This window comes from Eumetopias jubatus, unplaced genomic scaffold (genome assembly GCF_037043125.1).
Source record: "Eumetopias jubatus isolate StellerSeaLion01/CBP00866 unplaced genomic scaffold, mEumJub1_p1.0 scaffold_8, whole genome shotgun sequence".
In the NCBI taxonomy this organism is placed as follows: Eukaryota; Metazoa; Chordata; class Mammalia; order Carnivora; family Otariidae; genus Eumetopias; species Eumetopias jubatus.
In genome coordinates this window covers 77,075,505-77,142,370 of record NW_028274814.1, presented here as the reverse complement: position 1 = coordinate 77,142,370, position 66,866 = coordinate 77,075,505, and the positions used below count along the sequence as shown (strand labels likewise).

At 54.3% G+C, this 66,866-nt stretch overlaps 1 protein-coding gene across 2 annotated transcripts; it reads left to right on the top strand.

The window, feature by feature from the left end:
* Positions 1–36,134: 36,134 nt before the first annotated feature.
* COL2A1 (collagen type II alpha 1 chain) lies at positions 36,135–66,570 on the top strand. 2 transcript variants are annotated; one of them, XM_028123105.2, is made up of 54 exons: positions 36,135–36,219; positions 40,203–40,409; positions 41,825–41,841; positions 42,037–42,069; positions 42,189–42,221; positions 42,320–42,373; positions 42,540–42,641; positions 43,621–43,698; positions 44,326–44,370; positions 44,471–44,524; positions 44,940–44,993; positions 45,772–45,825; positions 46,235–46,288; positions 46,416–46,469; positions 46,781–46,825; positions 47,350–47,403; positions 50,480–50,524; positions 50,969–51,022; positions 52,382–52,480; positions 52,789–52,833; positions 52,926–53,024; positions 53,229–53,282; positions 53,651–53,758; positions 54,140–54,193; positions 54,275–54,373; positions 54,553–54,606; positions 55,031–55,129; positions 55,516–55,569; positions 55,954–56,007; positions 56,331–56,384; positions 56,645–56,698; positions 56,917–56,961; positions 57,119–57,217; positions 57,439–57,546; positions 57,838–57,891; positions 58,181–58,234; positions 58,585–58,638; positions 58,965–59,018; positions 59,307–59,414; positions 60,027–60,080; positions 60,507–60,560; positions 61,295–61,456; positions 61,660–61,767; positions 62,017–62,124; positions 62,430–62,483; positions 62,660–62,767; positions 62,976–63,029; positions 63,188–63,295; positions 63,550–63,603; positions 63,949–64,056; positions 64,416–64,704; positions 65,177–65,364; positions 65,569–65,811; positions 66,304–66,570. In XM_028123105.2, the coding sequence occupies exons 1-54, from the start codon at positions 36,135–36,137 to the stop codon at positions 66,448–66,450; spliced, it is 4,464 nt and encodes a 1,487-aa protein (XP_027978906.1). In that variant the 3' UTR covers positions 66,451–66,570. The 2 variants fall into 2 exon arrangements, with proteins under 2 accessions (XP_027978906.1, XP_087881708.1); XM_088025582.1 differs by having other exon boundaries at positions 40,203–40,412.
* The last annotated feature ends 296 nt before the right edge of the window (positions 66,571–66,866 follow it).

Sequence of the window (66,866 nt, the reverse complement as noted above, 5' to 3'; positions counted from 1 at the left end):
CATGAGGTCTGCAAAGGCTAACTCTCCCTCTTTTGTCTCATGAGCAGGATTGAGATCCTCGTCCCTTCACCTTAGGTTGGAGGGTCAAGGAGAATGGTGGGGTCCCTCTGCCTTGGGATTCATTTCCTCTTGGCTTCTTCAGAGAAGGGTACCAAGAAATTCCCTTCACCCCTCCCACAACAACCCTTTCTCCAACTGTCTTTTTGCCTCCCACTCTTGTCCCCCAACTCTGGGCTGCCCACATTAGCACAACTTCGTTTGAGGCCTCTGATGCTAACCTAGAAAGGGGGAGGACTAAGGATGGGTGGGTGGCCAGGAGGGAGATACTGATACCAAGCAGATAGAGCTCAGCCCCACAGGAGCTCAGGAATCAAGGGTGTGTGTGTAGCAACGTTTGGAGACATTTGTGGTGCTCCACAGTGTTCCATTTTTTTTCTTTTCACTTCTGTCTGTGTCCCCTGCTCTGTCCCCTCAGCATGGAGTTTCCTGTGCCCTTCCAACTGGTTTGAGAATCTCAGGAATGCATAGCCCTGTGCCCTCTTGCTCCCCCACCCCCAGCTCCGGACACAGAGCCCCTGTAGAGGTGGAACTTAGTTCAGGCTACAGGCCGAGGCCCAGGGGGGAGGGTCCTGCTCTTTTACTGGAAAAGAAAGACAACACACACTCTCCACCCTTCCTCCCACTCTCTCTCTCCGATTTCTTCCCCAAAATCAGTCTGCCACTCTCAGCTTCCTCTTAAAGAGACTGGCCTTTCCCACCCTCACCCCTCACTGGGGGCCTCTCTTGATGGTAATTACTCCTAATTGTTTTCTCTTGGCTCACGAGGCCTTTCCTTGCCTGCCCTGAGCCAACAGTTCTGTGTCTGCTCAGAAAATAGGCTCAACTCAGACTAGAGGCAAGCCTCTTTGGGTCTCAAAACCCAGGCTTTCTAGATCTAATTCAGAGGGCAGCTTTGACCATGGATATGCTGTAAAGAAAGGCTGCTGCTTGGCCTCTCTCAAGGCAAATTGTGGCAAGAAATAGTGATCAAACTTGAGGAGCATGTTCCAGCAGCAAGACCCCTGGAGAAGCTCTAAGCATTTCCTTCCATGAAGAGCTCAGCAGCAGAGATGATCTACTGGGGCCTGGCCTGGGGGACGGGACTCCTGAATGGGGTCTCTGAGCTCTGCAGCTGTGGCCTTGGTGGTGTGGCATTTCCCATCTTCTCATCCAAGCCCTTTCTCCACCAGAGGACCACCCCCCACCCCCAAGAGCCCCAGCCCCTTACACCATCCTATGGCACTGGGGTGAGGAGGCCTTTCGCCAGAGCTTGAGATGAGACCATCACAGTCACACACATATACACATGCACGCACTCACAGAAGCATGGAGGCTTTGTGTTGCTCCCTCCTCCGGTACCCCCAGCTTCTGGATCAACACCAAGGTAACTGGTGGTAGGAGGGAGGATGAGGGTGAGGGAGGGGGACTGTGGATGGTGGGGGCGGACACACACACACGGCCCCTTTTTCCCTCAGTAGAGCTGCTGACCTTGATTCATTCTACCTCCAGAGGAAGGTCCTTAGTGGTCCAGGGCTCTTGAGAATCCTATATGCCCCTTGGAAAAGGATTTTGGGGTGTTAGCCAGAGAGAACGGACGTAAAAATGTTTAATTAGTTAATTCAAAAATACTAAGTGGCTGCTATATGCCAGGTCCCTGTGTTAGGTGCTGGAAATGTCCTCAGTCTCCCAGTCCAAGCACATAACACTTTGCTCTAGTCCCAGCCTAAAACATTTTGTCCCCAGGCCCTGTTCCTGGCACCACAACCATCAGCCTGAGCCTCTTTTCTCCCCACCCTCCACTCCTCCCTGACTCATTGCTACTTTGCTCAGCTGCAGAGCACATTTTCTAGTGAGCACAGAAGCCTCTGCAAGAAGGGGCCTGAGGAAAAGACCACAGAGAAAAGGCCAGTTTCCCTCAACAGAAGACCTCCAGGGGAATCTCAAAGATGTGCTATAAAGGGTCTGAGCTCAGAGATTTCCTTTAGATTCCAGGGTAAGATGGCTGCACCTTCTAGACCTAGGTCTCTCCTTCCTTCCTTCCCACGACTGGATCAAGGAATCAAATTAGGTTTGTGGTTTTTTTTTTTTTTTTAATTTTTATTTTAAGTAGGCTTTATGCCCAATGTGGGGCTTGAACTCACAACCCCGAGTCACATGCTTTACCGACTGAGCCAGTCAGGCACCCCCCAAGTTAGGTTTCTATCAGAATATCTACTTGGGTCTAAGAGCCTTCATTTATTTACTTATCCACCCACTCATCTACCCATTTGCTTATCTATCCATCTATCCAATTATTCACTCATTTATTCTTTTAGGACCTACTCTGTGTCAGGCACTGGGAAGAGAGGGAAGAATATGGTATGGTTGTTGGTCTCTGTGGGCTGTGGGCCTATTCTTTGGTCCCCAGGGTATCTCTCTATGTCTCAGCTACTGCCTCAGAAGCCAGATCTCCCTTCTTCCCTCACATGGGGTGCCAGGCTCCAGCTGAGGAGGTCTCCCAATAGGTAACTAGGAGTCCTAAACCAGAGGCCACTGGTAATCAGGCGCAGTCAGGGGAATGGGGGCCAGGCTAGTGGTTGGAGGGGTGAGGAAGGCACCCGGCCAGGCCACTGAGCCCATCACCGTGGTTTGGCTCCTTTGGTGAAAAAATAGCCAGTTTGGACAAGTGTCTCCCTGTGTCCTGAGCTCTGGGTTGCTCCCAGACAGGAGTCGCTCCATTAAACAAACCACAGCCAAGGGCAACAGGGGCCCAGAGAGGACTAGAAGAGGGAGTGGGGGCATGGGGCTCAGGACAGGACTTAAGCCAAGCCCGTCCCTCTCAGGCATAATGGTGCAAGGGAGGCCCGCTTGGCTGGGTTGGAGGTATGAGCGTGCATCCCAGGGGCTGCAGGTGAGACTGGAAAGGGAAGCCACAACCAGACTCAAGACAAAGACAGATACACAGACTCTATCACTGAGATAGCCACAGAGGTAAATCGGGTCAGCAGTCCAGAATCTGTTTTAGGGCATTAGCTGAAGATTCACCCCAAAGTACCCAGATAGGTAACAGGAGGTTAGCAACAGGGTTGAAAATAGAAGGTCATGACAGCCCCAGAGACGGTGTGTGTGTGTGTGTGTGTGTGTGTGTGTGTGTGTGTACCCTATCCATATATGAGTTTGGGTCTTTATAATTTCTTTCTTCTATGTCTTCGACTTCATTCTAAAATCAGAAGGACTCGGAGTGGTTTGGGCTTCTCCAGCCCTCTCCTCCCCTTTCCACATGTGGCTGAGGGCGAGTTAATGGGACCTGTACACACAGAGGCTCACACAGCCTTGAAGACAGAGGCCCATTCATACCAGGACACTGCGGCACCTCTCTCCCAGGCTGGCCTGCGGTCCCGCTCCTGTGGCACCAACACGCACAAGCGAGAGACGTGCGCCTTTGCACATGCAACCTTGCTCTCGAGCACACACATACAAAGCCACACTCAAGCTCTGTTAACCCCTCACTACCATGTGCAGGGCCGCTGCGCTCTTGGTATGAGCTCTGGCCTGGCCTTGCTCTAGCCCTTTTACCCAGCTTAGGACCCACCTGAGTTAACCCTTGAACAACCTCCCCGGGACCCCAAGGAGCCCACCGTGGGCTTGCAAAGCCTCCCGGTGCCCAAGACGGGGAGTGAACCCAACCTCAATCAAAGAGCAAGATGGAGGCATTTCTTTCAAGAGCAAGGACAATTACAGTCTGGGTTCACAGCTATGCCACCTACAAGGTGTGGGTCCTCAGACAAATTATTTTTTTTCTTTAAATTTTTTATTGTTATGTTAGTCACCATACATTACATCATTAGTTTTTGATGTAGTGTTCCATGATTCATTGTTTGTGCATAACACCCAGTGCTCCACGCAGAACGTGCCCTCTTTAATACCCATCACCAGGCTAACCCATCCCCCCACCCCCCTCCTCTCTAGAACCCTCAGTTTGTTTTTCAGAGTCCATCGTCTCTCATGGTTCGTCTCCCCCTCCAATTTACTCCCCTTCATTCTTCCCCTCCTGCTCTCAGACATTATTTAACCCCTCTGAGCAGTGAGATGAATAGAGGTAAACTTGAGGTCCACAGATAAACCTACTAAAATTATATGCAAAACATGTAGGATTCTACATTTTGCTGGAAAGAGGTTTCAGAAGTTTAGCCATCTTATAGATCCATTGAACCCCCTCAAAACTTAAAAATCGGTGAACTTATTTATTTTATTATTTTTTATCATTTTATTATTTTTTTCATTATGATAAGTGTACTTTTTAATCTCCATGCCCTGTTTCACACATCCCCCCTCCCCCAGTAACCATCAGTTTGTTCTCTATAATTAAGAGTCTGTTTCTTGGTTTGTCTCTCTCTTTTTCCTTGTTTGTTTTGTTTCTTAAATTCCTCATATGAGTGAGATCATATGGTATTTTGTCTTTCTCTGACTTATTTCACTTAGCATAATACTCTCCAGCTCCATCCATGTTGTATATGTGCTGCCGAAGTGAGCACAAGCTCCATCCATGTTGTTGCAAATGACAAGATTTCATTCTTTTTTACAGTGGAATAATATTCCATTGTATATATACACCACCTCTTCCATCTATCAGTGGACACTTGGGCTACTTCCCTAGTTTGGCTATTGTAGATAATGCCGCTATAACCATACAGGTGCTTTGAATTAGTGTTTTTGTATTTGGGGGTAAATACCCAGTAGTGGGATTACTAGATCAGTTGCAGCGTAGCTCTATTTTTTAACTTTTTCAGGAACCTCCATACTGTTTTCCACAGTGGCTGCACCAGTTTGCATTCCCACCAACAGTGCAAGAGGAACCAGTGAACTTCTTGAACATTCCAGGACTCTATATGAATTGAGTGCTTGTAAGGGACACAAACGTGGCCATTGAAAGTCCACTCAATCATCTAAGGTCAGTGTCAACCTCATCCTGTAACTAGCGCCTGAAGTTTTCTCACATGACTCCCACTCCTGTCCCCCCGGCTTGGGGAACTGCACACCTTATCACACCCATGAAGAGCCCAGCTCAGGCTCAGCTGAGGCTTTCTCACCTGATGGACCCATTTGCTGGGATGGGGTCAGACTTGAGGGTCAAGCCCAGCAGGGGTCAAGAGGAAAGAGAGAATGGAGACAGATATTAGGAATAATAATCCTGATACTGATGTCTACTGAGTGCTTACCACGGGCTAGGCATTGTGTAACCAACTGATGAAGTGAATGATATCATTATTCCCATTTTACAGATGAGGAAATAAGTTCAATTGAAGTTGTCAATTGCTCAGGATCACTTGACCAGTAAGTGGTAGAAACTAACACTGAAAGCACGTCTGTTTGACTCCAAAGTCTTTTAAAAGAGAAGGAATAGGAGGGCATCGAGGGGATGGCCCCATCCCTGGAGACATTTCAGGTGAATTGAATACCTCACTGCAGCGTTTGGGGAACAGAGCTGCATCAGAAATCCCCTTTGGGTTCGAGAAGGGGCCAGGGCCAGCAGTCTGCCTGAGCCAGTCCTTGGGGGTATGAGGGCAGTGAGCAGGCTGGGCCCAAGGCGCTGGCTCTTGAGGGCTTTCGCCAGGGCTCAAAGGCCTCTTTGTTCACTGCTCCGACTTCTACAAAGAACTCTCCATCCCGGGGTCCTCAGGGACCTTGGCCTACTCCACCAGCCTCCGAGGGTCTCCAGCCCCTGCCACCCTCAGCCAGAGAAAAGCCAGCCCCCAGGATGCTGTGGGGTCTCCGAAAGGGTGGGTGGCTCAGGGACCAGGGCAGGACTGCTAAGGAGAGGGGGTGGGTGGGAGGGACTGGGTCAAGGAGAGTGAGAGTCGAGGGGCTGCTTGCCGGCTGCTCCCCGAACAAACACATTTTACTTCTTTTGAGGCAAAGAATCAAAGAGTTACTAGCTGTTCATTTTTACATTACTTAAAAGAGTTTTGTACGTTCTTACCAATTACTGTTAAAGAGCTCAGAATTCCCCCAACCTCTTCTTCCCACAATCCTTCCCATTGCCCCCTCAGCCCCGGCAGCATCACGGAGAGCAGGGAAAGGGGCCCCCGGGCTGGTTCAGTCATGGAGCATGCCACTCTTGATCTCGGGGTCACGAGTTCAAGCCCCACGTTGGGCATAGAACTTCCTGAAGAAAGAACAGGGAAAGTGGGAAAATACTCCAGTTGGATTCTTGATGGGTACCCTTGCACTTAATTCCAGCCCCCTTGTCCCCAGACTGGAGTCTAGAAGGAATCAGAGAACACCGAAGGAGCCCTGGTCCCAAGGAGCTCAGGAGGTTGGGGTTGAGCCCCTAGGGAAGGGGACTCAGGGGGAATCTCCAACGTCTTTCCTTGTTCCCCTGCTGGACATTCCTGACACTCCGCTCTGCCATTCTTCTCACCCTTTTTGCCTTGTGCCTTCTGGATTTGGACTCCGCCTCCTTCCTGAGGGTGAAGATGGCGGTCATTGCTGCGTTTCCGGAGCCCGGGAAGACTATGACTTACAGCTCTGCCAGAGCCTCCATTTCTGTGGCCCCGTTTCCTTGCCTCCCCTTGCAAGGGACAGCATGGGGCTGTTCCTCCCCACTCATGGAACTCCTCCTTCAGGCGCCCCAGTCTCTGCTTGCGGTCGCTTCCCGCTCCAGCACAGGCATCTTCCCAGCCTTACAGCTTGGCCCAATTTCACAGACAATTCCAGAGGTTTCCTCTCAGTGCAGAGCAGTGTGGCCTAGGGGCCCAGGGACCTGAGATGGGCCAAAGGCAGGCTAGAAACTTAGGACACCAGTAGGGTGGTGACACCAAATAAAAAAATCATTTAATTTCAAATTAATTTAATTAATTAAAATCAATTTAATTTCAATATTTGACTTCTTTTAAGACCTAGAAGTAACCCTCATAAAAAAAGTCAAAACTTTGTCGGACTTCTTTACATTTACTTTACCATTAGAATTGCTTCTATTTCAAACACCGATCTTTTCAAAGCTAGCACTTGTAATGGTTTTAATCCAGCTCCAAAGGGCTCTGCATTGTCCCTAAGCAAGAGAAAAGAGCATCCTAGAAAAGTCAGTCCTCAGGGGCCCCAAAAAGCGGGGTGGAGGGATGGCAGGGTGCCATAGGAAAAGGGCATGGGATTGGAGCCCAGAGCCTTAGGTTTAACCCCAGAGCCATCATTTGCTACCTGAGTGACCCTCGGCTTACCCTCTCTGAAGCTCCATTTTCTCCTCTCTAGATGGGCATAAAATTATCCCACTGTCTACCTCAGCGGATTGTAATGAAGGTCACATGGGATTGCGGATGACAAAGCACATTGAAAATAGTCACAACATCAACATTAATCATCATTAGAGCAAAGAGTGGAGGGAACATCCCAGAGAGACAACCCAAAGCTTTATGGTGGCATCTCGTACACCCCTGGGCCTCAAGGCCCACCCAAAGCTGTGCAGGGAAGGAGACCCCAGGCCTTCTCTCTCTAATTCTGGCCTCACAGCTTTGTGAGAGTGGTCTCTGTGTTGCCGAATAAGCACCTTTCGGTTACAGGAACAACAATGGTTTTGGTTTAACTAAGGCACATTTCCGAAAGGCCTCCCTTTGCTAATGGCAAACACAGCTCTCCCCGGTCTCTGGGGGAGGTGAACCCATGTGAGGGAGCCCTGACCAGATAGGGCTTCTTGGTCCCTGTGCTGTTGTTGGGGATGGTCACGTCCAGGCTCACTGTCTTCCTTCTGGCTGGGGCAGACTGTGGCCCGGTGTGCAGTTTCTAACCTGTGGGCTCACCGTGACAGCCCACCATTTGAAAATTGGCTCTCCTTGGATGGCCCTCAAGCCCTGCATTTTTTTCAGTTGCTCTCACCGGCCCCACAAATGAATTTATCTTCTCTGCTTGCGCCATTTGGCTGTTTCTGTTTCAGGGAACCGTGGGTTCAATAAGCTCCACTGTTCTACCCAGCTGGCCAAACAGCCTTGTCTCTGTTTTCCTGGCCAGACCCTGGGGCCTGGAGTCCTGCCTCCTGGAATTCCAGAATTCGACAACGTTAGAGCTGAAAGAGACCTCAGCCCTCACCCAGTCCTGCCCTAACTGCTGTACAGATGGGGAGACTGAGGCCCAGAGAGGGGAAGGCTTTAGAAGTACGGAACGTCAGCCTTTCCTTCCAGCCTCGCTCGTGCAGGCAACAGGCTTCTCCACCAGCCCTGGCCTGCTGGCCTGCCCGCCACAGAGAGCTCAGACTCTCCCAGGCAGCCCACCCCATGGCTGGAACAATAGGAACCTTTTTCCTAATACTGGGCTAAAATTGACCTCCTACCTCCCTTTAATGCTCACCTATCTGTGCAGTCGGCATGGAGATATGATCAACCTGGATAAAACAACTGGAAGTCAATTAACACTCAAAGGGAGTGGAATAGACTGTCCGGGACCATTGTCAGGCAGCCTCTGCCCACAGGACGGGAGAGGAGGCCCAGCACCCTGATGTCAGGGAACTGGATTCAGTTCTGCTCCATTGTTTCAGAGCTGTGTGATGAGGAGCATGTTGCTTAACCTGGTCAAGGCTCAGTTCCCTATGTGTAAAAGCAGGGATAAGGGAGGATGCCGTCTCTGCAGGCTGTTGTGAGGGTGCAGTGAGATGCCGTGGAAAGGGATTTGGCACGGAGCTGGTGTGTGGTCAGAGTGCGGCTGCTGTGGGGCTCCTGATGCTGTTGGAAGAGCACGGGCTCTAAATGCACATTGCTTTCATTTGAATCTCAGCTCCTCCACCTATCAGGCAGCTTACTCGACTTTGGACACGTTACTTCACCTCCCTGGGTGACATATTCTGCTTCAGGTTGGATCAGTTTGGATACTTCCAGTTGTAAGTTACAAAAAGAAGGAAAAGAAGGAAGGGAGGGAGGGAGGAAGGGAGGGAGGGAGGGAGGAGGGAGGGAGGGAGGAAGGAAGGAAGGAAGGAAGGAAGGAAGGAAGGAAGGAAGGAAGGAAGGAAGGAAGGAAGGAATCCAATTCAACTATCTTAAACAATGGACTTCATTAATTCACATGAAAATCCTAAAGTCATGAGGATTTCAGCAATAGTTTGATCAGGGCTTCTGCTTATTCTCTGTGGTTCTTTTGGCTTTGTCTTCCTGATATATTGGTTCATCCTCAGTATGGCTCACCCATGATCCTAAGATGGCTGCAGGCAGTTCCAGGCCTCACACCTGCACATACCACAGTCTAACAGAAAAGAACGAAGTCTTTTCTTCCCTCATTATTAAGTCAAGTTCTAGTGTACACTTTACTTGGATCAACCTGTTCCTCTGGCATGGGTTATGGGGTCGCCCCGATTGGCTCAGATCTACCAGGGCGCACCCATAGAACTAGGACTGGGGTCAACCCTGTCCAGCCTGCAAGTCTGCTACACAGTGGGGATGGGGTGTGCTGGATGCTGGAGGAGGACATTTATAAGGACTAAATGCAATAATGCATGCAAAGTACTTAGAGCGGGGCCTGGCACACAGTAAGTGCTAACCATTTGTATTAACTATTAATGTTATTAGTATTCTGAGCACATTCCATCAGTTACTTGTCAAATGCATTACTGAGGGCCAGTCTGGGGGACGGTTCCAGTTGTGTCACCAAGCCCACTCCTTTCTATTTCACAGCAGCCATGTTACTGCAACCCTACCCCCATTTCTTTCTCTCTTGGGCCCCCACTCAGCCTCAAGCCACTGGGGATGCTTTAGGCCCTGCAGTGCCCACAGCCTGCTTTTGATCATGGCTTCTATAGCCCCCTAGCCCTCTCCTAGCTTCAGTGGACAGCTGTTCTGCCCAGCTCTTTGTCCCCAGAAGTAGAGTTTCCTTTATAGTCTCCCCACATGTTAATTTGTACCTCCAAGAGTTGCTTTATTTTTTTTAAGATTTTATTTATTTATTTATTTATTTATTTATTTGAGAGAGAGAGAGAGAGCAAGAGCAAGCAGAGGGGGAGGGAGAGGCCCAAGCATGCTCTGCACTGAATGTGGAACCCAACACGGGGCTCAGTCTCATGACCCCAAGATCACGACCTCAGCTGAAATCAAGAGTTGGACACTCAACTGAAATCAAGAGTTGGACACTCAACTGACTGAGCCACCGAGGAGCCCCTCCAAGAGTTGCTTTAAAGCATCCCGGACCCCAGCTCTGTTCTTCCTTTTGATCTGTGTCACTCAAAATAAACAAACAACAACAACAACAAAACACCAGCTCCAAGCCCCAGGGGAAATAATACATTATCTTCTGCCGGCTCCATCAATTATCCCAGGAGAGATCAACTTTCCCTGCTGGACTAAAGTTTAAGAGTGTCTTCAGTGGTATGTGCTTTACCAACCTGATTCTATGTGAATCAATCCCAAGTCTTGGTGATGAAAAAATACAGGAGATTTCTTACAGGAAAAAAAAAGTTACTTTCGTGGTTAATATTGGAACCTACTCCTCCCCACATGGCTGATGCTATGAGCTTCTCTTTGACGTTCTTGCTACACCATGAGTGGTGCTGGGTACCAAGACTCTGGCAACTTCTAGGTCAACCCCAGCCCCTGGAGAAATGGGTTCGAATGGCTCATCCCTTCTCATATTACTGGTGCTATACAATTTAGAGAGTCCATTTGGATACCCTTTCATGGCTCTGCCCGATGGCTCTGCGAGGTGGTAGGGGGCTTATTATTTATAGTCTACCGGTAGGAGAGCCAGGCTGGAAGACTTGACATAGTTCCCTGGGCTAACAAGTGGGAGAGCCGGGACTTGAATGCCGGCCTCCCGAATGCAATGCCAGTATTCTTTCACTGCTGCAGAGTCCCTTCTTGCCTTTGGACCTAGCCCTTGGGAAGGCATACCTTGAGAGACCGGGTAGGCCTGTGTCTTCATGACCACCCCAGCCTGAGCCAGAGCAGGAGCCAGCCGGTGCACATGAGCAGGGAAGGGCCCTAGAGCCCGGCTCTGACCCTGCCTGGGCTCCTCCCCCAGCGGGGGACACAGTGGGGATCCGGGGAATTGGGCCAAATCCTCAGCTGCATCTGCAAACCTGACCGCAGCTTCGTTCTGATCCCTTGAGCTCCATCCACATCTTGCTGGGTGAACCTCTCTCTGTTTTCTTTCTCCTTTGGCTTCAGTCTCCTTCCCGTGTCTCTCCTGTCTTTTCGATTTGATTTTCCTCTCTCTCCTGGCCTGTTTGTCTCTCTCTCGATATCCAGTGCATCTTGGTTGGTTTGTATCTCTTGTCGATGTCTCCTTTCTTTCTCTCCCTCAGTTCCTCCTTCTGAACTTCCTGGGTCACGCAGGCAGGGGGGTGTGCTTCAGCAGTGCTGGGGGAGAGGGGCTGCTGAGCCGCCTCCCCCCGCCCCTCCCCCGCCCAGTGCCCTCCGCGGGCTGCCGCCCTGCACACCTCACTTGGGCCGAGGCTCCTCGTCACCTTAGCCAGTTCCTCCTTGATGTGTGGGGCACAGGGAGGCCCTCAGAGTCACTTCTCTGGATACAAAAGCCTCTTTCTCCCCCTTGGAGATGAGGTTTCCAGGCAGGTTATTTTTATAGCAGAGCTCAGGCAGGATCCTTCAGAGAAAATAAACAAAGTCACACACACCAGTCCTTCACACCCCTCGGCCCCTTCCCTGGAGAGGGGCCTGGCCTGGCTGTGCCGACACAGGGACGCCCACCGCCCCAGAGGGGCCACAGGGGCTGCTTCGGGGCTGGGAAGAGGCCGGGAGGTCCCATTGGGGGAGGGGCGCCTGGGAAGGAGAGAGACAAAGATCCTCTGCAGCTGGCCCCAAGGGGTCCGGGAGGAGAGGGCTGGACCCCGGGGGAGCGGGGGGGTGGCCCATCTCACAATCTGGGCCAGGGTCTCCCTTCCACATCTGCAGGGAAGAATCAAATTCAAATTCAGATTTAAGCCAGATTTTTCTAAATGCCCACCAGGCACCGTGCTTGGAGGCTTCAAGCACATTTCACTTATTCCTCCTGGTGGAATCCAGTAGAATTCCACTGGACAAATTGCCATTTTGTATCCACTGCCTGTGCCCCGCTTTAGGTGCTGGAGAGACAAGGGCCAATGAGATGCATAGGGGGCTGTCCTCAGAGAGCTTCCCAACTGGGGCGGGTCTCGATTCCTCAGTACAAGAACTTGAGGCAGGCAGTGTTATACTCATTTTGCAGATAAGAAAACTGAGGTTCAGTGAGGTGAATGACTCATCCAGGGGAAGCTTGGGCCTCAGAAGTCAAGGGCATCAGGGGTCAGGGATCAGAGATCTCTTGGGGCAGGTTTCAGCTAAGAGGCTGTAAAGGACAAGAAGCCTGAGCAGGGATAAGGGAACAAGGCACAGATCCACATCCGGTCTTCCTGGGGTCCCCGGCCCCCATCATTCCAGACCCAGGCTAGGGCACACCAGGTGCCTAATCCTTGAAGGCAGGCAGCCGGCGGTGAGGCCTCATCTAACAGAGCCCCAGAAAGGAAGGCCTTTCATAACTAGGTTCCCTGGAGTCCCCTCAAAGCTCCTTTATGAGGCAGCCTGAGGTTAAAAGACTTCATAAATCATGTGCATTCTCTGTTAGGTGTCAAAAATACCCACCCCTGCGCGTCCCTGCCCAGTGGGGGCAAACAGAACTCACTGAGGCAAAGCAGGCATCCACACAGGGGGCCACTGTCCTCACCTCCCCCAGCAGAGTCTGTCCCGGGACTCAGGGCAGCCTGTCTCCCTCTCTGGCCAGGGAATTCCAGGTACCAGCCATTCACACTAATTACCCTTCGGGAGGAGTGAGCTTCCCCGCCTTCCTCAGCCCCAGTGCTCCCTCAGCCTTTTTATGACTAATTGTGGGATGAAGGAAATGGGTCCCTGGTTCAGAAGTTCCAGGTGTCGGTAGGTAGAACTCTAGAGAGTTCCTGAAGGGCCAGAGGAGCCCCAGATAACACATTCTGGTATCTATACTTCTTTGTCTTTAAAATGGAGCTGATAATCCTTGCGTTGTTGCCCCGTGAAGAGCTGATACATAGGCAGTGTTGAGCACTGTGACTGACACGTAGTGAGCGCTCAAGAAGTCGGAGCTGTGGCTGGCCCTCCTCCCTGGGAAGAGGCGAATTATTCATTCATTAATCCATCCAATGTTTGTTGAGTGCCTGCATGTGCTGAGCATGCGTGGGGCACTGGGGGCTCAGAGTCTCCTGAGGCCCAGCCTCCCTCCTCTGGGGGTTCACACAGTGGAGGCTGGTCAGACCTCACCCGTGGGACTCCCAGGATCAGGCAGGGCCCTCCCTTCCCAGCCTGAGCACAGGGCATCCCCTCTTCAGTCCCCAGTGTACTTCCCAGCCCTCTCCCGGGGTTGCAGTTTGTTGTTTTCATTCTGTGAGGGGCTGACCTCAGCCTGGTTTAATGGCCTTTCCTCCTGCGGCCCCTCTCAACTGACACCTGGAATGCCACTCTGCGCCGCCCCGGCCTCGCTGTCTCTGCTAATGAGGTTTTCTGACAAAGCCGTGCCTCGCTGGAGTCTGCTCAGAGGGACTGCTGGACTGCAGCCTGGGGACCCGGGCTCTGTGGGAGGAAGGGGATGTGGCGAGGGGGGAGGGCCGAGGGAACACACATCTCTTTCAGAAAAGGCAGAGGACTGGATGGGGGAGGGAAGGCCCGCTGCTAGTCTAGGCCTCTGGCCATGGGCTGGTCATCAGAAAAGTGAGGCTTACCCCCAGGCTCTGGAGCCATTTCTGTAGTCAACCAGAGCAAGGGCTGAAGTCGCCAGGACCAGGGGCAGGGGCCTGGGTCTCGAAGGCCGCACCTTGCACAATGCCCAGCACCACGGGGCCCCGGGTCAGTGTGTGCTGGAGGCCTCTCTCTAGTCTAGAAGATGGCCTTGTGTGTGTCCAGCCCCTGGTCTCTCTGTCTCCTCCCATCTGCTCTGGGGAAGCTTCATGTGCCGCCTCTGCCGGCCTCGGAGGCTCCTGGGGAAGATTCTAGCTGTTAGGCCAAACTTGAAGGAAGAAGAGGCAGTTCCACAAAGAGCCCTCGAGACCAAAGAGGACTCACCCAGAGAAGAGAATGTGGCGAGATGGCCCCGGAATCAATGCTTTTCAAGGCCGCAAGGACCCTTAGACCCAGGAAAGGGAACGCGGGTCTCAGGCTTCCTGGAGCCTCTGATCAAGAGAAGAATGTAGAAAACACAGCACAGAACATCCACAATCAGTCGACAAGTATCTATCAAACACCGACTCCCTGGGAAACGAGTGCCAAAGGGCTGTACTTGGCCAGAACTCAACTCCAAGTTCAAGGAAGGTGCGGCCACGGCCCTGTGCTTGTTGCTACTCTGTATCTGGTGCTGTGCCAGGGGCAGCATCTCAGTCAGCTTTCCCAACAGCCCTGGGAGGAGGCAGATGTTGCTGTCAGTGCCCCTCATTACAGATGAGGGGCAATGGGGTACCAGAGAGGGCAAGTAACTGGCTCAAGGACACACAGCTGGTAAGCAATAGTGCCAGAATCACAACTCCAGCGCTGGCCTTGAGTGTCCTGCTAGACCATCTGTAGAAGGAGGAGATGCAGGGGCCTGGGAGGAGGTTGAGGAAGCACAGGTTGGAGGTGAGTGGACAACTCCCATCGGCAGAACAGCTGAAGCAGACGGGACATCAAAGGGAGAACACCAGATGTTCAGGCAGTGAGTACATGGGCCTGTGGCAGAAATGGAAAGATGGATGGAGAAGGGCTTTGAGTGCCAGGCTGAGGAGTCAGTCTCCGTCCTGTAGGAAATGGGGAGTTATGGAGGGCTCTTGAGCAGTTTGAAATATGAGAGTCGTGTTTGAGGACAGCAAGGCAGGCCAGATGTCCATGTAGGGGACAGACAGAAACTCAGATGAGGGAGCTGTGGCATGTCACTGGAGCTCTTTGGCCACAGAGCAGTCCCTCTCTCTGGCCAGCCCAGGGCAGGACCATCTGTTGCGATCAAAACCATGTCCATCAATTCAGATCAAAACCGCATTGAGATACCACCTTACACCAGTTAGAATGGCAAAAATGGACAGGGAAAGAAACAACAAATGTTGGAGAGGTTGTGGAGAAAGGGGACCCCCCCCCTTATACTGTTGGTGGGGATGCAAGTTGGTACAGCCACTTTGGAAAAGAGTGTGGAGGTGCCTCAAAAAATTAAAAATAGAGCTACCCAGCAATTGCACTCCTGGGTATTTACCCCAAAGACACAGATGTAGTGAAAAGAAGGGCCATATGCACCCCAATGTTCATAGCAGCAATGTCCGCAATAGCCAAACTGTGGAAAGAGCCGAGATGCCCTTCAACAGATGAATGGATAAAGAAGATGTGGTCCATATATACAATGGAATATTACTCAGCCATCAGAAAGGATGAATACCCAACTTTCACATCAGCATGGATGGGACTGGAGGAGATTAAGCTAAGTGAAATAAGCCAAGCAGAGAAAGTCAATCATCATATGGTTTCACTTATTTGTGGAACATAAGGAATGGCATGGAGGACGTCAGGGTGGGGGGAATTGGAGGGAGAGATGAACCATGAGAGACGATGGACTCTGAGAAACAAACTGAGGGTTCTAGAGGGGAGGGGGGTGGGGGATGGGTTAGCCCGGTGATGGGTATTAAGGAGGGCACGTACTGCATGGAGCACTGGGTGTTATACGAAAACAATGAATCGTGGATCACCACATCAAAAACTAATGATGTATTGTATGGTGACTAACATAACATAATAAAATAAAATTTTTAAAAAATGTTAAAAAAAAGCCAAACCATGTCTGTCAGACTGGCATGTCCAGGAAACTGTAGGTGAGAGCTGAGAGCAAGTGTGCAGTGTTCCCAGAACTATCTGTCAGGTCTGAGGACCCCCTAGGCTATTATTCATTTAATAGTTTCCTTAAATCAACTCTCTCATTCTCTTTTGATTTACTCAAGTTTACTTGAACTGAAAACTCTGTATCAGGGGATCCGTATTCTACCTTTTCGTCCAATCACATTAAAATAAATACATTTAACATTAAATATGTAGCTATTAAAATGAAAAACATTTATCCAGGTTCTGCCCAAAGTCACCCCAGGGACCTCTGAACTTTGGAAATATTGCCTTGGTGACCCCCCCCCCTTGCTCCCTCCCCAGTTAAAATGACCTCATTCAAATATTTCACATTTGGAAAAAGCAAGTCAGAAATCACGCAGAGCCAGGGGAGGGGAGGAGGCCAGGCACCAGGGGGGCCTCTGCACCCCGGGCCCAGTGGGCGTGCGACAGAGGGCCTGGGGCAGCGGGGGAGCTGCCTGGGGAAATGAATGAGGCCTTGTTGCGAGCCATGGCAGCTAGGCAGTGTGCAGAGACCAGGCTGCAAATGTAAAGTTTCCAATAACTGTTGTGGATGGTTTCTCAATAAACACGTGTGCCGCCTGTCTGGACTGGGAGATGTGCTATCCCAGGTGGCTGGAGACGGGGCTGGGGGAAGGCGGGTGGTGGTGGGGGGGGGGCTGCGGTCTACAGTGTCAGGCCTTGGCACCCCTCCCACTGTGTCCCCTCTCCCCAACCCCTACTTGTCCCCTCATTCTTTCTGTTTGCGTGATTGGAATAGCTTCCATTGGCTGAGAGCTGCCCGTGAGTTCTTTTCCACATTTTGTCTTATTTCATCCTCACCAACACTTTATAAGGCAGGTGCTAGTATTACGCCACTTTCATAGGTCAGGAAACATGTCAGCGCATCACGTTGCACAGCTGTTAGATGGCAGAGCCCCGGTAGCCCTTCGGACCCAGACCCGTGTGACCCCAGAGCCCACGCTCTGCGCCACCTGCACCCCGACAGCTTCTACTCCACCACACCTCCATGGCCTGGTCAGCACACCGCCTTCCCTTTCCTACTCTGCGTCTCTTCTCAGAGCCACTCTCAGCGGGGGCCTCTGCTCTTGGAAATATCGCGAGGGAATCCCCTCTCGGAACTGGCTCCACTCGGGCGTGCAGCGCGCTGGGCTGCAGCTCGGTTGGCCTTTCTGAGGTGGGATTGATTATTCTCACCTGAGAAATCTTTTTAGCCGTTGAAAGTTATTTAGCTTATTGGCTCTAGCTTCAGATGAACAGAATAAATAAACCTCAGCTGAAATGGAAATGGTTTCTGTGGTCTTTCTCTGAATTTGGTACATCAAGGCCAAGTTCTAACTCTGGTTGGAAGCGTGATCTCAGAAGCATCTTCCAGTGGTGTCCTTGCTTTGTTTAGTTGACTTATCACAGGGCTCTAGGAATTGATATTACATCTTTTTTTTTTTTTAATTGTAGATGTACAATGGGCTTGTTGGGTTTATCCAAAGAGAGAAAGTTAAAGGAGAGGAAAATATTTCACGAAGGAAGTTTCTCAGATGTCAAGAGACAGAAATGGCGGCCTTGAAGCATTCCACCTTTGGCCCTAACAAACACTCAAGCCACCGTAGCTTATAATGAATCAATCAGCATGTTGCATTAATTTCCATAGAACTGGCCAAACTGACTTCAGTCCTCTATTTTTTGTCTATTTTTTGCCCAGTTGATCTGGAAATACACAATTTTCACAGACTCCCAACACAGAAGCAGTCAGCTGGTATTTATAACCCATGAAAAAGAGTTACTCTGATCCTCTGTGCACAAAAAAAATCCATCAAGATTATTCAAACCCTGGGTCAGTCAATGCATACGTGTGTTGTTGGAAGTTCAGAAATAGCAGAAGTAAAACCAAGGAATCACCAAAGTAGTATTTAGTAAACATTTACTGTGCACGCGCCAAAAAGACAGCGAGCCAGAAATGATAGAACCAAACTGTGGAATGAGGCTCTGGGGTATATTATTATAAAGCAGCGTATAGAGTGAGAAAGCAGGGATTTATTCTTCACGGTGATTGGTTACAATATTAGAATTTTCTTTTCTTTTTTTTCTTACGATATTGGAGTTTTCTTAAGATAGGGAATTGGTCAGTGCTTACCTCCTATCAGCCTTGGGAAGAGTTCTTTGCCTAGGATTTCCAGAGGTTCCAGAGGCACAAGCAAGAAATTCAAGTCAAGTTGGGTTCTGCAAAATAAACTTTGCTTGTGCGATTAAACTGGTTCTGTCTGCTTAGGGAATGTTCAAGATTGGTCTCTACCATTTTATTTTAACAGTGTGCTCTCAAACACTGCCTTAGGGCCGCTCTTATTTTTGTTTGCGTGCAGATTAAGCTCCCTGAGGGCAGAGCCCACAGACCAGGGATGGGATGTCCTTCCTGCAAGATGGAGCCTAAGACTGGGAGGGCCGGCCGACTGGGGGGGCTCAGGCTCCCGGGAAAGCCGTGTCCACACCTCCCGCTCCGATTCAGCATCTGCCTCACAGCGCGGCCGGGCCCCTGGGCTTGGCGCACCACGTTTGTTCTACGTGAACACAAGCAAGACAGAAGACAGCGAGGCAGCGAAGGGTCCTCCCCGGCCGCCCGGCCCCGGCCCCCGCCACCCGTGGGCCCGACCGAGGACCGGCGGGGAGTCAGGCCTGAGAATTGGTCCCGTGGCCCCCTCGACTTCGGCCTGGAAGGCTGCTCGGAGGACAGGAGCGCGCCCGGGCTCTGGAGGGCGTCACCGAAGGACAGAGGGCGCCTGTCCCAGCAGGGCCTTCGCCCTCGGGGCTGGCATTCCACGTCGGGTCTCCGCGCCTACGGTCATTTTTCTTCCTTATTTATGTTTCCTGTGGAAAGTCTGAAGAAAAACCGTGGAGCATCTTTTGAGTTTGCATTTGGAAGGGAGAAAATATGCTCCTTCTCTGCTGGGCAAACATGGCAAACATTGGTGCTTTCACAACCCAAACCGAAGCCGGTTTTCAAAGCCTCCCGCTTGGCGGCCCCGCGGAGCTGTCGCTGTCAGAGGGAGGACGGGGCGCAGCCACCTGGGCCGGGGAGGTTTGCTTTGGGAGCGGAGCTTGGAATTTGTGAATTTTCTACTCCGAGCACATCCGAACGGGGCGGCCACAGCCCCCTTCTGCACCACCGCGCTCAGGCCCCCGGGGCTCCATCTACTTGGGCCCGGGTGGGGAGCCAAGGGCCTCGGATGACCAGCTCCCTGCCCCCGCGCAGCCTGCCGAGGGAGGGGGGGCGGAGCCAGGGGGTGCTGACGGACGGAGACGGCCTCAGGGACCCCGGGCCCGCTCCCTGGGCCATGCTGAGCAGACCGGCTGGAGGGAAGAGTGAAGGGCACACGCTTCTGCAACCACACATTTCCAGGCTCCCAAACAGTCATCAGGGCAGAAATGCTCCCTCTGGAATTGTGAGAGCGCAGCTGTACACTGTAGGCCGTCTGGTTCTTTCCATTAGTCTGTAACAGGGGTTTCCTTCCTTCCTTCCCTCCCTCCCTCCCTCCCTCTCTTCCTTCCTTCCTTCCTTCCTTCCTTCCTTCCTTCCTTCCTTCCTTCCTTCCTTCCTTCCTTCCTTCCTTCCTTCCTTCCCTCCTTCCCTCCTTCCCTCCTTCCTCCCTCTTTTATGAGACAATTATAAAATAAACTTCCAAGCACCCATCAATAGCTTTAACAATGATCAACTCACGGCCAATCTTGTTTCATCTGTAACTACACCTACCCCACCCACTCCCTGCACTCCGACTGGAATGTTTTGAAGCAAATTCCAGATATCATTTTATCCGTAGATAACTAGATATTTTTTTTAAGTATTGGTCTCTTAGGAACACCAAGGACCCTCCTCTCCCACTACATAGAAAAAGTGCCCCCCTCAGACTTACCTATAAATTTTGCAAATCACTGCAGGGGTTCAGGGAACCTCTGAGGCACATCTGAAGACCTTAAATTGAAAACCTCTGGTATATAGGATGATTCCTAACTCCAAAGGAGAACTTTTCCTTTTGATAGCTTGGAACTATTAGCTGTTCCTTCTAAGGAGATTTGTGCACTTAATGTTATTTGCAGGAGTTATTTACTGAGTGCATGGGGACCGTGCTGGGTTAGAAAAGGGGCCCAAGGCAGGGCGGCCGCTGGCGAGGGGTGTATGGTCTGGTCCGATGGGGGAGCACGATGGGGAGGAGCCGAGGGCTGAGGGAGTGGGAGCCCCAGGGGCTCGCCGAGGGAGGGAGAGAGGACGCTTCTGCATAATCTCTCCTGGGGATTTGTTTATTGGCCAGTATTAGTTTAGTCTTTTAGTGGCTGTTAATGTGTTTATCTCAGGGCTGTAGTCATGTCTCTAAGATAAAGACCAGCTCAATTTACACTCCACCGGTGAGTGCTGGGTTTGAGGCTCAAGGAGTCTGTGGGAGAAGCCACACGGTGGTCAAAGACCTGCTTCCAGGCCTCCCCAAGCTCCTAGACTTGGAATGGAAGCCCCCTCTCCCCTGAGAACAGCAGAGTGCCCAGAAAAAAAGGGGGTAACCTCCAGGCTGGACAAATAGTCAAATTTTTTAATGAGGAAAAGAACTTCTTTATTCTCTTTTTGTTTTTCTTTAGAGAGGGAGTGCGAGAGCAAAACCATCTTAGATGTGGGGAGGCTTTGGAGAAAGCCTAGAAGTTTTCTGATGTTATCGCACCCTTTTGCTGTTCTCCACCCCACCGCATCCCAGTCCAGTGTCTGCAAACCCATGGACCTGAAGTCAAGTCCAAGTGGCACCCAAAGGAAAAGAGTGGGCCCGGGGATGGCACATGGGTGTCTAGGCCGGTGAGGAACCAGAGGAGGAGCCCAGACAGGCACAAACTCGAACTTACGACCTATAGGGACGGCAGTTCAACCAATGAGGAAAGACAGGCTTCTCCATAAACATCCTGGGTAGACGCTTGGGGGAGAAAATAAAGTCAGATTCATCCTTCACACCTTAAAATGAAATGAATTGCGTGTGGATTAAAAGTTTAAATGTCAAAAACCAAAATCTAAAAGGCCTCTGGAAGGATTTTGAAATTTATGAGTGAAACCAGAAATCATAAAATCATGATAAGGTTGATGATAAAAACAAAAAGTTTGGCATGGCAAACAAACAAAATCACCCCAGGCAAAGTCAAAAGACAAAAAGGTACTTGCCACTCCTAACCCACACAAGGTCTGACGTTCTGAACAAAGAATGCACACAAATCAGATGCTATCCCAAACACAAATATACAATAGAAAACTGGGCTAAGCGTATGAACAAGGAAGTCCTAGAAAACAAAAGAAAACCGAGTCTTAATAAGAGAAATGCAAATCAAAACCACACAGACACCATTTTTCACCTTTCGGGTTGGCAAAGAAAGGTTAGTGACCTTTCTTTAGTGGCTATTGTGAGAGTTCTCCTTTATAAACCATGGCAGAAGCACCTGGGGAAGGTGTGGTCACACGGGCACCCACAAGCTGCTGGACAGAATGGCATGTGCTCTGTTGAAGGGAACTTAGCAATACCTGTCAAACTCTTCAATGCACATCAATTTTGACCCAGCAATTCTGCTTCTAGGAAATAATCCTACAGATAAATGTGTGCGTGTGCAAAATGACATATATACAAATATTACTGCAGCATTACTTCAGCAAAAGACTAGAAGGAGCCCAAATGTCCATCAAAAGGGAACTGGTTAAACAAATTGCGGTAAGCCATACAATGGAGTACTAAACCACCATCGAAACAGTGAGAATGCTTTCAATGGGTTGATAAGGAATCATCTCCAAGATACAAAAAATCAAGTCCCGTGTGAAGACCAGTGTATGGAGTATGTTTCCATTTGTGCTAAGAGAGGGGAGGGATGATTGTTACCATTTGTAACGGGAGTGGGAGATGTTGTAGGCAGTTGTTTGGGTTTGCTTGGAGTCTCTCTGGGTGGGACCTGAGAACCGGTGAAAGTTGGTTCCCTCTGCGAGGGGAAGTAAGTGGCTGCGAGGAGACTACTTTCTGTACCTTTGAAATTTTGAATCATGGGAATGAATTGCCTATTAGAAATGGTATTTAAATTGTGGGGGGTTTTTTGTTTTTTTTGTTTTTGTTTTGTTTTTGTTTTTGTTTTTGTTTTAAGAAGGAGAGTGGTGGAAATGACACAATAAAGGGAGAGGAGAAAGACCAAGTATACTTCCGTTTCTCTGTGGCCAAAGCAAAGCTGACCCAACTTGGTTCATGGTAAGACAGCTCTCCATTCTTTCTCCTTTATGGGCTCTTCCGGCAGCCATGCTCACGGAGACTTTAGGGAATGAGTTCTCTGTAAACGCTCCCCACCAAACCAGGATTTCCATACATTTGGGTTTATAGGCTTTCCCTTCGAGTGGGACACTGTTGACCCTCTAGATAGAGGACATGAACCACAACAGCCTTGATTCTGGGCAGGGAACATGTACTCTATCTGAGAAAACTATGAGTATTACATACCTCTGCAATGCAGAACCCTGGGGGGAGAAAGGGGCTTATCCCCAGCCACAACGTTAGGGGGAGAGAAAAAGAGAAATGGAGAGGGAAAGGGGACAGCAGGAGAGGGAAGGAGAGAACAAACAGAAGCAACTGAATGTCCATCAATGAGCGGCTGGTGCATCATGGCGCATCCATACAGAGGAGTGTGCCACGTCATACAGCCATTACGCAGAAAGAAGAGGTGATCCTCGGTGCTCAGCTGTTGACTCTTGTTCATTCTTCGTGTACCTAAGGCTCTGCTCTATGCTGGGAGCATGGGGTGATTAACAGAACTCTTGAAGAACGTCATCAGCCTGGGTTTGGAAAGAATGGAGGGGGCTTCCTCACTTGGAAAGTAGTATAGGCAAGAGAGGGGTGGGCTGGGGAGCTGGTCCACATCTTGGCATGTGTCCCTATGTCTCTTATTATCTCACTGCAATAACAATATTTTGACACTACCATCAATAACAATCCCGTATTTAGGGAATGATTTTTCAGTGTCTTAAATTTTCAAATATTACTTCCCTGGCTGGGCAGTAACCTTGCAAGTGTGTTATTATTCTACCAATTTAGCTCCCTGCCCACCGAAACTCTCCACTTATTTAGAGAGCTAGGACTTTGCTCTTGAAGCCAACAGAAAAGAAGGAAGTTCATGGATTTGGAAGAACCAAGGTCTCTTTTGGCCTCTGGTCAAAACTCAAGTTGCCTTGAGCAACTCTCCTCCCTTCCTGTCAGGGCCAGGCCTGGAGTGAGGCACTCACCTTGGTGTAAGCTTTAAGGGGCACCAAAAAGCTCAGCAATTAAGATAAAGACACTTTTAAGTCATCCATGATGAACAAAATATCAAACTTTTCAATAGATATGGAATGATTTCTCCTTTAGCCTTAGGCTCCAATATGGGCTCACAGCACTGCTCTCTAGGCCCTGTTTCCCCCATCTCTAAGTCAAGAGGATTGGACTATTTGGCCTCCAAGTAGCCCGCTGGGCCCTGATGCTTTAGGGCATGTTAATGAAGTGCCGGTGAAGAATTAGGGAACATTTAGCAAAGTGCTAATTGCACAGCCCAGACATTGCAGGTGGGTGACATGTCTTTGAGAGACAACAGGGTAGCAATAGAGCTGAGAATGCTGGAGGTGGTAACCTTAGGCCAGCTTTCTCTCTGCTAGGCATAATCTCACCTATGCAGCCATGAGGGGAGAAAATTCTCCCCTGCCTCCTTTCTGATCTTCCCCAGGAAATGGACTCATGTCCTGCCAGAGCACAGAGAGAGCCTCATTCAGATGTCGCTCGTGGTCTAGGGGCCTGCTTGGTAACGAAGCTTCCTAAGGATATCTGGATGTCTGCAAGATGTTTGCTAACCTGCAGGTAGACGTGGAGGTGGACGTGGACGTGGAGGGGTGAGCAAGAGGTACTTGCTCTGGCTGTCCTGGGACCCTCCCAGTGCTGGCCCTCGTTCCTCCTTTGCCCCAACATGGGCAAAACATCATGGCTGGCTCTCTCATGGCCTGCCTGAGGGCACCCTTGTATTGACTGAGTCTCCTAAGGTCAGCATGGAATGCATGAGAAGAGTTATGGATACAAAGCTTAGGACATGTCAAGACAAATGAGTTAACAGTCATATAGTTGAGGATCTCATTTCCTAAGTGAATCATTTGTGTCCCCATATCACCCAAGTCAAGGATGATATTCCTCAGTGAGACTCTGAAAATCAATGCCCCGCGCAGGGGTTGCTGCTCCATCCCTTGAGACAGCCTTAGTGGGACCCAATGTCCTTAGAGCCTGACTTCAGATGTGCTTTTCCAGAACCTTTGCCTGCTGGGAGATGAAGATTCATCTCTGCAAATGTCACTCATCACTAGAAAGTGGCTGGGGCCTTCAGATCCTGTTCAGATCAACAGGATGAGAGTCTGGCTCTTCAGGAAAACCCACCTTTTCTCTCTGGCCCCAGTGACCCTTGGGCACTTGCTGAGCTGCAGGAAGGGGCAGCTGAAGACAAGTTGCATTGGAAAAACCAGCCGCCTCCACCCTTGACGGGAAGAATAGCTCCCTTCATGGGGCTGCACTGGGATGCCAGGGTATCCAGGCCCCAGAGTGAGGAAGTGAATCAGCCCTTCCCAGTCTTCAGTCATCGGGCTGGCTCAGCACCCCTTGGTGCTGTGGCATTTGGACATGTTTTGTCAAAAACTAATGAACATCTCACTTAGGCGCTGGAAACAAACATAAGCCCCAGCCAGTTCTTACACTTGCTGGGAACGAATACCTCCCTTTGGCTTTCCAGCCGGCAGGGCCCAACAAGTGAATTGAGAGGCTAAGGCTGAGTCGCTGGCCCTCACAGGGATCCAGCCATCAGAATGTGGCCCTGACTGGCTGCATAGCCCCAGGGCAGCTGGTCTCACCATTAGGTGTCCACTGGAATCACCCAGGGGCTTAAAAAACACTGGTGCCTGGGTGTCATCCCCCAGAAACACTGGTTTAATCTGTCTGGGGTGCAGTCACAACATTGGGAGTTTTCAAACTTCCCAATATGCAAGTGATTCTAAGATGCAGTCAAGTTGGGAAGCACCGCCCTAAACTAGTTTGCTTCTCAAACTTAATGTGTAAACAGATGACCTCAGGATTTTATTAAAAGGAAGGTTCTAGGGAGCCTGGGTGGCTCAGTCGGTTGAGCATCCAACTCTTGGTTTTGGTTCGGGTCGTGATCTCAGGGTTGTGAGATTGAGCCCCGAGTTGGGCTCTGCGTTCAGCAGGAGTCTGCTTGAATATTCTCTCCCTCTGCCCCTCCCCCTGCTCTCTCTCAAATAAATAAATCTTAAAAAAAAAAAAAAAGGAAGGTTCTGATTCAGTAGGGGTACGGTCTGAAATACTGTATTTCTGACTTGGGATCATGTCAGAGCAGAACACACTCTGAGTAGCAAGGACATGATGCGTGGTCCAGTATGATAACTATGGCCATTTAATTAAAAATTTAAAAAATTAAAATTAAAAAAATTAAAATTAAAAAATTAAAATTAAATAAATTCAAAACTCCAGTTCCTCAATTGCATTAGCCACACTTCAAGTGATCAATCACCACATGTGGCTAGTGGCTACCATATTGAACAGCGCCGATATGGAATATTTCCATCATTGCAGAAATTTCAATCAGGTAGCTCTGTCTTAGAGCATCTCTTTGTCTCTGACACCCCATTCAAATGGCCACCTCTTGAAATGTTATTGAAGCTTTCTTGATGGAAGAGACTAGACCACATTTCTTTTGTTCTCCTCACAGAGTGCCCATGCACTGGACCTATAGTAAGTAGGTGCTCAGTTAATGCTTGCTCAGATTAGAGCACTCGTGCTTTTGTCGACAGATTACCTACCACTATATAAACATGGACTGATTAACTGATGCCTACTAGAGAGAGAGAGAGAGAGAGAGAGAAAGAGAGAGAGAGAGAGCAGGAGTGGGAAGGAGAGGGAGAAGCAGGCTCCCTGCTGAGCAGGAAGCCTGGCACAGGGCTGGATCCCAGGACCCTGGGATCATGACCTGAGCTGAAGGCAGACGCTTAACCAACTGAGCCACCCAGGCACCCCATCGGTTAACATTCTTGTAGAGTTGTATCCAGGACAGCTCAATGGGCATGGCAGAGGTTAATGACCAGGTTGCACTAGGAACCTTTCCCTTCCCCCTGCCTGGCCCATGAATCAGGCAAGAAAACGCAGGGCTCCAGGTGATCTCTGTCAGAGCATCTGTCATCATTAGTCATTACAACTCAGAAGATGGGTTGAGATACACAGGTGCAGTGAATGGGACTCTTCATCTTCTGAGCCCAATTCAGAGGAGACAAATCTGGACATGGCCTCTCTCTCAAGGCCTTTTTTCTTGGGCCTTGGGGAAATGAGAATGCCTCTAGGTAACCCCTCTGCCTCTCCTTGGGCAATGGACACAGACCCAGGAGACAAGTGGGGCTGGGAGAGGGATGCTGAGTCCCAGAGGCAGAGGAGCTTCCCTCTGATTAAGCCACACTGGGTGGGAAAACTTTCAGCCAGTTGATGTCCTATTTAGCTTCATGGCGGTTGATTTTCAGATTCAACTGATGGGTCAATGATAGTAAAACTAATTCTGCTAAGATTAGGGTAAAGGAGAGAGTCAAACAAACTGAAGCTTGTGCCTCTCATCACAAAACTGCACTCAGCCACCCCGTTTTCCAGATGAAACATCTGAGGCCCACAGAGTAAAGCAATTGGATCAAGATCACACAGCAAGTTGGATGCACAGATTAGTGTAAAATTTAGAATTCCTGACTCCAAAGCCAATATTCTTTTCACTGCTGCATGCCCAAGAGATTTACAAGAATGTATAAGCCATTCAAAAGAAGAAATAGAAGATTGCATAAATCTGTGTCTCTAGTACATCATATAGGTGTTCTTGAAATGTTTGCTGGAAAAAATGGTAGTGAAATTGCCTTTTTCCTGCCTTCTCACTCCCACTCACCGCATCCTACTGCTGGATTCACCTTGCACAGACTCCTTCTGGGATGACTAGCCCCCCTCCCCCACCTCACATATCTCAGTGTTAAAGCAACATCTTTAATGAATAACTCACCATGCATAAAGAGAGGAGACACAAAAAGCACCACAACCACAGGGAATGTTTCCAAGCTGGCGAAGTAGAGAAGAGTAGCGCCCTTTGTGAGCCTACGGATACACCACCACCCCCGCCCTGCTCCTTTGCAAGCCATGCAGCCCAAGGCACCAAAGTGGTAAAATGTCCGCTCTTAATAAACACATGAACTTATACCCACAAGCGTTTCTCAAAGTTTCCTTTCTTTATCCCTACCCTGGCCCGGATCATGTTACTTACCAGTTCTCAGGCTAGACAACTATCCCAGAGTTATCACCATTCAGTGTCATCTCTATTGAGAATTTGTGCTAGACAAAAGTAATCCCTGCCCTTTAGTTTAATGCCAAGAACAAACACACCAGACTGGACAGACACTCACGGGCATTAATATTAAGGGAATCTAACGTCTGCAAAGTGCTGTCATTTAAAAAACATTAGGTAGGTGCTCACCAAACGTCAAGACAGTAACTGAATTCACAAGGAGAATGCTGGGTATTTACAACCCTTACAGAAGAGTAGAGTGATGTGACATTTGCTCTTAGGTGCACCTGCCAAGCCGAGCTCTGGGTTCCTGGGCACTTTGCCTGCAATTGCAACCCTCTGCCACCAGGTGGACACTTGGTTTTATCTGTGGATAGTTTGAATAATCTGGCCCATGCAGGTTTTTTTTTTTTTTATTTAAGTCTATCTTCCCAGACAAAATAAAACCCTTTGTTAATGCAGTTAAGTATAAATGTCACAGAGAATCAGAATAAGTAATTTAGAAATAAAACTACACAATTCCAAGCAAGATTTGAAGACAGAAACACCTAGATATGATGAAACATCTTTTTCATTTATTTTGAATTGTTCTCCCAGTCTGGGAAATACCACATTGGTGCTATCCCGACCTGAGAAGAAGCAGCTTCTCCCTCTCATGTCTTTGAGTTAGATCCTCTCAAACTGCTCATCAAACCGGATCAAAAAGCCTTGCAGGTGGTTTCCCCCAAATCTTTATCTTTCCAAGTTCAAGTAAACGTGTGTTTTTGTTTAACCTGATAACAGTTGAGAAGGTCAGTTGCTATTTTCGTCTTCCCTGTCTTCAGGACAATGTGACCAGCTCATGTTCTCCTTCTTAGGGAAAAACTGTGCCCAAGGATCAGGTCCATGTATCCCCCGTGCCAAGGATGCTCTTCAGGTAGTATCGAAAGTTTGTGCACCCAGAGCTTGCGTTCCCGATTTTAAAATAATTAAAATGTCTTCGACTGAAAGCCTCAAATTCCAGGATATTCATCGATCAGCCAAATTCCATCAGTTGTCATCCAAAGTCGTGGAAACGTAACAGGAAAGACAAACATGTTAATGGGACTCAATGAAAAACAGAGAAGTGCGATTGTTTTTTTATGCTGTGGCAGGCAGATGGGACAAGGGTCAGTAACTAAGGTGGTGACCAAGAAAAGCAGTGCCGAGGATAAGAAAAACGACTCTGAGCCTCCTCTGTAATGTACCCTGCGGATGCTCCACATCCCTTACCTCATTTATCCTGACAATGAGCCCAGGAGCAAATTGCTGTTATCCTTGTTTTATAGAGGAGGTTCAGGGAAGCTGAGTAATTCGCCCAGGGGGAAAAGCTAGGAAGTGCACTTGCCATGTTGAACCTGAGCAAGTTGAAGGACAACCCTCGTTTCTTTTATGTTTCCCCAAGACAGCAGGAAGGATATGTGTGTTTCTAGGTACTTCAAGGAGGACGCTAGACTGGCATCTCGATGGGCAGGCACAGGTGACAGCACAGGTGGGTTTCCTTACTCTCATTTGCATGAGAAGGAAGTGCTTGTACCACCCGCCGAGGACTCCAGGGCTGGGCTCCCACGCGACAAGGGGCAAACACCATTGTGGGGGCCTCACCTGTCACAGAACTATACTGCTAGAGGAAGAAACTTACAATCGGGGGTGCAGGTGGGGGTGGAAGAAGGCAGATCTCTGGAGATCCTAACGAGATTCTTAACACCGTGGCACATATGTGGCCAAGCTGTCCTCCCTGTCCAAGGCTGTGTCAAGAAGCATTAAGGACCGCACGTGTTGTGATGAGCACTGGGTGTTTACGTAACTGATGAATCACTGAATACTACATCAAAAACGAATGATGTACTACTATACAGCAGCTAACTGAACGTAATAAAAAAAATGAAAAAATTAAAAAACTAGATGAAAAAAAAGAAGAAGAAGAGCTATTCTCAGTTAAAGGCCAGAACAGAGTACTTCCATACATGCTGCATCACACCTCATCACAACACATTAGAACTTATTTACTTCTTAGTTTGGCTTTTTACGTGAGCATCTCCTCCGAGGGGGGGTAATGTCCTTGAGGATCGGATCCATACTGGATAGATCTCTCTTTGTGTCCCCCACACCACTTAGCAGCGCCTAGTGCATTGTTGGTGCTTAACCCGGCAGAGCTGAAGGAATGCTGGCGAGACACGGGAGGGGGAGGGGACAGGAAGGAGGTGCCGTCCAGCAGGACTCCAGGGCTCTGAGCCCTGGCGTCTGCCAGGGAGGGGTGTGGACGGCCGTGGGTAGGTGTGAGCCAAGGAGCAGGCCTGCAGGCCAGAGTGGGGTGCGGGCGTGCAGAATAGAGTGGTGTTCTGGCTCCCCTGGACAGGTGCCTTGGGCAGGTCAGACAAGGTGCTCTCGTTGGGTTTGCAGGGTAGAGAAGGGCAGTACACACTGTCCCCCTCCCTGCAGAGGTTGTTATTGGCAGGGGAGCCCACGAGAAGCTTACCACACGTTCCCTTGAGCTTTTCAGGGACTTCCTGGAGGGCAGGCCCATCCCACCCACAGGGGGAGAATAAACTTGGTTTCCAGGCACCTGGCTTTCTCTGAAGGTGGATGTGCCCTGACAGGCCCAGAAGCATCCCCGTATGGCTCCTTGCTTCCCATGATACTTCCCACCCCAGAAAAGTTCATGGGTGAGCAGCCCCGGAGAGGCAGGGCCGAGGGGCTTTTGAGAAAGAGGTAGGACATCAGCCTCCACTCGGCTCCCCGCTCTGTCCTGACACTGTACGCATGGAGCCTAGTCTCTGCCTCGTCTCTGCCTCGAGCTGATCCCATTTCCTACCGGCGAAATGGAACATAGGGAAAGTGGCCTCCCACCTACTTCAGGAGATGTCCTTTGAGAGTTCACACGCTCACACCCCCAGCAGCAGGCTTTTCCAGGTCATGCCTCCTCTATAACCTTCTGTCCATCCCTTTCCCTCAACTCGTTTCTCCTTTCCACCACCCCTTAACTCAGCGTCCCCCCTGCACCCCCCACCACGCCTGCAGAGGCGGTCAACGTGTGATCCCAGCCCTCTGTAACTGCAGACCACACCACCTGTTAGCTAGGGCCACAATTAGCTAGTCAGCCACCAATGTCCAGCCAGCACTTCACCACCCTTATGGGCATGAGTGATCTGGAGATCTGGGTAAAATGCCAATTCTGATTTAGTAGATCCTGCTTTTCTAAAAAGTTCCCAGGGTAGGTGGGCCCTGCTTGTCCATGGACCACACTTCCAGCACCATGCTACAGAGACTCGAAATGTCTAAGTTATGGGCCCTGCTCTCAAGGAGGTCTGAGAAGAGATTCACATAGGATTTCTCTGCTAGTTTGAGGAACGGACGAATGAACGATGAACGAATGACTAAGGGCACAACTCCACGGTACTGGCTGTATATAAGCGCAGAGTTCAAGGGAGGGAGAGAGACGGGAGGCAGAAGGCAGCCACTGCCATGTGTCTGGCAGGGTTTTGGCCTCTCAAAGGGTGACCCTGGAGCCCCTGCGCTGGGCCATTGCTTGACGTGTGCCCAGAGCAAATGCTCTCTGGCTCTTGGAGACGGGCTGTGGCTGGACAACCTTCTGATGTGGAACGGACTGCTTCCCACACAGCCTCTCCTGGGAGTGCTTGGCCATCTCTGCATGGAGGCTTTTATGCTTTTCCCTTCACTCCAGCACTCAATGAAAATGCCAGCACCATCAAGAGCTGATGAGAGAGGGCGCCTGGGTGGCTCAGTCGTTAAGCGTCTGCCTTCGGCTCAGGTCATGATCCCAGGGTCCTGGGATTGAGCCCCACATCGGGCTCCCTGCTCCATGGGAAGCCTGCTTCTCCCTCTCCCCCTGCTTGTGTCCCCTCTCTCACTGTCTCTCTCTCTCTGTTGAAAAATAAATAAAATCTTAAAAAAAAAAGAGCTGATGAGAGAGACGCATGTTCCTTAAAGCCCAAATGCCATGCACTTTAAGAAAATGCAAGATTTTGTATGAAAGGCTTCTGTTAAAAAATAAAAAAGTGGAATGGGAAGATCATTTCTATGTTTTTTTAAAAAGTAAGTCTTTAAAAAACCCAGACATCTTTCTCTCTTCCTCCCAAAAGCCTATCTAGTAGGAGAGAAGCCAAAGAGGGAAAATGGAGATGTAAGAAAGGCAGGTCTGAGCCAGACTCAGTGACAACCAGTGGCATTCATGGCGGCCTCTGTGTTTGGCCTTGATCTCATCCGTGGGTCTACGTCTTATTCCCAGGAGCCCCCATGGCTGACTCCACACTGTTCTGGGCCCCTTGCCTGTCTTCTGGGTCATGGGCCTGTTGGCCATGTCATGGGAGCCATCCTGTGCTCTCGCCATCCCCATGCATTTCAAAACCCCACCCATCCCCGAGGCTCACTTCGCCCAGGAAGCCTTCCCCAGCTTGCTGTGGCCTCCAGAGAAAGCAAGAATGCTTTCTCTCTCTCTCTCTCTCTCTCTCTCTGTGGTTTCTTTTCTTTTCTTTTTTTTAGGAGGGTACCTTCCTTACAGCATTTTTCACAGTCTGTTTTTTTTTCTCCTTACAAACTCAAAGGCAGTCTCTTAATCCCCTCTGTCTCCCCATTTCATACGGCAGTTAGGTGTTCAGTGTGAGTGCTAAGCTGGATTTTCAGGGTGCTGAGACAGGGCCGAGGGGAGTGAATGGGATTCTTGATGCTGTTTGCGTTTGAGAATACATAGTGACACATTTATGTTCCTATGCGATGGAATGTACACCATAAATCTGGAAACCCTATCCTGGACAGTCCTGATTCTGTTACTCTGCCCCAAAAATGCCGAAGGAAAACATAGACACATCTTGAAAGGATGTCTGAACTGAGCCCAACCAACAGAAGCTGAATGCCACTGAGTGAGCCGGCCCGCTGTCCCTCCACCACGGCCGTCTGGGGGAAGTGTGGCTGGAGGCTGAGTGAAGTGTGTGCATTCACCACCTGCCATATTTGGGGTGGGTTTACCTCTCTGGAATGTGAATCCTTCCTCACTTTATCACTATTTTTAAATGGAATTTGTGCAGAGGGAGAGAAAGATCTTTTCTTTACAGTCTACCTACAAATATCTTGCCCAGTAAGTCTGTGTCTACAGAAGTCTAAATTTAATATCCCCCTAAAAAGGAAAACACAGTGGAACAGTTCTTTTCACAATACAAAATGACTGGTTGAATCCATCTGTCTCATGGAGTCGATCGGATCTGGGGTAGATGCACAGATTATGTCTGATTGCTCAATGTTCTCCCTACAGTGAGGCATGCACTATTCTCAAGGGTGTGAGTGGGTGATGAGGCCATGTGGGGGCTTCGTCCTCAGTCATCGATGCCCTTCTTCCACCGAGTCCAGTTCTGCATGTCTTGGTGCCTGCTCATCTATTTAACACTGCTGGGATAGAAGATTTTTAACGTGAAGTGAATAAACGCTTGTTTTCATTAAGTTGAATGGAGACCTTTCTAAAACGTAATGCACATTTCCCTGCTTCTTCAAAGAGACCATATTAAACTGCAGTGAACATTTTATTGGACATTTAAGTTTATCTTTACGAACCACAGGACTGCAGCAGATGCTATAAACCAGGATACTCCCTGGAACCACTGAGGACCACAGAGCATTTGACCCCAACCCTACTGGCCCTAGGCTACCATGTTTTTTATTCACTGTGTCAACTTCATATTGCCTTTCTGTCTCCTCTCTTCTTGTCCCTTCTTGCTGTTCTTACTGTGTTTTCATCCCACAACTGCTCTCCTATCTTACCTTTATGTTTCTGCATCTAGTTGGTGAGGTCAGATGACATTACCTGTTAATAGAATATCTAAACTATGAGTCAATAGACACCAAGCAAGAGGGACTCTAGGATGCATAAAATGCATATGCTTTAGTACATGACCTGAATCCTGGCTGCTCAGAATTCTGGGCGGTGCTTCTTCTCCTGCTCACTGGTGTATTTCCTCTTCTTTTCAGCTTCTTGGTTATGTTCTGGATAGTAAGATTGCTGGGTAAGTAATCTCCAAAAACGGGATTTTTTTTTTCTTTTTTTTGGCCACATACAGGTTTAATTCTAGTCTGAGTCACAAATTAGAGGTTTTTAAATGGTAGCTGTTTGGATTCACGAATGGGTAAAATACTAATATTGGTGTTTAGTTGACTTTAGAATTTAAATAATTCCCGTAATTTATTTTGGCTTTGTCGATTTAAATTTTAATTTTTATTTTGCTTTGGTCAATTCTCATCTCTGAGAAGGATGAGAATTTTGTTTTCCCCCACAGGGAGTGGAGAACAAAATTGTATTCACAGATGAACCATGATTACTGGAAAGAATCCAGAACTCTTATATGTAGAAAGAGTTTACTGGCAAAGAGAAGTCACGGAGTTAGGGGATGAAATCTAGAGCAGCTTAGCTCCGAAGGATGTAGCACTTAGCTGCCTACCAAACTAGATCACCTTGAAATAGGCTTTAATTTTTTTTTCATATTTTAGTGCTTTCACCAAAACTTTTTTTTTTGGTTGAGTTTTATGGCCACTTGTATTTGAGGCCAACCCGATGACTGCCTAGCTTTGTAGCTGCCTATGTACTGCTTGCATCATAAAAGAAATCATATTTTGCCTCGACATGCACTAGTCCACTGGGGTTTACCTAAGGCTTCCTGTGGGCTGACATGGTGCTAGGCACTGTTCTTGTCCTCAGTGGGGCTCCCGGGCTCATTGCTAAGATAAGACCAATGAATACAAAAGTAAAAAAAGAAAAAAAAGAAAAAGAAAAAGAAAACCACACACAAAAAGTAAGTAGCTTAGAATATTAAACTGGATACAGGCTACAAATGCCAGAGGGATTCAGAAAGGCAGGAAGACGCTGTGTTCTAGAGATAACAGAGAAGGCTTCTCAGGGGGGCTTGCACTGGGGAGTCTTGAGAAATGTGTGGGGTGGAAGACAGGACCCATGACCCCAAGGAGGGCCCGGGCCACCGCAGGCCTGAGCCTTGCTTTCTCCTGGCAGAGGCTGGGGCTGAGGAAAGGCTCAGAGCTTCATGCAGGGCTTTGAACAGGAGGTTGGGAAAAGAGTGAAGGCAGGCCCTCGGCCTGCAGAGCACTTGGAAGCAGTGGTTCCATCCTTCACCCACCTCCATCCAGGCTGCACAAAACATGGAGCCATCTCTTTAAACAATGAGACGTCCTTCTCTTTCTGGCCAGCACACGTGCACAGAAGTTCTGCACGCTTGGAATTCCAGGCTCTACTCTGAGAAGCTTCAAAGCACGAGGGATTGGAGAGAGGGAGGGGAAGCCCTGAACTCCCTGTGAGGCAGCCGCAAGCCTGGGGGGTAGAAGCAGCTTCTTCTCAGTGCCCTCAACTCCCGACAGGAAAGTGCAGCAGAAACCCCACTGACCAGAAGGGCAGATCTGGTCAAGTCAGACCCCAAAGTCCAAGTTTCATGGAAGTTTGTGCTTTTCCTAAAATTCTTTGAGGGGCCTGACAGTCCTCAGGGAGAGAAGACCATCACCTCAAGAGGAAGAGGTCTATTTGGGGTCCTTTCCTCTCTAGGATCAATGGAGACACCAGAAGCCTAGAGAAGAGCATGGCTGAGCCCGGGGAGAAGGCATGCCCCAGGGCACTCACCCGGGAAGGTGAGGTGAGGTGGGAAGCAGCAGAGGGCCAGGGGGCCAACTAGGAAATTCTGGCTTCTCCCCTGGCTCACAGAACTCCGTCCAGCTGGAGCAGCCTCCCAGCTCCCTGGACAGGGCTGCAGCAGTGACCAACCATCCCTGGCCAGAACTGCTCAATCCGGGGCGGCAGTGCCCACTCTCCCCGGGACTCCCGGACCCCGGCCAGGAAGAGCAGACACCACGTCTGAGCCTGGAACTAGACAGTCCCCCACCTGGGCAGCATGCACGGTTTAGTCTCGGCTCCCTCCGTCCTCTGTGGCTGCTTGAGCCCCCTTCCCGGGGCCTGCCCCCGCCCCCACACCTTCACACAGGTCTCCCTCTGTGCGGTAACACACCGGCCCCTTTCCTGGCGATTGGCTCCCGCCAATGTCTGCCAAGGCTCCAGAGGAGGCTCTTTCTTCTCAAAGCTGGATGGGGGATGGGTTGGGGGCTGTTGTTCTGAACCTTCAGGTGGGAGCCCGGGGCCAGGTACTCCGGGAAGTGGCCAGAAGATAGTTCGGGGCAACTCCCCAAACCTGGCCCTGCCTGACTGGCTCCAAGATTTAGGATTCCAGATACCATCGCGAGCTCCCCGTGTGCCCTCCTTCCTGCCCTTCGCCCAAGGTCCCAACGCGGAGCCCCCCTAACCCTCCCCCGCTGCTCCTTTCTACCACTTTGCCCGCTCCCTCCCAAGTCTTTTCCGTCCACGGTCTAGGGCTCGCGGCCTGCGCCTCTGCAAACACCCCCCGCCCCTCCGATCCGGGCAGAACTCCGAGGGGAGGGGCCGGAGGCCCCCCTTCCCGCCTGTGGTCGGAGGGGCAGCGCCGCAGCCCTGGGTTGGGGGGAGGACAGCAGCCGTCTCTGCGCCCCGCCCGATCAGGCCACTCAGCACACTAGGGGTGGGGGGGGCGGGAAGCAGGGCTAGCGGAGAGGGGGGTCCGGCCCAGGCAGGTGCGGGCTCTGGCTGGGCCCAGGCCGGCTCCGGGGGCGGGGTCTCAGGTTACAGCCCCGCGGGGGGCCGGGGGCGGCCCGCGGTTTGGGCAAGTTCGCCAGTCTCGAGGCCGGCCGGGCGCATATAACGGGCTCGGCGGACGGGAGAAGACGCAGAGCGCTGCTGGGCTGCCGGGTCTCCTGCCTCCTCCTCCTGCTCCAAAGGCCTCCTGCATGAGGGCGCGGTAGAGACCCGGACCCACGCCGTGCTCCTGCCGCCTCGCTGCGCTCCGCTCGGGCCGGCTCCGCCAGGCCCCGCGGTGAGCCATGATCCGCTTCGGGGCTCCCCAGACGCTGGTGCTGCTGACGCTGCTCGTCGCCGCTGTCCTTCGATGTCACGGCCAGGATGTCCGTAAGTCGCCCAACGCCCCTGCCTGCCACCCTTCTGTGCCGTCCCTCCGCACCCTCCCCCCGCGCCCTCTCCCGCTCTGAAGCCGGTGGGTCCGGGTTAGAGTGGCTCCCGGGGTCACGGCGCGCCGAGATTTGGGTGCAAGATGCGCAGGCTCTTGCTCACCTAGCGGAGTTCTGCAAGTTAGGGGCTCTGTCCGAGAATCTTCCGGTGCGGGTCGCAGTTGGAGACATTTGCAGGTCTCTACGTTGCGCAGGAATTTGAAACGTGCAAGTGTCGGGTCGAGATGTTTGAGCACAGATTTAAGCGCACTCTCTTCCGCCAGCTTTGATAATTAGGCAGGCGCACACGCACACAACTCACCTCCTCGAAGCACTCGGAGTTCAGCAAAAACAGGTCTTGGCTCATCGATCTTAGAAGTTGGAACGGGCACTAGCGAAGGAGTGAGGAAGGGCCAAAGGGCTGACCTCGCAGTCTTGTCCAGGGGTTGGTGGCTGGAGGGTTCAAAGGGGAGTTAGACAAAGGAGATGCTCTGAAACTGGTGGGCTGAAATCCGAGGCCACAAAGACGCTTCGGAGAGACGCTCTGAGACTTCAGCGCCTCTCGCAGTTTCCTCCCCCTCCCGGCTGGCGCAGGAGCAAGGTGCAGCCCTCTTTCTCATCTCGGCTTTCGCCCGGCCTCTAACGGGTGCAGAAACTTCCCGTCGGAGAGGCCATCTGAAAGGCGATAACATTCCAACCAGACTGTGCTTTTCAGACGCCCCAGAAAATAGCGCCCCCTCCCCGCGGTCTTCCCCTCCAAACCCCGGAGGTACTACAATGAGTTACTCTTCTAAGTTTCTGGAGCTCGCTGAGCCAGGCTGCAGGCTGTGGGTCTGTGTCTGTGTGGCAGGGGAGGGGGGCACAGTTGGTCGACTTCTGTAACAATTTCAACCGAATATAGTTAGAGATAGCAGTTTTACAGTCTAGTCCAAAGGCTGTTCGGATCGCACCTTTCCATCGCCTCCTTTGGTAAAGTCCCACTGTCTGGGATTATATTCAGAACAAACGAAGCCTGGAAAGTGTATTAGGTAGAGAGGACTTTTTTTTTTTTTCCCCACGTGTTTGGGCACGTTTCCGATGGCTGGGATTCCAGCCCTGTCTTTGTATGTTACAGACTGTAAATCAATCGCAGAGGAAACTTTTTTTGGGGGGCGGGGAATGGGGGGAAAATCACAATCCCTCTGCCGACCAGGCTCTATTTGGTCTCTCCTGCGAAGGCTCTGGGCCCAGGAAGACTTTCCGTTCATTAGAGCGGCTTTGAGGCGGGGGCAGGAGATTCTGGCCAGTCGTCCGGCGCTGCGCTGAACTGGCCGCGCGCTCCCGGGCACTTGTTGGAATACGGTGTGTCTATAAGTGATCCCGGCTCGGACTGACTATATTTTTGTCTTCATTTCGCACGGACGCCCACCTCTGGTTAGTGCACAGTGAAATTAGCTAAGTGACTTTAAAATAATTCCCAAATTCTCCACCTGGTATTAGAGGCACTCACTTCAGTGGCATAGCTCTCTCACCGCTGCAGCTTTCGGGGGAGTGAGTGAATTCCACAGTTTCTTGGGCCCAGATCTTCCTTCTCCCCGGGGGGCGGGGGGGTGCATCGGGGCGGTTGACTTTGCTCCCTGGCGCTTCCCAGCCCGGTCACCCCCTCCCCCGGGTCAGTGGACCCAGAGAAGTGACGTGGAGAAAGGCACGGTCTGCGTGGACGTCAGGGATGTCAGAACCCTAGAGCTCGGGCACGCCCCTCCTCCCATCTGTCCACGAGTTGGAGAAACTCATTGGAGGCGGCGTCTTTGACCCACATCTGCATTTCACAGCCCTCGCCTCCGAAAGTGCCCCTCGGCTGTGGGGAGAGACCTCAATCCTCCTTTGTGAGGCTTGTTTGCGTTGCGAGATTGGCAGCGATGGCTTCCAGATGGGGCTGAAATGCTGCCCGTATTTATTTAAACTGGTTCCTTGCGGAGACCTGTGAATCGGGCTCTGTGTGCGCTCGAGAAAAGCCCCATTCATGAGAGGCGAGGTCCGGTGGGTTCCCCCGGACTCCCCGACCCCCTCTCCACAATGCCCCCCTGTGCCCGCCCGCCGCCGCCTCCCGGGCTCCAGCCCTGCGCACAGCGGCGGCGGAGCAAAAACAGTTCCCCGAAAGAGGTAACTTTTTAATTGGCCTGCTACAAAGGAGCACTTTATACCGCGTGCGGTAACGAGGGCAACCGGATCAGGCGCGCCGGGATGCTATCTGCAGCCGTTTTGGAACAGCAATTATGGAGGTGCTGGGCTCCTCCGTCCACACCTAGGGGATCCGGTTACGGGGCTGGCTCCTTGCTGGGGCAGTCATTTAATCCTACTTTTCACCCTCCCAGGGTCTGTGGGCGAGCCGCGTCCAGAGCTGCAGCCGGGAGAGTCACCCAGCGGCTCCCACAGCCCGCGCCGCCTGGCCCCGCCCCCGCGCATCCCTGGGCCGCCCTTCCCAGGGAAATCGATCCGCATTCGGGTGCACCCCCTTCTCCCGGCATTTTCTTTTTTCCACCCTGAGCCCTCTTGGGTGAGAGTGGGCTTTTCCTTAGTCCGGACGGGACACCAGGAACCTCTCCTCCTTCCTCCTCCCCTGCCCCACCGCCCGCTTTCCGCAGTTCCAGCTATTTTAGCGGTGGGCGTGTCCCCTCGCTGGGACACGTGTACACTCTGGGATCCCCTTACCCTCGCCGGGATTATCTGGCCTAAAGGCTGAGCGGGTCCGGTGGCAAAGGGGGGGGGGGGGGAAGGTTTATCTTAGATTTTCAGAGCCTCCTTCAAGAGCCCCAGGCAGGCCCATTTCTTTCTCCGCCCACCTGGTTTGTGGCTCTTTCCTATTATTCATCCCCTGCAGCTGCCACTGCTTTGGGGATTTTGATGAGAAAAACAGCGCTGGGCGCTCCCTAGCACGTGGTGCGGGCTCTCCAGCCCTTGGCGCTCTCGGGAGCGCTCTTGTCAGCACAGGTTTCGTCTGCAGGGTGAATTCCAGACGGCAGGGCGCTAGTGGAGAGGGACTGGTCCATGCCGTTCTTGGTCTGCCTTCTTGGACGAGGACAGGCCTGGACTGGCTCATCTTAGCCCAGGCCAGGCGTTCAAAGCCCCCTGCGCCCTCCCCACCCCCCACATTGAGGTGTTGTCTTCGGGTGAAGTTAGGGTCTCTCCAGAGAGGGGAACGGCTGGAGGTCAGCACGGGGTGGGGGGGTGTCCCTTGGCCCTTCCTGCCTCCCAAGCATTCTGTTAGGCTGCTGGGGTCCCAAGTGTATTTATTGTCTGAGCCCGCCTATCCTCCCCGAACTGGTCCTGATTCTAATAGGATTTAAATAATGGGACATAATCCTGGTTCTAACAGCTCCTCCTTTCACCACCCCCACTCCATATATACACTTTTGGAGTCTGGCCGTTTACAGATTCTAAATTTTGTGGGTAGAATTTTCTACATGCCTTCTGCATTTTAGCTGTCAGTTGTATTTAGCAAATCCCATAATTCCTAAAGGAAGGCAGAAACAAGGCCTCTGTACCTGCGCTGGGGTGGGGGGGGGGTGTCTCTGTTTTCTCCTCTCCTCTGTCTTTGCGGTTCCTGAGTTCCCATTCAGGGTCTCACCCCCTGCTCCCACTCCAGCTTGCTCCTGCCCCTTCACCTCTGCCCCAGGCTAGATGCCAAAGAGAATATGCTACAGTAGCCCCACCCCTCCCCTTCACTGCTGGGTCTGGATTTTCAGTGGTGAATAGAGAGCATAATGCAAGGTGCTCAATAAAGGTAACTTGAAGAATGGCTTAGAAAAATAATTTTCAAGTCCTCTATGTTCGGGTCGCCGGAGCCCGCATTCTTCAGCATTTGAATGATGTCACGTTGACTGCAACCTCTCTCTTTTTCTCTTCTGGCTCCCCACCCCTCCCTCCCTTCGCTCCCCCTGCTTCCCTTGCTGGCCGTTGGTGCAGAGAAGGCCGGCAGCTGTGTGCAGGATGGGCAGAGGTATAATGATAAGGATGTGTGGAAGCCCGAGCCCTGCCGGATCTGTGTCTGTGACACTGGGACCGTGCTCTGTGACGACATAATCTGTGAAGACATGAAAGACTGCCTCAGCCCCGAGACCCCCTTCGGAGAGTGCTGCCCCATCTGCTCAACTGACCTCGCCACGGCCAGTGGTCGTAATTTATTTATTTCCTGTTCCACATAAATAAATTACTCGCAGGTGCAGCACATGCCCTCCCATGGATGCTGGTCCTCTCTGCGAAGCACAGGGACTGGTTATCCATGGGACCCCAGCAGCGGAGGCCAAAAGGAAAGGCCACTTCTTGCTTGCAGGTTGAACCTGAATGAGCCTGAGACACTTAGAGGGGTCCTTCCTCACCCCAAACCTCCCCCCAGATACACTTCCGACATCTGGAAGGACAGATGTGATTCCACAGAAATACCCTCTGTGGAATCATCTCTGCCAATCCCTGGGAGCCACGATGGAGAGCACAAGCTCCGTGGGCCCGACCCCAGATGAATTCCTCTATGACCCACAGCTCGTCTTCTCTGTAGAAGGCCGCTAAATATCTGGTCTTCAGTGGGGAGGAACCTCTGCCGGCTAGTGGGGAGGTGGAGGGCAGGCTCCCTCTTTGAAATATGGACCCTCCCTGGCAGTTTCCTTTTGTGTTTACCTCTTTTGGAGTTAACTGCCAGTTAAGACACGAGTTAATAAGAGAAGGAGGAGCTGGGTGCTGGGAGGTGGGGCTGGGCGAGGACCCCAAGGACCTACATTCTGGTGCAGTGTATTTACTCCCAGCCAGAACCAGTGCTGCTGGGTGGCGTGGCGTGTCCGTGACCGCTCCCCAGCACTTGGACACAGGCCCCATCTCCCTGTCGCGTGTGTGGGGGGGTGGCACAGGCCTAGGCCCCTTGGGTGGCCCTCACTGTCCCCCTTCTACTCCAATGGAGAAGAAAGTGGAAAGCGAAGCAAGGAGTTGCCTTTCCTTAACACTTCGCCAACACTGGTGACCTGCTTTTATGGTCCAGATTTCCGGGTCGTTTCTGAGGCCCGCGTGCAGGAAGTGTTGATTGCCTCCCTACTTCGCTGCTACAGAGGGGGGCGGGCTCACTGATTTGGGATGGCCCTGGCTGCAATGCCCTAACTCCCATGCCCTGCTGTGTTCATGTGCTTGCTTCGAGGACACCCAGCTTGAACGTAAGACTCCTCTGACCACCTAACTCCTCTTCCGGGAGGGCTCGGGCTGCGGGAAGGGCTTCCTACTCTGTGGAGAGAGAAGAGACTTGGACCTTCCGCCAGCTTCTGGTGCTTTCTATCTTGGAGCTAATTAGATTGCTTCGTAGGCCCTGCTCCATCCATTCTTTTGCATGCTGACTGCTTCTTCCGTAACAAAGTCTGGGTCAGCTCCCTTCCTCAAGGGACCTCAGCAACCCCAGGACCCCAGTGACCCTAACATCCCAGCAGAGGGGACAGGAAGCTGTCCCCTTCCGGGGTTGTGTCCTTGTTTGTTCTATTAAAGAGTGTTTGCATGACAAGAGCTTGTACTTCTCCATCTCAAAATTTTTCATTCTCTTTTTCCATTTGCAGGGCAACCAGGACCAAAGGTAAGGGCTTTTTCTTCTTCCTGTTTTGGGGCTTTCTTCAGAAGCAGTGTTATGTGCGCCCAGCCTGTGGTTGGTAGGCAGCAGCAGAGGGCTGTTTTAGGGGATACCTCAATGCTTGGGCTGGGGGGCAGGGTTTTTGTGCTCGGGGCTTGGTGGGCTTGTGTGGCTCCATCCTCAGATTGTGTCCTGTTTCAGGGACAGAAAGGAGAACCCGGAGACATCAAGGATGTAAGTACACATTATTCTCATACCAGTTGCCTCTCCTGCTCTAACTGGGTCAGCTCCTTGGACTCCCTCTAATACGCCATCCTGTGCATCTCTCTCTCTCTCTCTCTCTCTCTCCGCAGATTGTAGGACCTAAAGGACCTCCTGGGCCTCAGGTAAGAAAGGGAGAAATCCCTTCCTCCATCTCTTCCTCAAGTAACTGATCTGCAGGCCCCCAGCCTTGCCATCATCTCAATATTTTCTTCATCTTCAGGGACCAGCAGGTGAACAAGGACCCAGAGGTGATCGTGGTGACAAAGGTGAAAAAGTGAGTTGAGAAATGCTCCCCGACCCCCCGTGGGCCCCCCCCCGGTCCTCTGAGCATCTCCCCCCTCCCCCCATGTGCGTGACCACCCCCTCAGCGACAGCCCGTGGCTGGGTGGTTCTTGCATCAGCCCTGCTTCACTTGGGTGCCCCTTTCTCTTTCTGCCAAGGGTGCCCCTGGACCTCGTGGCAGAGATGGAGAGCCTGGGACCCCTGGCAATCCTGGCCCCCCTGGTCCGCCTGGCCCCCCTGGCCCCCCTGGCCTTGGTGGAGTAAGTATCCCTCTGTCCCTTCCCTTCAGGCTACCCTTCCAGAGCTGTGGCTTCTAAATTGCTACTCACACTTACCTGGCCGGCTCCCACAGCCTGTCCACGGGCTTCTCCCCGGGCCTGTAATTTAGTGGAGTCACGTATTAGGCCTGAGACCGTGGCGTTCAGGGATGGCTTTTTTCCCTCACCGGGTTTCTGCAAAGAAAGTCTTCAGTCACCTGGCTTCCAGGCGTCTGTCCTGTGCGGTTGGTTCCTGGGCGTGGGCGTGGGGCCGAGGGAGAGGATGCCTGGGCTCCTGTAGTTACCTGGAAGAAGAGTGACCACTGTCCTCGGAAGACATTTAATCCCGGTCCTTGCGAGGTCCATTCCAAGCAACTATTCATTCTCATGAAAGAGCCCCACTTAGTGAAGGTGTGTGGCGAAAGTCATTTTTGGAATTAAGCCAGTCAACGGATTGTATTATTGTCCAGTTTTTGCACGTTTGCCGTTTTGCTGCTTGCTAGGTTACAAGTTCTTAAACTTAAGTGGCTTGCAGATGCCTACGCCTTCCCTTGCTGAAATATTTTAAGGCTGTTGATTTTAGTCTTTTGCCGGGCATTAAATCCCTGGGAATTAAATTAAAAAAACAAACTTTAAAGTGATATTTTAGTTCTATTTCTCAATGTAGGTTGAACAATGTATTTACTATTTTAGAATTTAAAAAATAATTCTGTGCAATGAAATGCGGGTAACTGATATTCCTCCAAATAGCATTTTATCTTCCAGGGAAATGATTATGCCACTGGCATCTCGTAACACATTTCCAGAACGATTTTTCAGGAATCATTGGCAATTCTGTTCAATGCTAGGTTAGTCTCCAACAATTAGAGTTTATCTAAAATAGAGGGCTTTTTTCCCCCCTATCCCGATTTATAGCTTACCTAGTCGAGAAGGATCAACCTCGGGCCTCTCAAGCGCCTAACGTTGTTGGGTTTATTTGCAGAACTTTGCTGCCCAGATGGCTGGAGGATTTGACGAGAAGGCTGGTGGCGCCCAGATGGGAGTGATGCAAGGGCCGATGGTAAGGAAAGACACCAGTTTTTTTGCAGCCAAAATGGCAGGAGGTGGCCCTTAGCAGAGCCAGAGAATCTGACAACCTCACGTTACAGATAATTGCTTAGAGCAGCTCTTCTCCATCAGTTATGTAACCTCCCATGGGGTTAGCCCCAAGCATTTGGTTTTTAATGGTGATGGATGCCAGTTCTAATGACGCGCTGGAGTGACCAAGAAGAATGAGGATGGAGAGACACATCTAGGCTGAAGCTGGAAGGCCAGCCGCTATTGCTCTTGGAATGAGAACTGAAGAATGCAGATAGCAGCCACTGTCCTCCAGCACCCACAGGACTTCCAGCAGGAAATCTCAGGCCTGCAGCTCCGGCTTGGCACAAGCTAAATGAAACTCAGACTTTAGTAAACATGGCTGTGGTCCAGGAGAAAGCAAGGCCAGCCTCTCTATCCAAATGGTGCCTATAAATAAATAGATTGTTGCGTGGGGAGTGGGAAATGAGAAGGAGCAGCCACTGTAGGGCCCCTGCCCACAGAGTAACTGTCTGTCCTTTGTCTGGGCCCCTGGCTGGGAGGCGGGGGCGTGCTGGCGGCTACTGGTGAAGCGTTTCCAGTGAACCCCCTCCTCTTCTGTTTGCCGCAGGGCCCCATGGGACCTCGGGGACCTCCAGGCCCTGCTGGTGCTCCCGTAAGTACTGGGTCTTTCCTCTCTGTGGCAGTGGAGACGCGTTCAAGCGTTCACGTGTCAGTTTGTGGGCTTAACCTGGTGTCCTCATGTTACTTTTTAGGGACCTCAAGGATTTCAGGGCAACCCTGGTGAACCCGGGGAACCCGGTGTCTCCGTGAGTACCTGCATGGGCCCTGCCCTCCCCCTGGTGGGGAGGGTGTCTCCGCCAATGTACCACGCAGACCCCAAGGACTGCCCAGAGCTTTCCCAGTGGAGGGCCCTGAGACGCCACTTCTTAGCTCTGCCGGGATCTCTCCCAGAGAAGCCCAGGTGGCAAGGACCACCAGAGCTCTGTCACAACAGTCCCCTTTCTGGGTCACCCTTGGCCTGTGCTGCCTGCTGCCTTCCAGTATGATCAGCCCTGCACTCTTGCTTTCTCTCAGCACAAAGTGGGCTTCCCCACCCCCACCCCCATCTTTCTTCCTTGTGCAAGAACTTAGATTCCAAAGGCTACAATCCCGAAGTTTTGTCCGCTGATTAGGTACCGTCCCCCTCCAACCATCTCTTAAACTTTCTTACTTCGTTTGTAGGGTCCCATGGGTCCTCGTGGTCCTCCTGGACCCCCTGGAAAACCTGGTGATGATGTGAGTGTCCCTGAGTAGTCGAATGAGTTGCTGCGTCCTGTGAAAGGGTGTGGGGAGGTTGTGCGTACGGGGGCAGTGATGTGGAAGCGCCCTCAGCCTGACCCAGGCTGGATGTGTCCTTAGGGGCAGGGCTGGTCAATCAGAGCCACAGACTGTGTCTACCGTCTACATTCCCACTTGCAGCTCAGCTTACGAGAGCCTGGGAACTGCTTTGGACCCATTGGGAAGGGAAATGATTAAAACATCATTAGCTCCAGGAAGGGAAATTGAGAAACGGGAGAAAGAGAGGGAAAACACAGGGGAAAGATGTTGAGAAGGGAAAACAAAAGGAAGACAGCTCAACAGCCTAACATTATCTTAATTGTAAATGAGCTAGGAAAAGCGCAGCCTGAGTCAGGGTGTTGGCAAAGGATGCAAACGAAGTGAAGAGATAAGAGTTGGCTCTCGAGCTATTCTTATGAATCACATTAGACAGTGAAAGTCTCCCCTGGTAAGGTAGCCTAGCCCAGTCTGCAGAGCCTCGGAGGGGAGAGAGGAGAGCCCCCTGGGGAAGCTGCAGGCTGGTTGGGATGGAGGAGCTTGCCCATCCGATGTGCAGCTGTCCGAAAGAATACATCATGACCCAGGAAAGGCATTCAAAGATTCGGGAATCCCAAGGAGGTGGGGGAGATGAATAAGCAGGTGGGCTAAAGGCATAGGGGGAGAGACGCGATCTGGAGCGTGCCCACTCTGCTAACTTGTCTTCTGGGGAAGCTGAAACACATCTCTCTCCCTTCAGGGCGAAGCTGGAAAGCCTGGAAAGTCTGGTGAAAGAGGCCCCCCTGGCCCTCAGGTAAAGCACCCCCCCTTTCCCAGCCTCAAACCTTGTTCCGAGTCTCCCTCCTTTGCAGCTGAGGCAGTGACCTCACACCCAGCGCGTCTAGTTCAGCTCGCTCACTTCTAGAACGGAATTCCAACAGCCCCTACATACCTCCGCCCTCATGCTGATGTGTAGGATCCTCACCCAGGCCCATGGGGCGGGGGGATGCTGGGCAGCTGTTGTTTACACCCATTTTGCATAGGATGGGGCGAGGCGTAGTAAGGGGGGCTCTGGGATCTACTGCAAGAGCTGTCTAAGTGCTGGGCTCCTGACTGCCCTGCTGGCCTGAGGGAGCTGGCTCCGGAAGGTTCTCTAGCAGAGCAGGGCAGCCTTGACTCAGCCCTCTGCGCTGCGCCTTGAACATCTCCTCTCTGCACTGCAGGGTGCTCGAGGCTTCCCAGGAACCCCAGGCCTTCCTGGTGTCAAGGGTCACAGAGTAAGTATCATGGACGAGGGTGTTGGAAGGAAGTTATTGCCCAGGGGAGAGAAAAGCACTTGGGGGCATGGATCTTCTTAATAGGGTTTCCCAGAAATGTGATGGAACGTTTTCTCTTGTCCTCTAGGGCTACCCAGGTCTAGATGGTGCTAAGGGAGAAGCTGGTGCTCCAGGTGTGAAGGTAAGGACCGAGGAGCACATGGGAATGGGGGACAGAGGGAGATGATGAGGCTCCTTTCTTTCCAGTCAAGGAGATGCTATTGAACCAGTGAGTTAGCACGTCAGGTCAGCTTTGGTTGGGAACAACCAGTCCTACATCCTGCTGGAAGAACGGCAGGCTGGGAGAGCTCAGGGAGTTGTCCCTGGCAGAACTGAAGTTTGGGGGGTCTCGGTGCTAGCTGAGTTGACCAGAGCTTTTGGCTTCTTCCTTGGGAGTTTTCTGGGGGCTGCCAACGGGGACCTGCTCACTGACCCTGTGCATCTTTTTCCCAGGGAGAGAGTGGTTCACCGGGTGAGAATGGTTCTCCAGGCCCAATGGTGAGTATGAATATCACCCCCTGGGAGGGCCTCCAGACACTCTTCAGGCAGCTCCTAAAGCCTAGCAGATGGCTCTGCTATATAAACTGCTCCCTTCAGGCAAAGTAGTTATTCAGCTTTGCAGATCTGATCTGATTATGATTAGATCGAAAAGGTAAATTTATCGAATAGATGATTTGTTCAAGTTGCCCCAGCATTTCCTTGACATAGCCCTATGTTAAGATGTGTTTCAGTTTTAAGAAAATTCCGTTTCTTCTCAACATTTTGGGGGGTTCATCTGTGGCACAAAGTGGGACGTGCCGGCGACAAGGCTCCCAGGAGCAACAGGAGCATTGGTGGTTCTACCTGGGCAGAAACACCTTTGATGTGATGTGGGGAGACCTAGACGAGCTAGGAAGGCAGGCTCAGGGGCAGCCACACCTTTGCCTCCTGGGCATGCGCGTGCTCCCCGCTCTTGTGTCTGGGGAGGACTGGCAGAGTGTCACTGAGCCAGCTCATGCTTGTGTTGTTCTGGCGTGTTCCAGGGTCCCCGCGGCCTGCCTGGTGAGCGAGGACGAACTGGCCCTGCTGGTGCTGCAGTGAGTAACGACAAGGCCAAAGCCACCATTTGGCCCATACTTTGGAGTTTACAAGACACTTTCGTATAGGGCTATCCTTGACCTTCCAAACAACCCTGGGAGGGGTAGAGCGTATTGTCATCCTGCAGGGATGGATTCTGAGTGTGCCTGTCAGGAATTCCCAGGCCCGGTCTGCACAGTTGAAGGACTGGGGTGGACTGTGGAAGGGTTGGTTGGTGGGGGCGGGGCTGTCCCTTAGCAGCTGGGATTATTCAGGTCATCCCCTCACAGCCCCCACGCATTCCCAGTCAGTCCAGTTTGAAGTTATGGACAGACTTCAACTGGCTACGGTGCCGTGCTACTTTCTGGTTGTTGAGATGATGCTCTCGGAGAGTGTTAACGGTCTTGCGTCACCTCATGGGGCCTTTATACTTGACATTGCTGCTGTGACTGGCAGTACCACGTGACGTATGTGGCCTCCGTGGCTCAGGCACTTCCTAGGGTCAATACCTCATGTGCTTCATCTCATCTAATCTTCCCTCAAATCCTGTGCAGTAGATTCTACTATTCTCCCCATTTTATTTTTTTAAGGATTTTATTTATTTGAGAGAGCGAGCATGAGCAGGGGGAGGGGGAGGGGCAGAGAGAGAGGAAGGGACAGGCTTCCCGCTGAGCAGGGAGCCCAACCCCACCAGAGGCAGAACTCGATCCCAGGACCCTGAGATCATGACCTGAGCTGAAGGCGGATGCTTAACCGACTAAGCCACCCAGGCCGCCCCTATTCTCCCCATTTTAGAGAAGAAGAAACTGAGGCCCAGAAGGGTTAAATCGCTTAAGGCCATGCTCAGCAGCCTCAGAGTCTGGTGGCCTCTTGTTGATGGGGGCAGGGAAGGGCATGGGGATCTGCAGGGGATTTGCAGCCAGAGGAGCGTGCAGGTGTTTAGCTCTGACCCCTCAGCGGTACAGAGCCCTTGCAGGCGCTCAGTCAGGCGAGTGATGTGATGAAAGCTGTGTTTAAGAAAGGTTATGCTTTCTGTTGAGCTCATACCCCAGCCACCCAAGCGCCGAGGCCGCTCCTCACAGGCCCTTGTGAGGCTGGCCTAAAGAAATCAGCTTCACTCACTCTGCTGCTTTCCAGATAATGTATCTGTTTGGCAGAAATTTCCCTCAAAAGCAGATCAGTGACATAACAGGCAGCCTTGACCCCCATTTGTCAGCCAGGGGCTGCTGAAGGGCTTTGTCCTGGAGTCACTTTGTGTGAGGGGATTAGAGAGGGCTGGGGCTGCCAAGGAACACTGCTATTTCGGCGGATTATTTGGACCTGGCTTGTGGCTTTTTGGCCAGGCTTGAAGCCACAGTGGTTGCACCCTGTGAGGGGCAAAGATGAGCTGCATCCCTCTTCTTCCTCCTTCCTGGCCACAGCAGGCCCTGCTTCCTGCTCCTCCTTGCTGGTTCCTGTCCCCACAGTAGTCCGGCTGGCAGGCCTTGCGTAGGATTTGGCATAGAAAGTTGACAACGTCACATAGTTCCAAGAGCAGGCCTGCTGTCAAGGCTGAGCCCGGGACTGGGCTGGGTTGGCCTCTGCCCACTGTGGTCACGTGCCCCCTTGGGCCAGACGGTGCCCTCTCCCAGCTGTGCTGCAGGCAGAGCCTCGGATGCCAGCCCAGCGCAGGCCTCCTGGAGCAATGCTCAGCTCCCCTTTGCTCATGCTGGGCCCCACGCCTCTCCTCTGGCCAACCTCTGGAGGGAGGGTGCTCCAGAGTTTCCCGAAGCAGCCAGCCTGGCCCAGAAGGGACTCTGGCCAATGCTGAGGCTTTATGTGCCCTCTCACGTTTTTTTCTGTCCAGTCTCCCTCTTGTTTTCCTGTTTAATGCCCATCTGGAGAGTCTCCGTCAGGAGAAATGGACCATATAGCCAGGAGGAAGATTTGAGTCTTTTTAAAAACCTGAGCTCCTCCAAAAGCATCCTTCTTCTTCAGCACCCCAGAAAAGGTAGAGGCAGGAAGGCGGGGCTCACCTTGGGAAAGGTCGCTTTCTGGCCGGCTCTGGTCCCCTGCCAAGGACCAGGGTCCAGGCCTAGCTCCGCGCGGCCTAATGGTTCCTGGAGTTTGGGTAAAATTTCCCTAGGTCCTGAAGGGCTTTGAGAGAGAAACTGGGGAATGCTCACCACAAACCTGGGGGGAAAACCCTCAAAACTAGTCCTAGGGGCTCCTGGGTGGCTTAGTTGGCTAAGCGTCTGACTCTTGGTTTTGGCTCCGGCCATGATCTTATGGGTCATGAGATCGAGCCTTATGTCAGGCTCCTCGCTGAGCAAGGAGTCTGCTTGAAGATTCTCTCCCTCTGACCCTCCCCCCACTCGCATGTGGTCTCTCTCTCTCAAATAAATAAATAAATCTTTACCAAAAAGACACACAAAAAATTAGTCCTAGAGAGAAAGAACTAGCAGCCTTGTCTTACAGTGTAAAGGACTCTCAGGGGCATGAGCTCAGATGTGGTCCTCAGGCTGTGCCCAGTGCCATGTCCCCCTCACAGGGCTTCTTCCTGGCCAGAGGCAGGCATCCTGTGCATCCTGTGGGCATCTGTGTTTCCTTAGGAACAGGGAAGGGGGTGGAGCCCAGAGGTATCCTGGACTTAACCAAGGAGAGGCCTTAACCAAGCCTTAACTAAGGAGATTAACCAAGCCCCCCCGAAAGTGTTTCCCACTGTGAGCAGGTGGGAGGAATTGAGTTAGGTTTGCTGCTTGGCTCTTTCATTTTTCTTTGGCTCAATTCACTGAGTCTTTAAGTGATAACTTGGCCTTGAAGTTGGGGATATTTGGGGTCTAAATGAAAGTTTCAGAAATGATGGAATAGCGAGGAAATCACCCAAGCTTTGCCCACTGCTGCCCGGCAGCACGCTTCCTTGCAGCCGGGAGGGGTTCCCGGCTGTTCCTTCCTGTGGGGCTGTCCTGCCCTGGCGCCCAGCCAGCCTCCCCCTCCTCCCTGGGGCCCCGGGGGGGCCCAGCGCTGCCCGAGTTTTCTGTGGGGTGGACTGCCGACAGGGGGGCCCTGGCCGTGGGGGGCTTCTCACCGTGCCTGCTTCCTTCTCCCCTCTCACAGGGAGCCCGGGGCAACGACGGCCAACCAGGCCCCGCAGGCCCTCCGGTAAGTGCCTTTCATCCGTGGTGGCTTCTCCTGAGCCCCGTTCAGCCGCACAGCGGAGCGGGCAGGGTGGGCCTTCCAAGGCGGAGGAGCAGGAACGCTTTCTCCCTGTTACCCTGTTAGTGTGTTGATAACAAGCTTTGAAGTGATGGGTCATTTTTCTCAGCCACGCTTGGGGCATTTTTTTGAGGAGGGACAGATAGGGAGGTCAAAGAATCATCTGCTTCTCACCATATACACAGTTAGATGGTTTGCCTTGGGAAGCTAGGCTCAGGGACACTGGCTGTGAGGACAGTTTTCATCCAGGGACTTTGAGCCACAAGGGAGGCAGAGTCAGATTGGTACAAAGGTGGAAAGGAGTGTGAGGTGTGGGGGTGGCTCACTCTGGGGGCTGGAGAAATACTACCCAGAAACGGCGTTCACTTTCCCCCTCCTTCCTTCCTCCAGGGTCCCGTGGGTCCTGCTGGTGGTCCTGGCTTCCCTGGTGCTCCCGGGGCCAAGGTACGTGCCCTGCCCCTTTCCCCCTGTTCTTGCTGACTGCCCCCCAGACAGGCCCCCCTTCCCTTCTGAGGAGTGTCTCCCACCCCCACCCACTGCTGCTCCCCACGGAGGCAAGGAAGGGCCAGGCGTTTCACAGCCCCCAGCTGGAAGGGAAAGTGAGCCATGCAGAGCTGGGGGTACAGTTCCAGCTTGAGATTGGGGGGGAGGCAGAAAATGACGGGGAGATCTGGGAGGGAGCAGAAGACCAGGACCCGAAGGGAAGAAGGCAAAGCCCCGCAGTCTCTAGACCCAAAGGAGAGCCGGAGGACCGGGGCAGGGAGATGGCTCCGAGCTTCCCCTGGGCCCTGCTTCAGCTGGGGGGCTCCGCGCGGCCCAGCAGTGGTAACAGTGCTTCCGAGGATTAATAGGGGCCAGGGGGAGGCCAGCCGGTTCAGGGAAAGGCCCCCGTGGCCCAAGCGGAGATTCCGGTGCACACGTTCCCTGGGAATTCTCTCCCGAGATGAATAAGGAGCCTCCGTGTGGTCACGGCATCAGGTTGCCTTTCCCCTCCCGGGGGTTTCCGTGGCAACCAGACAGTGTCTGAGGCCCCCGGGAGCTGGGTGAAGGAGACCCATTGTGAAGAGGGACAGCAGAAGGTGAGGGGGCCTGACCTTTAGAAATAATAACTACAAAAGTGAAGCGAGAGTGCTCTGAGGAGAAACCTGAGCAGGCTCTGCCCGGCCTCCGGCTCGGCGGCCCTCCCCAGGGCCCTCTGCGGGCCACACAGCCCAGAGCCCAGCCGCTTGTGCCTTTCAGGAATAAAGGGAAAGTACAAGCAGAGGCCATTTTGGGGGGTTGTGGGGGCTGCCAGAAGCCGAGGCGAATCGGGCCGTGGCCCCAGCTCGCTTTTGCCCTGGCTGCCTGGCTCGCTTCAAGCCTACCTGGGCCACAGCCTGATATGAGTGGAGGGGTGCCGAGAGCTGAGCTGTCCCAGGGCCTCCATTTCCTCAGGAAAAGCACTAGGTGGACGGGGCCGGGGGGGGGGGGGTAGGTAAAGCCTGCCCACCTCGGTTGCCCGTCCATCAGCCCACGGTGCTGCCCGCTGCGGGCAGGACCCCCCAGCAGGGCCTTCCCGAGGGGCGCTGATGGGGCCCACGGAGGCGTGCATCTGCTGCAGGGGGTTACGGTGTCGAGGGGACATGGAGAGCGCAGGAGGCGGGAGGACGAGGTCATCGGGTCGGTGCATGTGGGAACATGCGGGGAACACGCCTGCACACGGTGGGTGCATGTGTGTCTCCGCTTGCTGGCGCGTGCCTGTGGCTGGCCCGTGAGAGGTCTGTGCCCCCCGTCTTCTCATTCCATCCCTCCGTCTCTGCCCAGGGTGAGGCTGGCCCCACTGGTGCTCGCGGTCCCGAAGGTGCTCAAGGTCCTCGCGGTGAACCTGGTACTCCTGGGTCCCCTGGGCCGGCCGGTGCCTCTGTAAGTGCAGCTTCCCTTTGGCCTGAAGCACCTGGGGTCTGTGGCCCTGGGTGCCCTTGACTCTGTCTACCTCTGAGAGAAGTGGGGCCCCAAGCAGAACCCCACCCACCAAACCTTCATTTTGGCCCAGCACTTGCATCCTGAGCTCTAGGGACACCTCTCCCTCCAGCCCCGTCCTCCCCTTGAAACATCCAGCAGGACCATGTCTGCAATGGACAGCCCTTGGATCTGCAGTCGGGGAGGGCTGGGAGGCGGCTGGGGCTTATTCTTTGCTGCTTAGTTTATAATGACACCATCTTCTTTTTCAGGGTAACCCCGGAACCGATGGAATTCCTGGAGCCAAAGGATCTGCTGTGAGTGTGGCCCTGGGACTTGGCTCGTGCAGGTGGGTCAGTCCCTCCTTGCTCCGTTTCCTGATGCCCCTCTCTTCTACTCATGCTGACAGGGTGCTCCTGGCATTGCCGGTGCCCCCGGCTTCCCTGGGCCCCGTGGTCCACCTGGCCCTCAAGGTGCAACTGGGCCTCTGGGCCCGAAAGGTCAGACGGTAAGGCCCAGCATGAACCCCAAGTCCCACCAATACCCCTGGAGTCAAACCCTGCCATCCCTCCTTCCTGCGCTCACTGGTGTCCTTGCCGGGGGCAGGGGGGGGAGGCGGGGGAAGGAAGGAGCTGCCTTTAAGGGTGTCTGGAGGTGGGCAGGGTCCATGGAGAGACCCTAGTGTGAGAACCTGCCTCTTTCTTTTCCCAAGGGCGAGCCTGGTATTGCTGGCTTCAAAGGTGAACAAGGCCCCAAAGGAGAACCTGTGAGTATCTGCCCGCCAGCTCTTGGGCCCAGAGCCATCCCCCAGCCCACTCCCTGCTCCTCTGTAGCCCCGTCCGCTGATCTGGGGCCTCTCAGGTTGTGCCTGGAGGAGGGGACGTAACAGGTTGAGAAGCTGATGCAGCTTAAGCTCGCATCTTTGGCTTGACCAATTTGAACAGTTTCAACTTTCCACCCTCTCTCTTCCCACTGGGCCACTTCTGCTCTCCCTGGGCCAATCCTTTATGGCCCCTCTTCCCCAGTCCCCAGCCCTAACACAATAGCGAAGGCCTCTCTCTCCACCTACCAGGCCAGGGACAGACCCAGCGCCAGAGAAGACTCACCCCGTTTCTCTTTTGTGCTGCTTCTCAGGGCCCTGCTGGCCCCCAAGGAGCCCCTGGTCCTGCTGGTGAAGAAGGCAAAAGAGGTGCCCGTGGAGAGCCTGGTGGTGCTGGGCCCGTCGGTCCCCCTGGAGAGAGAGTAAGTGGGCTGGGAGTTCCCACTTTCTGTGGGGTGTGTCCTGGGCGTGGAAGTCGTCTTTGCGGCTCTGTGTTCTGGCCAAGTCCTGTGGCCTTTCTGAGTATCCGATTCCTCTCTTCTCCACTCACTGCTGTGGGGACAGGGAGCCCTCCTTGTTTGTGCCCCCCACCCCCAGGATGGCATGAAACAGTTTGAGCTACTCCCCAGGACAGGCCCGAGAAGTTAATCTCTCGGAATCTTGCCGGCGGTGGCTACCGCCCCACAGGAATGGTGGTTTGTGGGTTGGTGGGATTGATCTCCTGCAGCGCGGCGAGGCCCTCCGTATGGCCGGGTCAGCGGCCGTTCTAACTCACTACCCGTCCCCCTTCCCCTTCCTTGTAGGGTGCTCCTGGCAACCGTGGTTTCCCAGGTCAGGATGGTCTGGCAGGTCCAAAGGTGAGTGGGGGAAGAGGGGCTGGGGTGCCTGCATTGCTGGTCAAATGGCCTCCTGCCGACTCCCTGCCTCCCCTTGTGTAGGGAGCCCCTGGAGAACGAGGGCCCAGCGGCCTTGCTGGTCCCAAAGGAGCCAATGGTGACCCTGGCCGTCCTGGAGAGCCTGGCCTTCCTGGAGCCCGGGTAAATAGCCGAGCTGCTTTTGCTCCTGACTTCCAGCTCTGAGCCAAGGCCTCGTGCCCTTCCCCCCCTGCTCCCTCCAGCCCTGTGCGGCCAGGATTGGGAGGACCTGGGGCCTTCCCTGACACCCGTCCTCTCTCTGTCTCTCTCTCTCTCTCTCTCTCTCTCTCTCCTGAACAAAGGGTCTCACTGGTCGCCCTGGTGATGCTGGTCCTCAAGGCAAAGTTGGTCCTTCTGTAAGTCTCCCGTCTGGGGTTGTTGGGAGGAGTTGGGAGGGGATCTCCCTGGGGAGGCAAGTAGGACGAGAGACGGGGGTTTGGGTGGGGGCAGCGTGTGCATTTTGAGGATTGGGGAGGGGGCAGATGGTGGGCATCAGGCCAGGTGTGGAGCTCTGAAAATGCCATCCTCGTGTGCATTTGTGCATTGGGGCCTTTCCCTGGAGAAGGACAAAGCCTGGCGTGCACTGTTAGGGGCTACGCCCCTCGTTTAAGCTGCACCTTGTCGCTGCCAGGGTCCGCGTGTGTGGTGTGGGTTGCTGGTTGAGACCTTGATCAACCCCGCATGCCGTGTGCCCGCCAGCGCAGTGGGCACTTGGTAGATGCTGGATGCGCGAATGTGGTCGGAGTGTCTACGTTCTGACTGTGGCGTCCTCTGTTTCAGGGAGCCCCCGGGGAAGATGGCCGCCCTGGTCCTCCAGGTCCTCAGGGTGCTCGTGGGCAGCCTGGCGTCATGGGTTTCCCTGGCCCCAAAGGTGCCAACGTAAGTCACAACCTGCCCTTCCGTTTCCTTGCACACGGTGCGACTTCCCTCCTCATCCCTGGAGAAAGGACCGGCTCCTGAGTAGAGTTAACCCACGGGCAGTTAGGAGCGGGAGCCCTGGTGCCATGGGCAGCTTGGGCCTCCGTGTCCTGCAGGAGTGCATGTCATCTGGGGAAACCTGGGGTTCCTGAGAGCTTCAGGGCCTCAGCCATGACATCATTCCATGGGGCAGTGCTGTCTCACTCCCGAGCACAAGACAGGGTGCAGATACTTGGCTTGAGCTCTTGCTGCCCATCAGGCCATGGCCCCAAGCCCCAGTCTCCCCAGCCTGCTCTAGGCGCCCCCCGCAAAACCCTCCCTTCATGGTCCTGCCCTCTTTCCTCCAGGGTGAACCTGGCAAGGCCGGGGAGAAGGGACTGCCTGGTGCTCCTGGTCTGAGAGTAAGTAGCCTGCCTCACTGTCTGCGTGTTGGTGCTGGCTGGACACGTGCAAGGGGAGCCCCATCCCTCAGCCTGCTCCCGGGGTCCTAGTCAGCAGTGGGGTTCCTTTGTCTGGGCCCCCGCTGCTCTGGGCCCTTTGGGAGTCCACACAGAGAGACTTCCAGCTGCTGTTGGTCAGCAGTCCAGGGAGAGGAGGAAGACTCCCATGCTGAGAAAGACTGGGAAAAGAAGGGGCCCAGGGAAAGAAGGGGGTAGAAATGGAATACGGGTGGGGGGATCATGGAGGTCTGGAATGTCTGAGCCACCAAGTGTACCTGCTCAGCGCTGGGGTCTGTGGAACTGAAGGGTGTGTGTCATGCCATCACCCTTTTCTCCCCCCTCTAGGGTCTTCCTGGCAAAGATGGTGAGACAGGTGCTGCAGGACCCCCTGGACCTGCTGTAAGTACCTGCCTAGCCTCTCCAGGTGGCCCTGTGGGCATGGGGTGGTGGCACGGAGGCCAAGGCACCTCAGGCCCACCTAGCATGATGAGGATCTGGGCTCCTCTGGGACACCAGACCTGCCCCCAGCCAGGGCAGTGTGGACGCCCCCCCTCACTGTTTCAGGGGTGCAGGTCATCGGTGGGAGAGTAGCAGGGGAAGCTTTTGTGGGCAGTGCAGGAAGGTGTCTGGGCAGCCCTCCTGCTGCCACCGCAGTCCCCTCTGGCCAAGGCTTTCCGATTCTCTGCAGCACTGGCTCAGGTCACCTTTGTTTCCCGCTGCAGGGACCTGCTGGTGAACGAGGCGAGCAGGGTGCTCCTGGGCCATCTGGGTTCCAGGTAGGTGGCTGGACTGGGCCCTCTTTTCAGTTCTTTCCATGCCCAGGGCTCTGTGGGAGCCCCATGGGTCTCCAGCCCTGCACTCGGGGAACAGGAGGGCGGTGTGTGTGTGAGTGCAGCCCCTGGTCCTACCTCGGCTGTGCGGACTCCTGGGGGGGACTGGGGGATGAGGCTTCCCTATGGTCCCCAGGGTGGGGCTCCCTGAAGGGCTGGGGCAGAGGACTCACTCCTTGGCTAATGCTTGTCACTTTGCCCTCTAGGGACTTCCTGGCCCTCCTGGTCCCCCAGGTGAAGGTGGAAAACCGGGTGACCAGGTGAGTATGGGGCTCTTTGAACCTGCAAACTGTTTAGAAGGGAAGATCTCTTCTGCTGCCCAGGAGGCAAGGGCAGGAGGGCCCCTGGGGCCCCAGGAGGCTGGGAATGTCTGGGGCCACATCCCAGCTCAGCCTCCAGGTCCAGTGAGAGGGCTGCTCCGCCCTGGCTGGGGGACAGAAAAGCTTCCCTCTCTCACATATCCTTCTTTGTTCCCCAGGGTGTCCCCGGTGAAGCTGGAGCCCCCGGCCTCGTGGGTCCCAGGGTGAGTGTCGGCCATTTCTGGTGGCCCCTCGGGCCTGCCCTCTCCCTGTGCCGTTCTACCAGTGCACTCCGTAGTGCTCTGCCCGCCACGCCCCTGCTTCTCCCGGGCCTCTGCCTGCTCTCTCTCACCTGATTGCTCCATGGTGTCTCTGCCTCAGGGCGAACGAGGTTTCCCAGGAGAACGTGGCTCTCCCGGGGCCCAGGGCCTCCAGGGTCCCCGCGGCCTCCCCGGCACTCCTGGCACGGACGGTCCCAAAGTAAGTGAGGCTGTTGGGGTTGTGGGGCCCAGCCTGGGAGGCCCTGCTGGGGGAGGCGGCGGGGGTGGGAGGGGCGGTGCAGGAGGGGCTCTGGAGGAATGAAGATAGGAGGAGGGCAGACGGAAAACAAGACGCCAAGGACGTCTGGCTGAGGAGGGGGCCTGGGCGCTGGGGTCCTGGGCAGGTGCTGCCCACCACAGACTCCCTCCCCTCCCCCCCAGGGCGCATCTGGCCCAGCTGGCCCCCCTGGGGCTCAGGGCCCTCCAGGTCTGCAGGGCATGCCGGGAGAGAGGGGAGCAGCGGGCATCGCGGGGCCCAAGGGAGACAGGGTGAGTACCGGCTTGGCTGCGCCTCCCCCACACTCAGCCCTCCCGCCTCCCTACGGCACCTGGCTAGGGAGGTCCCTTGTTAACCCTCCTGAGGACCTTGGAGACTCCTCTGGCCTTCTGTTCGCCCTCTAGTGACACCCTCCCCCCTCCCCTCCATCTCAGTCCTCTCTCTCACCCTGAACCCACAGCAGATCCTGTTGGGCCGGGGGCCGAGCTCTGCCCGGGGCCTCAGTGAGGGTGGGACTGAGCGGGAGTACCCTCCTGAGGTGGCCCGTCTGCTCTATCCCCCAGGGTGATGTTGGCGAGAAAGGCCCTGAGGGAGCCCCCGGGAAGGACGGTGGACGAGTAAGTGGATGCTGGGTGCAGGCACTCTGGCGGCCCCGTGGGTCTCCAGCCCTGCACTCGGGAGACAGGAGGGCGGTGTGTGAGTGCAGCCCCTGGTCCTACCTCGGCTGTGCGGACTGGGCAGCTCTGGGGACTCTCCCAACGAAACCGGGGCTGCAGGGTGAGAGGGCGTTCTGGGGGCTGGGGAGGGTGCGCCAGGGTCCACCGGGTGTGAGGTCCTAGACTCCCTGCTGGGCTCCAAGTCCTGGTCAACTCTTCTGTCTCCCTCACCTTTGTCTCTTCTCCCCAGGGCCTGACTGGTCCCATTGGCCCCCCTGGGCCCGCTGGTGCCAACGGTGAGAAGGTGAGCTCCTCTCTCTGGCTCGCCTCCCCCATCATGCTAAAGACTGCGGTCTCTCCTCCTCACTCAACACCTGGCACCCTCCTGCCCATGGGGGGCTGCAAGCAGTGAGGGGCGGGAATCTTCTTAAGAGCAGAGTCTCTGGCTGTGTGCCCTGGGCAGCGGAGCCACTGTGGGGAGCGGGGCGGGCGGTAGACCTGCGCTCAGCAGAGGCCCCAGGAAGGCGGGCCTGAAGCAACAAGGAGAAAACAGGCCCTCCCTTGTGAGGCCTCCTGAATGCACTTGGCTCTTGAAGGGCTCCACCCGGACCCCCATCCCTTATCCATGGCTCTTGTCCCCCTTCCCGACCTTAGGGAGAAGTTGGGCCTCCTGGTCCTGCAGGAACTGCTGGTGCTCGCGGCGCCCCAGTGAGTATCTGCCCCCGAACCCGGCCCTCAGCCTGGCCCTTTGGGGTGTGGGGGTGCGAGGAGGGATGAGAAAGGAAGGGAGAAGCCCTGTCCTCCCCATGGTGTGGTCAAGGTGGAGGGCCTTCAGGTTGCTAGATCCTCTGGCCAAGAGAGGCTTTCTGACTTGGGTCCCTTGTCTTTAGGACAGGGCTTCCCGGAGGCTACTTTTGGGGGTCCTCCCTCTGGGGAGGCTGGGCAAGGGCGGGGCCAGAGGGCTCTGGCTTACCAGAGGGGAGAGAAGCAGATGGCCGTGGGGCCTTACCTCTCCTGGGCCTCTTCTCTCACAGGGTGAACGCGGAGAGACCGGACCCCCCGGGCCCGCTGGATTCGCAGGGCCTCCCGTGAGTGTCCACCCTCCTTCCCAGCCCTCCACTCAGGTCAGCTCGAAGCCTGGCGGCACCTTCCAGCCTTTGGGTGCGGGAGGGACAGAATTTAAAGAAGACGGGAGTGGTCTCTTCCTTCTCCCCTTGCACCTCCACACTGACCTCGCAGACCCATCTTAGAGCAGCCTTCAGGCCAGGGTGGACACACACTCCCTCACCCACCCACCCAGAGCCTCTGGCCCTTTTGGAAGAACCTGGAGTATTTGGCTTGACTCTCATTCCTCCACCTCCTCCTCCCTGGGACAGGGTGCTGATGGCCAGCCAGGTGCCAAGGGCGAGCAAGGAGAGGCTGGCCAGAAAGGTGATGCTGGTGCCCCAGGTCCTCAGGGCCCCTCTGGAGCTCCTGGGCCTCAGGTGAGTAGCAGGGAGCTCCCCCAGGAACTGTTCCCATGGGGCAGGGATGCCTGGGTGCCAGGTGAGGAGCGCAGACAGGTAGAGAATGGACAGCAGGCCTGTGGTGTGTAGTCCCCCCCCGCCCCCCGAGTTTCAGCCTCTCGGTCTGGCAGAGGCCGCCCCAGCCACAGAAAGGAGAGGCTATGGGGAGGAAGCTCTACTCAGGGACAAAGGTTCTGAAGTAGCTAAATTGACTTTCATTGTCTTGGGGGTGGGGGGTGGGGCCAGCAGACAGACACAGGTGGCAGGCTGAGGACAGAGAGCCTGAGACAGAGTACACAGGCTCCGGGGGAGGGACTGGGGAGACGTTGGCCCAGCTCTGCAGATGCCCGATGGGCCTTTCCTTCCTGAGGTTTCCTAGCACGTGAGTCTCTCGTGGCAGGGGTGGCAGGCCCCTCTGTGATGGCTTCTCCAGGCTGGGATTTTAGTGCCAAGAAGGTTACATCTTTGAAAACCTAGCTCTTGGGAGTCCATTTTGGGGGGGAGGGGCTCAAAAAGGCCCTATGCCCAGAAGCCCATAGCCCTCCTCTGGGTGACCGGACCTCACTGTGTCCCTCCCTCCTTCCTTCCCAGGGTCCTACTGGTGTGACTGGTCCTAAAGGAGCCCGAGGTGCTCAAGGCCCCCCGGTGAGTGAGGTCCCCTTTCCCACCAGGTGGGGTGGAGGGTACTGTGGGGGCGGCAGGTTCTCGTGCCTTCACTCTGGCCTCAGCTCACGAAGAAGGCCTGGCCAGAGGCTCCCAAGCTGGTGTTCTGGGATCGACTCGCCTCCTTCTTTCCCAGCATTGCTTTTGCCCCTAGCCTAAGCCCAGCCCACAGACACGTGGGGGAGGGGGCCCCTTGCTGCTGGCGTGCCGTGGTCCTGGGACGACTCTGGCGGGGGTTTGGGGGGGGGCAGCCCCCTGCCGGAGCTGGAGGCAGGAAGCTACAACTTCCTGACCGAGGGCCAGACCCCACGGCCCCTCCCCCCTCGCTAGCTCTCCTTGCCCCTTTCGGCACCGGCCTCGGAGACCACCGCCCCCCTTGGACTCACGGCTGCTCTTCCCCTCACACAGGGAGCCACCGGATTCCCTGGAGCTGCTGGCCGCGTCGGACCCCCAGGCTCCAATGTAAGTGACATCCCGGGCTGGTTCCTCCCACCCTCCTGGCAAGAGAGGCACAGACGGCTGGAGTCTGGCACCCCAACAGGCTGGCTCCCATCCCTTCGGACCCATCCCCCGCCCGCCCCCACCCCCCACCTCCCCCACCCCTCCACCCCCCGGACGAGTAGTAGTTAACTGATCCCAGGGACCTGTTCTCCTCGCAAACAGCTGGGAGCAGGGGCTGTGGCCCTCTTGTTGGCCAAGTGCAACCCTCCCTGCTGACTTGGGCTTGAACCCTCAGACTTCTGGCTCAGGGGGCCAGATAGGCCGGCACAATTGCCTTGCCCCGTTTCTTGAGCACGTCCTGTGTTCCCAGCCTGTACAAATTCTGCATCTCACCCCTCGGGAGTTTGCCGTGGAGGGAGGAGAGGTGGTGGAAAGTCACCCAGCTGACCGCCCCCGAGTGCAGAGAGTCAGACGGGCCAGGTTTGAGCGGTTCCTCGAGAAGAGTGGGATCGAGCCGAGAGGAAGCCGGCAGGAGGAAGCAGTAGATCAGAAAAGGCAAATGCAGGACTGGAGAAGGCAGGGCTGGCTGCTCACAGCTCCCCCAGGGGAGAGAGAGGATGGAAGAGGTGCACCGGGGCGGGGGTCAGGCTGTCCTTCCTGTGGACGGAGCCCCGGTCCCTGGGGCCACAGCAGCTTTGGCGGCCTGGATGGAGCAGGGTGAGAGGAATTCTCATTTCTTGCATTTGCTCTTCTAGGGAAACCCTGGACCCCCGGGGCCCCCTGGTCCTTCTGGAAAAGATGGTCCCAAAGGCGCTCGAGGAGACAGTGGCCCCCCTGGCCGTGCCGGTGACCCCGGTCTCCAAGGTCCTGCCGGACCCCCTGGCGAGAAGGGGGAGCCTGGAGAGGATGGACCCTCTGTGAGTCCCTCACGGGCCTGGGCCAGGGGGGTCTTCGGAGCTCACAGAGCCCACAGTGGAAGGGGCCGCTCGGGAGGGGACGCTGTTGCGGCGGGGAGAGGGCTGGGGCCAGCGAGCGAGTGGAGGGGACGCTGTTGGGGCATGGCTGGCTGGGCCTTTTGAGCTCCGAGCTCACGCTCTCACCCCTGCCTCCCCTCTCTTAGGGCCCTGATGGTCCCCCAGGTCCCCAAGGTCTGGCTGGTCAGAGGGGCATCGTCGGTCTACCTGGGCAGCGTGGTGAGAGAGGATTTCCTGGCCTGCCTGGCCCATCGGTGAGTGAAGCATGCCCCTTCCTCTGTGGGGAGCCAGGCCCAGTCTGGCTCCGGCCGGGGCTCTGCATGCCATGCTCTTGGTGCGGTGGTCCAGCCTCCGCAGAAACACTGCCGCCCTCTGAGGCTTCCACCCACTCCGCACCCTCCGAACTCTTCCCTCTGTCAGCCCTTTCTCTGGAAAGGCTCAGCCGGTCTGGGGCTGGGATTCTTAGGTGTGCACACTCATTGTCCCTGTTGCTGTCCTTCCAGGGTGAGCCCGGCAAGCAGGGAGCTCCTGGTGCATCTGGAGACCGAGGTCCTCCCGGTCCCGTGGGTCCTCCTGGCCTGACCGGTCCTGCTGGCGAACCTGGACGAGAGGTGAGCAGCGGGACCCGTGGTGGGTGGCCCTTACCAGGGCGAGGCAGGCCGGCCCAGTCCTGGTGCCCCGGGGGAGGGGAAGGCAGGGCGGGCTGATAGGCCCAAGCGGCCTGCCGGCTGGGATGGGGCGGTTGTGATGGGGGAAGGAGGGCACGGGGAGGAAGGCAGAAGGAAGCTTGGGGGAGCTTCCAGAGCTGGAGCTGGATGGAAGGGTGCAAGCCTGGGGCTCCTGAGGGCAAGGTGGACGAGCAAGGTGGGAGCCGGGCAGGGGCGGCTGTCATGGCATCCTGTCTCTCCTTTCCCAGGGAAGCCCTGGTGCTGACGGCCCCCCTGGCAGAGATGGCGCGGCTGGAGTCAAGGTGAATATCTGGGTGTCTCTGTGTGCAGTGGGACAGGGAGGACATTCTGTCGGGCCTAACAGCTCGGCCTGAGGTGGCAGGTTGGGGTCAGAGTTCTTGTCTCAGTTGGGAAGGACATTTTCTCTAGGTCTCTTCTGGAACATTCCTTTCTAAGCCTGAGACCTCTCTCCTGACAGGGTGATCGTGGTGAGACCGGTGCCGTGGGTGCCCCTGGAGCCCCCGGGGCCCCTGGCTCTCCCGGCCCCGCCGGCCCGACTGGAAAGCAGGGAGACCGAGGAGAAGCTGTGAGTAGCCTTAATTCAGTGAAAGCTGGGAGTGCAGGAGGGTGGCCAAGTGAGCTGGGAGCTCACCCGCCGTCGGCCTGGTCCCGGGGCCCTGGCGGTCTCTGGGCCGCGGGAGCAACGACCCCGGGGCCCAGCCCGGCACAGATGCAGGGGAGGGCCTTCCCCGTCCTGGCTTTGCTCTGACACTGCCCCGCACTCCCCCTCACAGGGTGCACAAGGCCCCATGGGTCCCGCAGGACCGGCAGGAGCCCGGGGAATCCCAGTGAGTATCTGCGTGTCCTCTGTGGGGTTCCCAACAGGGGCAGGTTTGGAGGGCAGTGGGGACCCTTTGGAGCCCGGGACTCTGTGGGTCCAGGTGAGGCCAGCAGCATGCTCTTGCCCTGGCCAACCTGACCCGGCCTGTGTCTGTCTCGGTCCCAGGGCCCTCAAGGCCCCCGGGGTGACAAAGGAGAAGCTGGGGAAGCCGGCGAGAGGGGACTGAAGGGACACCGTGGCTTCACCGGTCTGCAGGGTCTGCCTGGCCCTCCCGTGAGTGTTGCCATCTCTGCCGGGCTCCCCGGGGCCTCCCGTTGCTCAGAGCCCACTCGGGTATCCCGGGCTGCTAAGTCAACTTGGGATCCTCCTAGGAAATTTCCAGGACTTGCTCCTCCCTCTGACCCTGAGGAAGTGGGAAGGGAACGGGAGTGGGACATGTCATATGCATATTCAAGAGGGCCTCCCACTCTGGAAGATGGGGCCCGGTCCGTGCTGACCTCTGATCTTCGCCTCTTCCTTTTGCACAGGGTCCTTCTGGAGACCAAGGTGCTTCTGGTCCTGCTGGTCCTTCTGGCCCTAGAGTGAGTGAGCTGGAGTGAGCCCTTCCTCGGCGGGGGGGAAGCCTCAGGCTCAGGGGGCCTCACCCCGCAGTGGAGGTAGGACTGGCTCAGGACGACCGGGCCCAGAGAAACACCTGAGCCCACAGGCTGGGTGAACCTGACAACAGTCCCCGGCTGTCAGATGGGCCCCCTGGGAATGGGTTTGACAAGGAGGAGCTTAGGATGGTAGGAGAGCCGCGAGGCAGCGACTGGGCTGGGCTCTGGGACAGAGAAGCATGAAGCTGTGGGGCTTCATGTCAGGACGGCCCCCTAAGCGGCCACTCCTGACCGCCCCTTCAGTGATGGCTCTTCTCTCCTGGCCTGCAGGGTCCTCCTGGCCCCGTCGGTCCCTCCGGCAAGGATGGTGCTAATGGGATCCCTGGCCCCATCGGACCCCCTGGTCCCCGTGGACGTTCAGGCGAAACTGGCCCTGCGGTAAGTGTCCTGACTCCTTCCCCGCGGTCCGGCCTGTCCCCAGCACCCGGGAGGCTCGCGTGCTTTGGGGCCAAGGGCCTCTTTCAGGGCATCAGCCTGCCGCCAATGATGATGGCATCCTTCATCCTGGGTCTTCCCAGGAGGTTCAAAGGGCCCATGCTTGGTATTGGGACACAGAACAGAGGGTCTGATGCAGAAGTAGGGAAGGTGCTAGGGTTTTCTTGGTCCTGGCCTGCTGCACCCCTCCCCCAGCCATGGGACTGAAAGAAGACGCTCTAGTGTATTCTAGCAGGTGGGGATGTACCCAGGAGGGGCCTATCCCCACAATTCCTGGCTGATTGCTGTGTTTCCTGATGCAGGGCCCTCCTGGAAACCCCGGACCCCCTGGCCCTCCAGGTCCCCCTGGCCCCGGCATCGACATGTCTGCCTTTGCTGGCCTCGGCCAGAGAGAGAAGGGCCCCGACCCCCTGCAGTACATGCGGGCTGACCAGGCAGCTGGCGACCTGAGACAGCATGATGCCGAGGTGGACGCCACGCTCAAGTCCCTCAACAACCAGATCGAGAGCCTCCGCAGCCCTGAGGGCTCGCGCAAGAACCCTGCTCGCACCTGCCGGGACCTGAAACTCTGCCACCCTGAATGGAAGAGCGGTGAGCCTGCCGGGCACGACCCCTGGCCCCAGAGAGCAAGAAGTCAGCCCACTGGACAGGGCCCCTGCAGAACAAGGGAGGAGGCATCGCTTAGCACAGGGCAGAGCCGGGCCTGGAAGGTTCTGGCAGATGGCCACTCCTCCATCTCACAGCAGAGAAAGTCCAGCCCTGGCTCCTGTCCTGCCATGGCCACGTGGCAGACGCGACATCAGGGGAGAGCTCCGTCCACCAGACAGGCCCTGCTCCTGCCCTTTGGCTTGCACCCATGTTTAGCACTGGACTTTCCCACCTGGGTCTCCTTGCTCCTGGGTCCCTGCATCTCCCCTCCCTTTGGCCACACGTGGCCCTCACCACCTGTGCCTCTGCCCCTTGTGTCCCCCTCGGCCTTTCTGTCTCTCCCAGGCAGGCCTGGCCCTCTTGGTTGTGCCTGCCTGTCTGAGCCCCAATGGGGTGTCGCCTCCTCCCCCTGCAGGAGACTACTGGATTGACCCCAACCAGGGCTGCACCTTGGACGCCATGAAGGTTTTCTGCAACATGGAGACTGGTGAGACCTGCGTCTACCCCAACCCAGCGAACGTTCCCAAGAAGAACTGGTGGAGCAGCAAGAGCAAGGACAAGAAACATATCTGGTTTGGGGAAACCATCAATGGTGGCTTCCACGTGAGTACCTGGCTGCCCTAGGCCAGAGAGGCCGTCTTGAAGCCTTTCTCTTCTTTCTCCCTCTGAGTTGATGGCACCCCACCCATACTCTCACCCGTTTTCCTTGGGGCTGAAGAGGAAGGAAAGGGGAGGGACTGTAGTTTGAACCGTGATCCCGCTGGATGCTGCCCCTGGGCCTCACCCCGCTGTTCTCTGCCCGAACAGTTCAGCTACGGTGATGACAACCTAGCTCCCAACACGGCCAACGTCCAGATGACCTTCCTACGCCTGCTGTCCACCGAGGGCTCCCAGAATATCACCTACCACTGCAAGGACAGTATTGCTTACCTGGACGAAGCAGCCGGCAACCTCAAGAAGGCCCTGCTCATCCAGGGCTCCAATGACGTGGAGATCCGGGCTGAGGGCAACAGCCGGTTCACATACACCGTCCTGAAGGATGGCTGCACGGTGAGTCAGGCTGGCGGGAGCCTCTGGAGAGATGAGCTGCCTGAGGCCGAGGGCGGGCCCGCAGCTGGTGTCAGGCCTAAAGGGATGGATCCTCAGAGGTGTGAGCGGGAGGGGTTAGGTAGAGAAGACAGGCAGAGTGACAGGTGAGGGGGGGTGCTGTTCCATCTTCTTCCCTCCCTTGGCTCAGGGGAAAGAAGCCCTACCCAGCATGTCCAGTTACCCTTTGAGGAGTGTATCCACGTTGAGTGTGGGGGCCGGCCCCCAGGCTGGAGCGAAGAGAGGCTCGGTGTGGGGGAGGGAGCCAGGAGGGGAGGGCAGCGTGGAGGGGGCCTTTGCTGGCGAGGCCAGGAGTTGAGGTGGAGAGGGCTCTGGCAAGCCAAGGAGAGGTCGGGGGATCCCCTGAGCACGTTTTGTACTTTGTGCTCTATGAGGCTTGGCTTTGGGGTCCTGGGTGGCTGGCGCTGGACAGTGTCTCCTCTCTTTCTCCCCTAGAAACACACCGGTAAGTGGGGCAAGACTCTGATCGAGTACCGGTCGCAGAAGACCTCGCGCCTCCCCATCATTGACATTGCACCCATGGACATAGGAGGGCCTGAGCAGGAATTTGGTGTGGACATAGGGCCTGTCTGCTTCTTGTAAAAGCCCGAACCCACAAACAACACAATCCATTGCCAACCCAGAGGACCCAAGTGCTTTCCAGCCCCAGTCACTCTAGGGCTCTGCACTGAAGGGCTGATCTGACCTGATGTCCATTCATCCCACCCGCTCACAGTGTGGACTTTTTCTCCCCTCTCTTTTTAAGAGACCTGAACTGGGCAGACTGCAAAATAAAATCTCGGTGTTCTATTTATTTATTGTCTTCCTGTAAGACCTTTGGGTCGAGACAGAGGCAGGAAACTAACTGGTGTGAGTCAAACGCCCCCTGAGTGACTGTCCCCAGCCCAGGCCAGAAGAGTCCCCTTCAGGTGCCGGGCGCAGGAACTGTGTGTGTCCTACACAATGGTGCTATTCTGTGTCAAACACCTCTGTATTTTTTAAAACGTCAATTGATATTA

Excerpts from the sequence above, each read along its gene's own strand:
- COL2A1 (XM_088025582.1), top strand. The coding sequence starts at position 36,135 with ATGATCCGCTTCGGGGCTCCCCAGACGCTGGTGCTGCTGACGCTGCTC. Across the intron at positions 53,025-53,228 it reads TGGGCCCGAAAGGTCAGACG|GGCGAGCCTGGTATTGCTGG; the intron begins GTAAGGCCCAGC and ends TCTTTTCCCAAG. Across the intron at positions 63,604-63,948 it reads CTGGTCCTTCTGGCCCTAGA|GGTCCTCCTGGCCCCGTCGG; the intron begins GTGAGTGAGCTG and ends CCTGGCCTGCAG.